Genomic DNA, 72,089 nt, shown 5'->3' with positions numbered 1-72,089 from the left:
TCCAGTTTGCCCTTCTTCACTCAGCGTAGTTGAGGTTACATGAAAAGCGGCTTCCACAGGTTTGAAAACGGCCCAAGACAATCAGACAACGAGATTAGACGGATTGGAATACAAGATCTAACATTGGGAAGTGTATTAACTGTTGGATTAGGGAAACTCATTCAATTTATGAAAGATACAGGGCTAAATAAGAGAATATAATTATTATTTATTTATCTAGTTATTTATTTATTTTGTAGTGGGAATAGATAATTCTGGTTCACACTCCAGCAGAGTAGGTGGCGGTAATGCACCTTAACGTTGGTTGCCACCCGCCATAAAATACAAAGAGGAAGAAGAAGAAGAAGACAATCAGACAATCAGCTGTAGAGTCCAAGTTTGATTTTGACATAGTTTCTGTTTCATTGTTATCACTTTGTGCCCAAGCTGAGTGTTTTCATATCAGCGTTGCATCGTGGAAGAAACGAAAGTCATCTCCAGGAAACAATCCCTCAGAAACATGTGGCCTTACAAAGTTTATGGTCATATTCACGTTACATATAAATTTCCCCCATAAGTAGCATCAAAGTCATAAAAAACAACATTTTTCCTATTGCACACCAATGTGGTATGTATTTCTTTACGTTTAGCTACAACACACCTATACTGAGTTAAATATGCAAACCCAAGATGCTGTTGTTTTGTTGCTGCACCATCATGTCAAACAGAAAATATCTACATGTCTGCTGCATCATTTTATGCACATTTTCCAGTGATTCACCCTCCAACCCATGTAGTCAGGACCGAAAATTGAAAAAGCCCCTTAGAAAAAAACATGGTAGGCATTTTTGAGGAAAAGCACTTTATCTGTTGTTTCTATATGATTTTTTTGTGCTGAATCCATTTCTGCCGTATGCCAAGCTGTAAAAGTTACCGTTTAGTCATAATTATTGATTAATTAGCATGATTATTGATTAGTCGCCCAAAGTTAGAAATGGCTATCAGTTTCCTATTTGTCAATATTCTATATATGATTGTTTGGTATCATTGTAAAGGGGACCTTCTCAGCTTTCATTTAAGCCCATGGGTGTCTCTTTCTGACAAACACAGAGGTCACATGACCTCCTTAAACCATAAATTAAACACATTTTCCCACATTTTTCGCCTAAACTATATAGTTTCTTTTATCCCTGTGGGATCAAGGGATATCAAGGACCCAAAAGACAACAACCACAATACCTAATGGACTTTGAGAATTCAGGAAATGTATGATATACCCATACTATTTCTTTGTGAGAGGTTATTGTGAGCCTTAAAATAGCAGTAACTGACTCAGGCCCATTCACCTCCATTCATTCTCCAGCATTACGTAAAAACAACCTCACCAATTGTTTACTGTAGATATAATGATATTATTACTAATACAAATGTAAAAACAATAGGCCCTTCTCCCTAAGGGAGGGCGAGGGCCTAATAATAATCAAAGGCCAGGTAGACATTTTTCATCAATTTAATGAATTAGTAAAATTAACTGAACGTGGCCACTAATTACTGTATTTCACCAATTAATCTCCCGGCCGCAAATATAGTCCAGTCATTTTATGAAAAAACCTAGGACAAATTGCAAGAGAAAAAAACTCAACTGATTTTGTATCCTCAGTTTGTCCTGAGTGAGGAGAAAAAAAGTCCAAAGAAATCCCATTGGTGGAAAGTTTTGAAAATCACCTATTTATGACCACATATTACCAAAAAACACAGTTTTTAACACACAGGGGAAAGGGGTTCCAAATTTTACTTTCAGATATCACTATAAAAATTCACAAGTTGATTACACACACAAAGACAAGAAAAAAAGTCAATTACAAGTTCTTTGAATTATTCTGTTTACACATGCATATCACACATTATCTGATTTGATATGCGCTAATAAGGAATATAAGGAATAAATGCCAGAACAGATATTTAAACAGTGAATTAAATGGTCACTATATATATAGTAACCTTTTAATTCACTGTTATATAGTAACCTTTTAATTCAAGGTTACTATATATATATTAACCATTTAATTCACTGTTTAAATGTCTCCTCTGGCATTTATTCCTTATATTCCTTATTAGCGCATATCAAATCAGATAATGTGTGATATGCATGTGTAAACAGAATAATTCAAAGAACTTGTAATTGACTTTTTTTCTTGTCTTTGTGTGTGTAATCAACTTGTGAATTTTTATAGTGATATCTGCAAGTAAAATTTGGAACCCCTTTCCCCTGTGTGTTAAAAACAGTGTTTTTTGGTAATATGTGGTCATATAGAGGTGATTTTCAAAACTTTCCACCAATGGGATTCCTTGGGACTTTTTTTCTCCTCACTCAGGACAAACTGAGGATACAAAATCAGTTGAGTTTTTTTCTCTTGCGTCCTAGGTTTTTTCATAAAATGACTGGACTACCAGGCGTTTAAAAGAACCAGGCGGCTATTTGCAGCCGGGAGATTAATTGGTGAAATACAGTAATTAGTGGCCACGTTCAGTTAATTTTACTAATTCATTAAATTGATGAAAAATGTCTACCTGGCCTTTGATTATTATTACATTTGTATTAGTAATAATATCATTATATCTACAGTAAACAATTGGTGAGGTTGTTTTTACGTAATGCTGGAGAATGAATGGAGGTGAATGGGCCTGAGTCAGTTACTGCTATTTTAAGGCTCACAATAACCTCTCACAAAGAAATAGTATGGGTATATCATACATTTCCTGAATCCTCAAAGTCCATTAGGTATTGTGGTTGTTGTCTTTTGGGTCCTTGATATCCCTTGATCCCACAGGGATAAAAGAAACTATATAGTTTAGGCAAAAAATGTGGGAAAATGTGTTTAATTTATGGTTTAAGGAGGTCATGTGACCTCTGTGTTTGTCAGAAAGAGACACCCATGGGCTTAAATGAAAGCTGAGAAGGTCCCCTTTACAATGATACCAAACAATCATATATAGAATATTGACAAATAGGAAACTGATAGCCATTTCTAACTTTGGGCGACTAATCAATAATCATGCTAATTAATCAATAATTATGACTAAACGGTAACTTTTACAGCTTGGCATACGGCAGAAATGGATTCAGCACAAAAAAATCATACAGAAACAACAGATAAAGTGCTTTTCCTCAAAAATGCCTACAGGGTTACATGATTCTGAAGTTACAGACCAGTCTAGTCAGGACCGAAAATTGAAAAAGCCCCTTAGAAAAAAACATGGTAGGCATTTTTGAGGAAAAGCACTTTATCTGTTGTTTCTATATGATTTTTTTGTGCTGAATCCATTTCTGCCGTATGCCAAGCTGTAAAAGTTACCGTTTAGTCATAATTATTGATTAATTAGCATGATTATTGATTAGTCGCCCAAAGTTAGAAATGGCTATCAGTTTCCTATTTGTCAATATTCTATATATGATTGTTTGGTATCATTGTAAAGGGGACCTTCTCAGCTTTCATTTAAGCCCATGGGTGTCTCTTTCTGACAAACACAGAGGTCACATGACCTCCTTAAACCATAAATTAAACACATTTTCCCACATTTTTCGCCTAAACTATATAGTTTCTTTTATCCCTGTGGGATCAAGGGATATCAAGGACCCAAAAGACAACAACCACAATACCTAATGGACTTTGAGAATTCAGGAAATGTATGATATACCCATACTATTTCTTTGTGAGAGGTTATTGTGAGCCTTAAAATAGCAGTAACTGACTCAGGCCCATTCACCTCCATTCATTCTCCAGCATTACGTAAAAACAACCTCACCAATTGTTTACTGTAGATATAATGATATTATTACTAATACAAATGTAAAAACAATAGGCCCTTCTCCCTAAGGGAGGGCGAGGGCCTAATAATAATCAAAGGCCAGGTAGACATTTTTCATCAATTTAATGAATTAGTAAAATTAACTGAACGTGGCCACTAATTACTGTATTTCACCAATTAATCTCCCGGCCGCAAATATAGTCCAGTCATTTTATGAAAAAACCTAGGACAAATTGCAAGAGAAAAAAACTCAACTGATTTTGTATCCTCAGTTTGTCCTGAGTGAGGAGAAAAAAAGTCCAAAGAAATCCCATTGGTGGAAAGTTTTGAAAATCACCTATTTATGACCACATATTACCAAAAACACAGTTTTTAACACACAGGGGAAAGGGGTTCCAAATTTTACTTTCAGATATCACTATAAAAATTCACAAGTTGATTACACACACAAAGACAAGAAAAAAAGTCAATTACAAGTTCTTTGAATTATTCTGTTTACACATGCATATCACACATTATCTGATTTGATATGCGCTAATAAGGAATATAAGGAATAAATGCCAGAACAGATATTTAAACAGTGAATTAAATGGTCACTATATATATAGTAACCTTTTAATTCACTGTTATATAGTAACCTTTTAATTCAAGGTTACTATATATATATTAACCATTTAATTCACTGTTTAAATGTCTCCTCTGGCATTTATTCCTTATATTCCTTATTAGCGCATATCAAATCAGATAATGTGTGATATGCATGTGTAAACAGAATAATTCAAAGAACTTGTAATTGACTTTTTTTCTTGTCTTTGTGTGTGTAATCAACTTGTGAATTTTTATAGTGATATCTGCAAGTAAAATTTGGAACCCCTTTCCCCTGTGTGTTAAAAACAGTGTTTTTTGGTAATATGTGGTCATATAGAGGTGATTTTCAAAACTTTCCACCAATGGGATTCCTTGGGACTTTTTTTCTCCTCACTCAGGACAAACTGAGGATACAAAATCAGTTGAGTTTTTTTCTCTTGCGTCCTAGGTTTTTTCATAAAATGACTGGACTACCAGGCGTTTAAAAGAACCAGGCGGCTATTTGCAGCCGGGAGATTAATTGGTGAAATACAGTAATTAGTGGCCACGTTCAGTTAATTTTACTAATTCATTAAATTGATGAAAAATGTCTACCTGGCCTTTGATTATTATTACATTTGTATTAGTAATAATATCATTATATCTACAGTAAACAATTGGTGAGGTTGTTTTTACGTAATGCTGGAGAATGAATGGAGGTGAATGGGCCTGAGTCAGTTACTGCTATTTTAAGGCTCACAATAACCTCTCACAAAGAAATAGTATGGGTATATCATACATTTCCTGAATCCTCAAAGTCCATTAGGTATTGTGGTTGTTGTCTTTTGGGTCCTTGATATCCCTTGATCCCACAGGGATAAAAGAAACTATATAGTTTAGGCAAAAAATGTGGGAAAATGTGTTTAATTTATGGTTTAAGGAGGTCATGTGACCTCTGTGTTTGTCAGAAAGAGACACCCATGGGCTTAAATGAAAGCTGAGAAGGTCCCCTTTACAATGATACCAAACAATCATATATAGAATATTGACAAATAGGAAACTGATAGCCATTTCTAACTTTGGGCGACTAATCAATAATCATGCTAATTAATCAATAATTATGACTAAACGGTAACTTTTACAGCTTGGCATACGGCAGAAATGGATTCAGCACAAAAAAATCATACAGAAACAACAGATAAAGTGCTTTTCCTCAAAAATGCCTACAGGGTTACATGATTCTGAAGTTACAGACCAGTCTAATGTGGTTGTTTGTTCCAACCCTTCACTCCGACTCTCAGGAGCGTTTCCTGAGGAAGAAACGCTGTGAGCAAATGAACTTTAGCTCGCTAACTTGTTTGTTTGCTCACTTGCCACTAAAAATATGTGGTTACGGTTAGGAGAAGGTCATGGTTAAGGTTAGGAAATGTCAGATATTGGCTTTCCGGTTCCGGTAGCATGGATTGAATGCGTTGGCAAGACCTCCGCCCCAAACAATTACGTTTTTTTTTTTGATATAAGGAGGACTCTGAACACCTCAAACAGCTGAATTTAAGAAGGACTCACTTTTTCCAGAACCTGTGCGAACTTCCTGTGCAGGAATATTGAACTCAAACCTACTTGGGATTTTTTTTTCTTCTCTCTCTTTTCTGCACCTGCCCACGCGCTTGCGGTCTACAGACGTGATTGATAGCCTATTATCGTCTGATGGGCAATCAGAAGACTTCCAGAGAATTATGAAATTTAAGAAGTAATTTAAAAATGACAACCACACTTGACTGCCAAGAAATTGTAGACATTGTCAGAGAGGTCATACGGGATGAAATGGCTCCGCATTAGACTTGAGATTGAAGCCAATTCAAGAATCCTTGGATTCACTCCGCAGTGACATGGCCTCCAACACAATAAAAGTAAATGCCCTGGAGACAGCAGCTAACGAGGCCGAGTGCCGACTTACTGAAATTGAGACCAAAATCAAGAAAATGGATCAGTTAGAGTTGGGCAATGAGTCACTGAGACAGAAAATTGAGCAGATTGAAGCACACAGCTGCAAATTTAACATCCGAGTGCTGGGGCTACCTGAAGACAGCGAGAAAGGTAACCCCACTGCCTTTATGAACTCCTTGTTACGTGAGGTGTCTGGTACGGACAAGCTCGGACCACAACCCCTTATCAACATCGCCCACCGCACGGGTCCCCGACCGGAGGGAGGCAAGTCGCGGTGTATGATTGCGAGACTCTTGACTCTTGCTGACCTTTGACACTGGAATCGAACTCACATCACCTCAGTAAAAGTTCACCCATCACGCCACCTGCCTTGTTGCTGTCTTAACGCTACACCAGTGTTGTTATTTACAGGACCACTAGAGGGCACTTCACTTTAAAACGTAAGTAAAGCTCGTAATGAGCTGCTTGTGTGAAGGACCTGTGGGGTCGTTTTCTGATGGAGGTCCGTCTCAGTTCAGCAGGACGTATTTGGTGTCTTTGGAAACCTGGAATTTTGAAAAACTAGAATTTAAAATAAAGGGGTTTGAGCAAACCTGAGCCAAACATTTGTAAAGACAAACCCACCGATGGGACCAGGAGCACTGACCTGGTTTGAACAGAATTTGGTTTTTCATGGAAAAAATAGGAATGGAGCAGGAGATTGACAGGCGGATCGGGGCGGCAGCAGCAATCGCTGTACCGGACCATCATGGTGAAGAAGGAATTGAGGCAAGAAAGCGAGGCTCACGATTTATGGGTTGATCCAACCCTCACCTGTGCTCACGAGCTCTGGGTCCTGACCGAAAGAATGAGATCACAGATACAAGCGGCAAAATGAGTTTTTTCTGCAAGACGGGCGGGTGCACCCTTAGGGATCGGGTGAGGAGCTCGGACATCCACGAGGAGCTCGGAGTAGAGCCGCTGCTCCTCCTCATTGAAAGGAACCAGCTGAGGTAGTTCGGGCCTCCTGGTGGAGGTTCCAGGCACAACCACCTGGGAAGAGGCCCCAGGGCAAACCCAGGACACACTGGGGGGATTATGTATCCCGGCTGGCCTGGGAACGCCTTGGGACCCCCAGGAGGAGCTGGTGGATGCGGCCCTGGAAAAGGTCTTGTGGGCGGACCTCCTCATCCTGGTGTCACCGCGACCCGGTCCCAGATAAACAGCCGGAATAAGAATGAATGAATGAATGAATGGAAAAAAAATATTCTATGTTTTTTTATCTTGTTTGGGACTCCTGATAATTTTTTTTCCCCACTTACACCCTCCAGCACCCCAAATTATTTTGTAGCCTTAAGGCAACGGTGTGCAATAAGGGCACCAAAACAGGAGGGAAATTATGTATTTCCATAACATTTACTGAATGAAAAAAAACTAAAAACTGAAATTGTTCGTCAACAAACTTTCCATCAATCGACATGTCTCATTTGTGCCGTCCAGCTCACTGTCCTGAGCATCTGCAGGCCTGATCCGACGCTTTTCATCTGTTGGACAGTTTTGTGCCCATTTCCTGTGAAAGACCTTTTTTTTTTCCTAAAATAAAACAAAACTAAACTAACAATAATAGACTTGTTATGCACCTCGAAGGGTTCGAGCACATGAACATATTTTAATAGTGCAGTTACTGTTGTTTGAATTAGCTAAACGCTGCAGCTCAGGCCTCCCTCTGCAGTCAGCGCGCTCACTCTGCTGCCGCTTCGCCTCCTGAAAGGAAGTCTCTTACCTTCTTGTTACATCAGATGATGTGCAGCGGCTCACCGGGGTGTTCTCAAACATGTCATTAAACATTACTGCGTGTAGAAATGAAAATAAAATATCATCTGGGGCTGTGGGGGAGAAAAAGGGGGCTTTCTGCTTCCATGAAAGACACATGGCAGTAGAGGAATAAAATGTTTAAAAAAAAAAAAAAAAAAATGTCGAAAACCTGATTATGTGCGTTGCAACATGATTGTAATTGTCAACCAAGAGCTGGAAGTGTAAATGATCTACTGTTCTGCTTGTCGCTCCCAGCTTAAGGAAGATGATTTACACTAAAAAAAAAACAAAAAAAAACAGCAGCTATCAGGCTGTGTTGCTTTCGGTGTTTCCCCTCATTTGCTCACTTGGTGTTTGTATTTGTGTGATATCATTAGGCTGCAGTTTCCCTTCGGCTGAGCGCTCGCTGGGCTAAACCTGTGAGGCCGCCAGGTAAAAAGCCCTCTGCACCGTGGCTGCTGCTAACACGTTTTCTTTTCCGGATTCAGCAGAGGGGAAAAAAAAAATGTCATAATGAGGAATGACGTCTGAAACTTGTAGTGTTTGCTTTGAAATCGGCGGTTACATAACGGAGGCACAACAGGATAAAAGGGTTATTTTTAAACGGGGGCCTGTGTGCGGAGCGAGAGCGGCAGATATCACGCCGGCCTCTGTCTGAGCCGAGGCCCGTTCGCCGCGCTGCCATTCAACGCGTTCGCCATTAATCATTAATCGCCAGCCATCATCAGAACAAACTGCAGGAACTGTTTTGCCGTTTGATTTCCATGTCCTCGATTTCTGCAGACGACACGATTTTTCCTGTTGTTTTAAAATTAATAATTCAGCACTGGTGGGGTTATGAATTTACAATGAGAATTTTGTGTTGAATTTGAGGATGCAAAGTGTAATAACACCATTACCTCGGGCCCAACTGTAGTACTGCGCCTCGCTCTGCTCCGCCACGGCTGCCTGCTTCCATCAGCAGGATCAGGAGAATCACTTTTATTTTATTTATTTTATTATTTATTTATTTTTTATTTTTTTTCAACCAAGGCAGTGAGTCATTTCACACTTTATCATTGTGCCACTGTTTTATTAAGACTAACACATCACTTTGCTGTGAATGACAAAATCAAAACAAAAATCTATGTTTATTATTATTATTATTATTATTGTTGCATTTATTGTAAAATAATACTTAATATTAATTCTCATTCATAATAATAATAATAATAATAATAATAATAATAATAATTTTATTATTTATTTGTTTGTTTATTTTAAGATATCATAAATTAAAAACAAAACAGCATAAAGTTCTAGAAATATTTTTTAAAAAATAAAGAAAAAAATCTCCACCTTAGCAAGTCATTTAGTCCTATGTGTCATGTTCAAATTTAATTTTTTCTTCTTCCTCTTCAAACAAATAAATAAATAAAAATAAATTTAAAAAATAAATAAATAAAAATAAATTTAAAAAATAAATAAATAAAAATCGGCCAGTGGGATAAAATAATCCCTCTTGCTTTCAGTGATAATAAACTTCTCTCCAGATTTTTTTCTTGAATCCAGAGTCATGTTATTGATCCTGGTGGCTGATCTGCTTTATTCTGCCTTGTTCTGACAGATTTGCTCTTGCTCCCAGAAAAAAAAAAAAATACTGAAACCAGTGAAAGTGCACTGGAAACAAGTGGGATTATCTCATCCCACTGGATTTTTTTTTTTTTTTTTTTTAAGAAAAACAAAGTAATAACACTGAAAATGAGACTAAACAGCTCCTTAAACTGGAGATTTATTTATTTATTTTTTTTTCGGTTTGAAGACCTTTGTGCCCTCTCATTAGGGTTTATGCACGGGTTTATCAGGTCGACTGTGCGAACGGGAAAGTCAAATCAGATCCCTTCGAGAGCGTCCCAGAAGGAACCGGCGATGGGTCGTGATCACGCCGCACGAGGGGAAGTCCAGGTTCCTCAAACACTGATGGAGGGCAAAACGGCCTGGAGGCACACAAGGAGAGCCTCGCCTTTAATGCAGCACACATGTCGGCTGGTGCCACACACCCACACACACCCGCATACACACACGCACCCACACCCACATCCACACACACACACTCTCTCCTGGGACATAAATATTTCACCGAGTTGTTGTTAGTTCCAGTCTGCTGGGCCGGACAAGCCCGTAGCAAAAGAGCAAACACCCAATCTGCAGCAGAGGGACTCAAGTTCATGACCCACAGACAAGAAATAAAGTCAATAAAAGCAATTTGGCATAATGATTTGATAATTTCTTGCAAGGAGGAGATTAGAATTTAGAGAATAAATAAGAGGAAAAACATTGGAAAGAAAGAACATGAGCATACGGGTTTCTTTCTGACTCGATCTCTTTCTTAAAATGTGTTATGTATCGATTTTTGGACAAACCTGATGCCCGAAAAAGGCAAAAATATCAAAGCAGAATATCAGTAAACTGCAACACTGGTCTGACATGAATGTTCATTTTTGATTATTCCCTCAGGTTGGCCTCATGTGACCTTTAATCGGCGAGCCTTAGTTCCAAATTATGCATTGTTTTGGGGATTAAATGTTCCAAATGCGTGCTATTCCAAATATCTATTTTATAAAACGTTCATTCTCTGAAGATTTCATGATTGAGCCTCTCCTGTCGGGCGTATTCTTATGAAAAGCAGGTGAGACAGCTGCACTCGTTTCTGATGCATTTTAATTTGAGCAACAAGCGCTGATTTGCAGAAACAACGCAGCATAGAGCAGCTACATGCATGATGAAAAATATAATCATTTCAGGAGTTCTGATCTGCACTGGAAACAAGTGAAACGCCCTTACATCCATGGGAATTTGTTTCACTTGTTTCGAGAAAAAAAAAAAAAAAGATTTTAAGACCCACGATTAGATTAATTGGCTCGTTAAAACGTGTTTTCGCCGTGCCGTTTGCCAGTCAGGGACTTAATATTTTCTGATGCGAAGACGCCGTGTTTATCATCACATTTCTCTGATGTGAGAGGAGCCTGTCTCTCCTCGCAAAATGCAACATAATTTTCCGCTTTCAGAACGCGGCGCAGCTCAGCGGCCTTGAAACTGCCAAGTGTGCTCCCTCATTGTCCGCGGGGTCACTCGGCTGAATCATGCCGTTTGCTTGTCAACTGGTTCTGTATGAGCCCGAGGACGCCGCGCAGGAAGAGCTTGTCCAATCTGACAAGGAGAGAGAAAATCTCTATTTACAAAGGGGCTCTGGGCTCCACAGCCGTCAACATATTTTTTTGAAAACCGACATGAACGGCTTGGAAAAAAGACATATTCTTCCCGTCGCGCTGGAAGACGGAGAAAACATTTGTGAAACTTTGCGGGCACGGCGGTTTTGTGATGGTTTTAATCGTGGCTCCATTGGAGGAAACACGTATTCTTGCACACGACAAGCAAATGACGCCTTGCATGTGCAGAAGCTGGAGGTGTTATGTCACCGCCATGTCGCATAATGCAGGCGACACGTCTGACTTCCCCTGTTTTGTCCGCCAGGTGAAGTTCAGAGCATTCAGACGGAGTGAACTCGGGGCGAGCGCCACACTAAATCACGTTAATGGATTCACAGACGCTAAAAAAATAAATGGACACGCTAATCAACGATGAACGCCGCCAATGTACACGCCAAGTTTAATATCATTTCTCACAGCTTACCATCACCCACAGCAACAGAAATTGATCATGCACCTAAATTATTTCTCTTCCCGCTGACTCATGTGCACACACACACACACACACACGCATGCACACACACTTCACTCATACATACACACACAAAGAAAACTCTTAGCGTGTCAGCGATGCTCCATCCTGTGATTGCAAATTAGCGCTCAGAGGCCTGTAGCCCCGGGTTCCATGATTGCCAATTACGTTTTACTCAGCCGCCATTCAGCCGCCGAGCGAAGTGATGCTGCATGAGTTACCGCGTTCAGCTTCCTCATTGTTCATTATCACCCCATTATCATTCTGCTGGGTAAATTATTGATTTTGCTTGTCGTGGTGCATAATAAATTCCTGTAACACGCGTGACGCCGTGCGCCTTCAGTCGGGAGCTTGTGACACTGACGCCTCGCCGTTTGAATAGATGAGCTTTCGCTAATAAGCCGTTTGGGTTATTTTGATGCAGGCTGCATAAATTTCGTTTGATGAAGGCTTTTATCCGGATTCACGGGCGGTCCCAGCGCAGCCGTGCAACTTTTAAAAAAGGAAAATCCCTTCAACAGCTTTTGGAGATGCACTTTGTTTGTCTTTGTTTTGGTTGAAGAGCTGACAAATTATTAACCTGTTGTTTTCTAGCAAGTTTTACAATCCAGTAGACGTGCAGTAAGTCATTATAATAAGTCATTTTGGCTTATTTGTCAAGGTTAGGGTTAGGATTGAAGTGGTCATGGCTAACAAAACCGAACATGATCTGAGTACATGAAAGAGGTGATGGATTTGCAGTTATTTTTACTTTATTATTATTATTATTATCTTTTTTTCTGTGTGGGTGAAGGGTATAAAAGCACAAATGTACACAAAAAAAGTGTCATTGTTTTTGTCCATTAAGAACAAAAAAGGATATATGAAATCTGCATACAATGATAAGATCTGGATGTAATGTCTGAATTTCTTGACACAATAAAGTATTAAAAAAAAAAAAAAAAAAGAAGTGGTCATGGCTAACATTAGGGAAAGGTTGCAATTAGAAATGCCGTCGCTGTACTAGGAAACCTCGATCACAGCGGAGTGATCGCACCTTGGAGCTGTTTGTCTGTCCGTATTGCCACTTTTTAAATGAACGTGAGCACGATCATGTCTCTGCTCTGAGGACTGTCAAAGGGCATTCTGGGAAATGTAGGGGTGGATGAGGCAGGGTGAGGGAAAGCTGGCACAGCACACAAGTAAACTGCAAAACCTCATCACTAAATAAACCCCAGATTGCATTAAAAAAAAAAAAAATACAAACTGATGATATATACTGTACTTCCTCAAATAAAAGCAGGTACTGAGTTAAATAAAGGCCAAATAAAGGCCGGCCCCCGGTTACAGGCCAGGGACAAAACAAGGGCGAGTCTCGTATACAGTCTTGTTGCTGACTGTTTTTTTTTTTTTTTTTTTTTTTTTTGGTCACGCAGTTTCTGCTTTTCAGGCATAAAAACCTCCAAAGAGTCCTTTTGAAAATGGAAAATTCACCACATCGTCCAATAGCTCTTAAAATGATCCACTTCGAGTTTCTTGGATATCAAACTATCAGACTTGGATATCAAACACTTTGACAGCAAACTACCCAAACAGAACGAGGCTTTGGACTAAAATATGAGCAAATACACATATAAAATAAAGGCCTCTCTCTAATAAAAGCCTCACATAAACAGTTTCTTCAGCAGCATCTCAGATCAGCTGTCAAATATCATGACTTTGCATCCATTCACACAAACTTTACTTTCAGCGCACCACCGGCTTTAAATTCCCTCGGCCGTAAAGCTGCAATATGCAAATTTTTGTCTTGAAGTGTGTCGTTAGCCCCGCCCTCCTTCTTCTCAGCTGGTCAAGACCGACCTTAACACCTGTCAATCATCTTGCTGAGCCATCCTAGGTATGATGAATGTAGTGTGCGTGCAGCCGATCAAAACTAGAAATAACACTGATGTTCACTCTGTTTATGCACATTTATTGTTGCTCTACTTGCTTTTTTTCACTGTTTTCTATTGTTTTACAACCAGGATTGTCACAAAAATCAGCATTCAGGCACCGTGTTAACCCCAAAATTTCAAAAATGGGTGGTTTTATGACATTAGTAGTAGCGACAAAGCTTGATACCTTGCTCCGGAGTCATGTGGCGTACCTGGACAAGTGACTTCCAACCTTTTCCATGTATTTTTAAATGTTTAAAAATTTGGTATTTGGTGCTCATTCATGGCGCGGTGCTGATTTGGTTGTTAAAAAAAAAAAAAAAAAAACTCATCATCAAGCATTTTCACACAAAAGGAAAGGAGAAATCTTAGCAAAGCACCTCAAACTGCCATCCTTTTTGCATTGCATTTTGTAGCTTTAAGAGCCTGGAATGTGTGTGTGTGTGTGTGTGTGTGTGCGTGTGTGTGTGATACTTTGTCATCCGTAACTGAGTTGTTACACCACAATGGAGCATCAGCCAACACTAAGAGACAAAACAGAGAAGACACGGCGCAGTCCAACTCAATTTTCAAGAGCAAACCCAAAGCTCCCGCGCCAAACCCAAATCACCAAATGTGCGTCATCATGCCGTTATTGACAAATTGAGGCTGAGAATATTTCTGATTATTCACAACAAGGGGGAATAATCATGGCAGCGCACAGTGACCCGGCCTCCTGATGCTGTGCCTCGGACCAGTTGGCATTTAGTCGGCACAAAGAGAGAAAATTGCTGCAATTATCTGAATTCGGCAGATTGGTTGAGCGTGGCTGGGAGCGGGCCTGTGCTTTGAGCGCGGTGTCAAAATGGAATAAACAGCAACATGTGGCTGTGCAGCCGTCCTGCGGGGAGCAACGGGCTGCTAACGCCGCTGCAGCTGAAGCTGGAAGGCCTGGCAGATTGCAGAGGACTTGTCGTTTCGCTGAGCGCTCTCTGAGAAGCAACAATATTCTGTGTGAGCGTGTGTGTGTGTGTGTGTGTGTGTGTGTGTGTGTGTGCGTGCAAATGTGCCTAGATTACCATGGGAGTGCATTACTGCCTTTTAGGCTTTCTTCTCATTTTGCATTACAGCATTCAGTCAAAATATATTAAATGTCAAAATATGCAAGATCTTCATTTTTTTTTAAATTTTGTCTCCATCTTCCTTACATAAGCACTCACGGTTTTGTTTTTTGTTTTGTTTTTTTTTGCACTGCACTTCCTGGAAATCACCTGCCAATCAAACAGTGTGGGCGGGACTTGGATTTTCTGTCGCTGTTTGAGCTCGACTTTCTACAGGTGGCGCTCTTTTCTTCGTCGCTTCGGCAACGGTGGCCGTCCTAGCTGTCCAGTTCTTCTTTGTCTGTTTATTCCAAACAAACCAGACGTGTAAAACGCATCACTTCCTGTGAAAGCTGCCGGATCAGCAAACGTTAAAGGCTGTCGTGAAGTGGCTGTGGCTGGAGTCACGATGCAGCGCAGCAAAACCGGCATTGATTCACATGAAAATTGATTGCATTGCTTTAAATAATCGGCTACTTGACGGGTGTAAGGAATGGAAAAACAAGAGCCGCAGCATCCTGTCTTTCCTGCACTTTTCTGGCAAGTAGCCGGCATTAGCAGATGAAGTATCATGTAAGGTCGATCAGTGTTTGTGAGTACCGCGGAGGGCAGCTCAATATATGGATTTGTTTATCTCTCCTCTGCATCCACGGGGGTGCAGCTCCAGGCTTTCTCTCCGGATGGCGAGGCACATACAACAGGTTATGGATCAGACAGAGCAGAAACAGGCAGAAACAGCAACCTCCAGATATTCTCAGGAAAGAGGCCGCACACCAAGTCCTCGGTGTAAACTCGGCTCGTCGTGGGCGCTCTGCGGGGAATCGAGCTCGATCTGTGATGGAGCTGACGGCGGACAGATGGTCGGTGTTGGGAAACTCTTTTGTTTTCTCCAATCAGCGGGCTCCCCACGGCTGTAATATTGTTATTTCCAGCACTGTCATTATCATGATGGAGAGCTTATTGTGCTCCTGGGAAATCCTAACAAAAAACACGATAATGTTCCTATAATATCCCCATTGGGCCTTATAATGTTTGTCATACTCATGGTGACCTTATCACACTATCTTTTGAAAAATCTCCAATGATATTCCTTCAGTAGGATGGGCCAATGTAGGAGGAAAAAATGGCCCTAATACGCCGTCATATTTGGCACTAATGTAGTAGCATTAGCAGAAGTAGCTGCATGACACTCGAGTATTTTGCAGAAATATTGTTACCCTCTAAAATCTGAATAGGCTATCATAGGATTACTATAGAGCCGAGTTCTTAAGTGAAATTTCATTAAAGACTGAATTAACTGTAATCAAGAAGTGCAGGAAAACCACTTGAAATTATTTTAACCATATTTATTTGCAGAGTAGCCCACCGTTTTTATAATGCAAACCACAAATTTATGCTTTTCTGGAAAATTAATTTGTGCTTCTCTCTAAAAGGCATGTTTTTCTGCTGAAATTTTGCAGCAGAAATAAAATAAGTCGCTCTCACTCTTTTAAGGCATATGAGTGAAAAAAAACAGCTACTGTTGAAAGAAAGATGAAAAGTTTGAATTTTGCAAACAGAGTAAAACACAAAGTCATGACAATAATTTATGGTGTGGTGGGATTACAGCGGCCCGGTGACCCGTCAGTGACAGATTAATGACAGATTGTCATTTTTAAAAGTCCATCCCTGCCATAACTTCATTATTCTGCTGTCTCTTTTGCGACGAGGCTAGCTCTTCAAGTCGCCGTGACAGGCATTTCCCAGGCCCTGTTTTCCCAACGTCATGTTTCCAAACCGAAAATATTCCCTCAATGTCATTTTTTAAAATTCAAAAGCAGCTCCATGTTCCCTCAATCGCATGCCTCAACATGAAAATAACAATTTAAATAATTCAGAGAAACAAACAAACAAAGGCTGATAGAGTGTGTGTATGAAACCTCCATATAATGCTCAATTAAATTATGCCCTAAAAATGCTTCGACAAGAAATAACGACCTGCTAGATGGCTGATAACCAAATTACGGTCAGCATTTGATTTTTTGAGCATTTCAGTAGGTTTCACTTGATGTTTTACCAGGTTTGATGCAAATGTAATGTAACGACCAGTTCGTAAAGCCTCAAAAACACATACAGACCCGCTGCCTTTGTGTCTCTACATGTGTTTGAGCCTAAATAAACCACAACCACCGCAACAGGTCATCCAGAAAATACAAAATAAAGTCAAATTACAGACATGGAAAAATAAGAAGCCTGACACAAAAGGATATATTATTATAAAGATAGGCTAGTTTATGCTCAGTTTCTTATTGCTGTATTTATTGTTTTAATATTTTGTCAGATTAATGCACATATTTAGACATAATACACACTTTTTTACAGTGAGGATTAATGCACAAGTATTAAAGCACATATTTATACATATTGCACATCCCTTTTTTTGGTTACAAATTTCTAAGGCACATATTTTTCTGTTCCTTTATTTATTTTTTAATTCTTCTCTTGAGAGGTTGAGCATCTGAGTTTCCCCTGGAGGATCAATAAAGCATCTCTGATTCTAATTCATGACTTCTACCCTTAATGATATTTTTAATTATTATTATTTCACACTACACTCTACACCACTGCTTGATGATTGTCTTACCAACATGAGAGGATAATATGCCACTTTTTTTTTCTTTGATGAACATGGACCAAAACACCTGCAGTAATCACAGGATCAGTAAACGCCACACACCTCATTATTAAATCCTAATGGCGGCGACAGGGGGGTAAAAAACTCCAACTCCCAGCAGGCCCTGCGCCGCTGCTTCGTGTGCTCTGCATGCAGGGGAGAGAAATGTTTGAAGGCGGAGAGTCAGTTGGCTCAGTGCTGAGCTGAGTCGGGCAGCAGGAGGAGCCGACACCGAGAGAAAAGACCGATTCAAAGAAGGAGATGGACGCTGCCTAAATGCACAGATTTCGGCTTTGAATTGTGCCAGACGCAATGGTCGGACGGTTTATTTGAAGCATGTGGTTTTATTTTCGAGGGAAAGGGTGTTGACTACGGACACGGCGGCCAAAAAAAGAGGAAAAAAACCGGGAGGACTCGGCAAGAGGTGAGCGGAAAGCCGTTCGGGGCTGCGAGAGACATTTGAAACTGTATCGAAAATAAGAGGAAACGCTCCACAATTGGCTTAATTGAAGTTTATGGGACAGTTTGCACGGACTGGGAAACGCGACAGGCCACGTTGAGCGTGTGGGTTGAATTTTTTCATATGTGCATGCCATTATGAGCCAGTCTTGAGAGGGGTTTAAAAGCCCCCAAAGGTGTAAATTGTATCCCATCTGAAATGGGTGAGGTTTTTTTTTTTTTTTTTTTTTTGGCCATACAAAAGACCCGTAGAGCCTCAGTCACTGGAGTGGATCGTGTCGTTTGCTCTGCTTTAGACTGATAGCCTGGATCGTTTGTCGCCTCCAACCTCCAAAACAAAAAAAAAAAAAAAAAAAAAAAAACTGACCCCTTTGTTTTTGTTATTTCATTTCCAATGCATTGTGTTGAAGGCTGCCAGCGCCTTGCACAAAAAAAAAAAAAAAAAAAAAAAAAAAAAAAAACAGAGAAAGGTGAAAATGAATCGCAGCCTTGTTATTTGGCAGCGTTACAAAGTAGCCCAACCAGCAAGGCGGTGGGTTTTCTTGGCTGGAGAGGCTTGGAGGGGGGAAAAAAAAAAAAAAAAATTGCATTGCATTTGCTCCAGTAGTGCTTGTTGTGGTGGAGGAACATGACTGAGCAGTGATGTTGTAGAAAATAAAAAAGCTTATAGCCGTGAGTCAGTGGTGGTGTAGAGGCAGCAGAAATCAGAGGGCAGCTCCAGAGAAGCATTTCAATCTGTGCTCCTTCCACCTGGAGGAAAAAAACTCCTGTCCTCATGTAACGCAACACCAGCTTGACCCCACTTACTGTCATGCAGAGCGGGAGTTTAGGTCCTAAACATGACTGTAAGCCCCCAAAAATGTGGGTAAACTGACTTCGAGGTGCGGTTGCCCTCCTCTGCATACCTGCAAATGAGCCTGTAAGTGGAGGAAGGGGTCCTCATTTAGACTTTTTCCCCCCCGTCAGTTCAGGACGGATGTGGACTGTTTGCAATTTAAAGCCACATAGGAAGGAAAGGGGGGATCAGTGTGGAGAGACTAGAGAAGCTGGACGGACCCCTGCCAAGAATTTAGTTGCAGGCAGGGATGTCGAAGTGGAGGCTAAACCCGCCTAAACTCAGCTGTTTATTTGCAGGATGTAGTCGACCCGTCTCTCCAGGCTGGGAAAGGAAATTCGGAGCGTGCACGGTCGTAAGAAGTGCTGAGCAGATGCAAGTTATCTGAGGATAGGGTTGTTTAAAGGCAAAGAGGATCAATCAGTGCCTTGCTGAAAATAAACAGTGACTGATTTTTTTGCTTTGCTTACTTTGATCACTACCTCCAGGTCATAATTTATCCACCGGTTTTATTTACCGCTGCATCTCTGGCTCCTGGACGTGAAGCATCACGTCTCACCAAATGCTGTCATTCAATATTTACGATGGCTAATGGTGCATTAGCATCGAGGATGATGTTGTGTATGATGATTTTTTGTCCTAATCGAGCCTTCGTTTGTTTCTCTATTTTCCAGGGAAGGAGCCAGGCTTGCAGTGTTATTGGAGAAATTGACCCTGCGCTGGCACTCTCCTCCGCGTTAATGTAATGGAAACGGGCTCGGGTCATCCCCGTTAGCGTCTGAAATGCATCAGAGGAAATATATCAGCAACTCCCACGGCTAATTGTATCAAGCAGTGGTTTAAGTTTGCCAGTGGATGCACTCAGGAGGCGGGTGCCCTGCCATGCCCAGCGCCATGCTAAAGCAACACGCTCGCAATAACAAGGAGCACTCAGTACAACCAATGAGAAGGCTGTGGAAAAAGTTGGTGGAAAATCTATGGTTTAAGCCTCAGTTTTGATTTCCTTTTTTTATTTTGACCTAGATATTCTGCAACGCACCACAGCTCGGCTGCTTCGCTTGCCATTTCTGCAGCTCTGCCTCTCTCTCCTCTTTCACACAAGGCCTAAGTTGCACTCCGGCGTCTTAACATAAATACCAAGGACAGCTAAACTGCAACCAGCTTTTCTGAAAGGCACGTTTGTAGCCAGCATAATGGATGTTCGAATTTACAGCCGGCCTTTGTTGGAGTTGAAAATGCGAGGGGTGGAATGAGGGGACCCCTATGAGGAGGGATAGCTGGAACAGCAGCACTAGATCAAAATGGCCCAAACCAGTTTGCTGCAGGGGAAGCGCTTTTACTGCAGGGAGTGGGTCTTCCACAAGATCCAGCATTGCCTCCAGGAGAAAACCAACGGCCTGAGCGGGGTGACCAGCACTCCCAGCAAACAGCCCCCGTTGGCGCCCGGCGGGGGTGCCACCAACCCCGGCGGCTCCACAGCGGGGTCCGCGAAGGCCGGGAACGCCTGGGGGGTGCTGCTGGTGGGCGGGCCGGGGAGCGGGAAGACGGCCTTGTGCACGGAGCTCCTGTGGCCCACCTCGTCCCAGGGCACCCACCGCGGGCTGCACCAGCAGAGCCTGGCCTTCCACTTCTGCCGGGCGGATGACTCGGACACGCTGTGCGTCGGCGGCTTCATCCGCGGCCTGGTGGCTCAGATCTGCCGCAGCGGGCTGGTGCCGGGGTTCGAGGAGAAGGTCCGAGACCCGGCGGTGCAGAGCACTCTGCAGCCTGGAGAGTGCGAGAGGAACCCGACAGAGGCTTTCAAGAGGTAAGAGAAGAGGGAAACACCTTTTTTCTTCTTGTTTTAATTCATTTCCCAGCACTTGCACTTTGATTATTATCACTTAAAGCTGTGAAGAACAACCGTGCGCCACGCAGAGCTGAGATTGTTCAGGTTTTCATTTCAACAAAAGGCTACACCAGGTGATTTTCTGATTAGCAGGTCTCCGAGCAGAAAAAAAAACAGGAACTTATCGGTGAAATCAGCTGATGTATTGTTTGGCTGGAATGAAAACCTGCAGATGCCCGGCCCTCCGTGACACATGCCCGAGTGTTTGTCGTCCCGGGTCTGCCACTGTTAACCCTCGCTCTCCTCTCGGTGGCTGCTTGTACCGTGGGCCATCTTGGAATTTAGGTTTGCCTAGAATGTAAAATGTAAATGCAACGCCAGCCCCTCCCCCCTCCTCTTCCCTGCCCCTCTCCACCCTCCACCCTCTGACCCTGACGCACCCCTCCCCCTTTTTACTGCTCACACACATCGCATAGCTCCGCCTCAGCAGCCTCTCTCGACTTATTTGATGTCATGGTTTTGTTGGTTTTCCCCCCCGGTGTGGGCACGCTGTGTGGGACGGTCCCTGCCGGGGCCTCTGCTTTAAGAAAGGTCAGATATTTTTAAAGCGCACCCATGCTCAGGTGGCCGCAGACTCATGAGGCAAGAGCTTTGAACTGTGACTGACTCACTGACTGACTGACTGACTGACTGACTGACTGACTTCCTCGCTGTCCTGAGAGATGAAGTGCACACGTGAAACTGAAGTACAGTACGGCTGTGGACTCCCAGCGTCCTGCCCGGGCATGTAACACGATCAAGACGGACTGTTATTGTAGGCAGAGGCTTTAAAGGGAGGTGTGTGCGCGAGCGTGCCTGCGTGCATGTGTGTGTGTGTGTGTGAGTGTGTGTGAGTGTGTGTGGGTTACTTTCACGACTTGTCTACACAGTATAGGTCAGGCAGTGTATGCAGCACTGGCTGGAATGCGGCGCTGAACACACACGCCTCTTGTCTGGCCATCTGGTGATGCTTATTGCACCATCTCAACATCACACGGAGGGGGGAAAAAGTAGGTCAAACGTTCAGCAAGGTAAATCATTTTTTAAACGGTCAATAGAGTCAACGATTCGACCCACGCTTTCCTTTCTTTTTTTTTTCCTTTACACTCTTTCCCAAGGAAGTGAATGCTCTTCATCTGCTCGTAATAACGCGGCCACTGCCAATGGCTCTGACTTCGGTTTGACCCTGCAGATAAAAGGCAGGTTATGGAGGGGACGTAAACAGAGACTGAATCCAGCAGGGATGGACTTCGCCGCTCGGCTCGGCTCTGCTTCGTGTCAGGCTCGGTGTCGAGGGCCTCTCGCAGCCGGTCACGTTTGCAAATATCCCTCCTCCACTTGAGTTCCCCCGGCCCCGATTCTGTGCACAACAAAGACGAGAGCCTTATCGTCACAGTCTTTTTTTTTTTTTGTTTGTGGGATAAATAAGCACTTCGGCGAACGCCTTATCGCCATCTCAGGTGTAAAAGCGTCCCATGCACCGTCATACACAAATAATCTCACGGCTCCCCCAGTGTTTGAGATGCTATCTGGTTTCAGGAAGCAGGAATGCAAAGGAACTGTGGCCAAGAGTGTTGGCTCTATCCGCCAGTGGCATTTAAAAAGAAAAGAATAAAAAAAAAAAAAAAAAAACACAGGGAGAAATGGATGGATGTAAAAGTTTATTATTATTCCAAAATTATGATCCCTCTAATTTACATTAGGGATAAAAAATTCACAGAGGGGCGCATAACTCATTTTGACTGAACATATTCGGGGCCGCACTTGCCTCAATAAAAAGTTATATGATGTTCACTGAGTCGAGGTTCTTGTTAAACATGAGTTTTTGGGGAGCTTTCGACCCTCCAGCTGTGATTTTAAACATTAGCCACCGAGTGCATGCCAGAGGCCCTGCCAAATTCTTCAGCCTAGTCAAAGGCAAACAAGTCTGTTTGTTGATAGTAATCACCGCTCGTGTGTGAATGCATTAAAGCTGGTTCAGACGTGGGTTTACGTCCTGTCTGCGCGCCGCCGCCATTGCTTTTCCTGCTCGTCCCCTAACAAGGGCCCGAGGACCCCCAACATGACGGCTTTTTCCTCTGTTTCACCCCCTTTCATTTTATTTTATTTTTTTGTCATTCCTGCACCTTTTTCTTCTCATTGTGTTTCTGTCACTTCACTGATTCATCCCTTCATAAATAAATATACCAAAATAGCCAGAGTAATACATGCAAGTAGTAGGGCTGAAGGGTATGGTTAAGAAATCAGATTGCAGTCTTTTGTCTGACTGATAATGCGATTGCAATATGATTCAAAAATTACAAATTTCCTTACATCTGGAGAGCTTTATTTGTCTGCCTGTGGCACCACAACACTTGATTAATACTGCTATTTTGTCACACATTTGACCTTTATCATAAAATTGCAGCTCTTGCGATTCGGGTGTTGCACTTGGCCATACTAGGGTGTCAATATTTCGATTAATTGTTCAGCCGTGTTACAAAACAACAGCAAAGATGCAGAAAACCACTTTACATCATCGTTCACGGCTGACAGCAGGCTAAGCAGCACAGATAGACGAGCTAACCGACTCACTTTTTCTCGTCATGATGTGAACGTTTGGATCGGAGTGTGTTTTCTCATGCTGTACCGTAACGTAACAGACATGAAAGGATGTTTTTGCTGGGCGGACGCTTGCCAGCAGACTGTTGGAGGCCAATTCTCTGCACACCATCCTGCCGCCCAGCTTCTTCGAACACGCGCTCCTGTCGAGTCCAGACCGTAAAGTTGATGCTTTTTAGACTTTTATCGCTGTGATTCTTCAAAACTCGTGCTATCTCATGGGTTTGGGTTTGCAGCGCTTGTTTATACTGCAGGTTTTATTTGTTTAGGTTTCATGTTCTGCAGGTTCTGTCAAGGACAAAGTTTCATTTGCATGTGAAGACGAACTACATTGCCCTTGTTTTTTTTTCCTCTTCATGTATCACTCCCTGTCTTTGCTGGATTAAAGGCCATCGCCGTGTTTTGACTGCAGGCCAGTTTGAATGAATTTGGCTTTGTTTTAACCAGCCGGGCAGCTCCCTCCCTCCAAACATGCCTCACTTTCTCCCTTCAGGACAAAAGAGCTCGCATCAAATAGGTGGAATTAACGCAGTCATGTGGCTCAAGCTAAAGGCAATGGGAGTTTTTTTTGCTGATGGGGCAAGCTGCTTTTTAGTCTAGGTGTGACCTTTCGGGGATCTGTTGAGCGCTTGTTCACCACTGAGCCCGCATTAGCTGGAATTGCATCTGGACAAGTTTCTGTTTCCCAGTAAAGGGCATAGATTTCAGAAATGATGAATTGCCACGGCTTGAATTTGTGAACAGGATTTGAAGTTTCTTGGCAGCTTTTTATTCCCTCAGCTCGTCCACCGGAGAAATTGATGTTGCAGCTCGGATATTTTCGACCGGACAGAAAAATCACAGTTGCTCCGGACGGCAGCTGTGTCAGAGATTACTTTTTGACAAAAATTGGCCTGATATTCTTCTCAAAATCAGTGCTGATAATTTAAAATGAGTAGCGACATTAATCAAAACAAAAGCAAGATTAGATCTCGTACAATGGCCTCCAGTGAGCATGAAGGTTGTTTGGCTTTTCAAAGCTCTCACCGTGTGAGGCCGGAGGAAGTAAACGGCTTATTGCTAACTTAGTTTACGAGCATGGTTTGACAGCTGAATGACAGTTATGTTTTCTGCTGGTAATCTAGGAATATGTGCGTTTCAAAGCAAGAGAGAAAAAACAAATACAAACATCATTCAGGATTGAGTGCATTTCAGTGTCTGCAGGAGCTGTTTGTCTTTTGGCTTTGACTTTTTGACTGTGGCACATTGGGCGTCCCCCTGCTTATTGGGGTTAAGGGACGTTAGGAGAAAATGAAAGCGCCCCGTGCCTTTCATGTGGTGCACGGCTGTGGAAAACTCGCTGCAGATTAGGGCCCCGTTTTTAGAAACAAAAAAAAAAAAAAAAAAGGGGGAAAAAAAGGATCCCAGTGTGACGCATCAACTCCAGTTGAGCAGATGAGGAGAAACAGCAGCACTGTTGGGGATGCAACGATGACTCAGCAGTCTGAAGCCGGCCTTTCTCTGCGCTATGGGTGGTGTGTGTGTGTGTCTGTGTATGTGTGTGTGTGCGCGCACGCAGTATGTTTGCCTACATAACTCATAGGTGCTGTTTTTACCTCATTAAAAGCAGAGCTGCTGGAGCTGGATGGAGGTTCACTGGAGTTCGGTCGGCGTCGTCCCACTGGGACTCGGCTGAGCGGGCTGCAGAGCTTCACTCCTAAATATTAAATATATATCATGCTTTGGCTGGCACGGGACGCCGGGGCATTTCTCCTATCATTGTTAAAAGTCCAGGGAAACGGTGTGTGTGTGTGCCTGTGTGTGTGTGTTCATGCATACATCTGTGTGTGAGAGCTGGATGGAGCTGAGCCGAGCGTGTCCTGCAGGCAAACTGGCAGGGGTGCAGAGCTTGCAGGGGGGAGGGGGGAGGTGAGGGAGGTGAGGAGGAGGGGGAGGAGGGGGGGGGCTTGAAAGGATGAAATTTCAGATTCCTCTGACGGGATTGGATGGCTGGCCAGGAATGCACACCTCGTCTGGGCTGGGGGAGAGCTTGGGGGGTTTGGAATAGTTTTCTGAGTTATGTGTGTTGGCCAAAAATTTCTAAGTGTGCAATGTACATGCACTTTTGTTGGGTATAAATAGGCTGGATTATAGAAGAGATTATGTTGTTTTCATAGATTCTGTTGCTCTGAAAACTCTATAAAATCCCCCTAATAACTACTATTAGTTAAATAATATATTTTAAATTTATTTTAAATTTTTAAATTTTTTAAAAATTTTTTCTTTTTTCTTTTCTGTAATTTATTTTAGTTTTTTAAAATAATTTTTATATATGTATTTTTTTTTTTTTACTTTTCTCTGGCTTTGTCTTATTTTTTTTTATTTCACAATTTTATTAACTTTTTGTAATTTGTAAAAGTATTTCTGTTATTACTATTTATACATTTTTTTCAATATTTTTTAGGTCTGCTCTTTCCAACAACAAAAAAATCATCTCCATAGCCCAAAGTAGGGATTTTTCAGTGTTTTTAACAGGAAATAAAGGGAAATTTGTGCATCAGCAGCATGTTCATGTTTCAAAGGGTTAAATTATTTGATTTTCTTCTACAGTTTAACCAGCCTCATGAGTGAACTGAGAATCCACTCTGACTTAACCAGCCGGTGGAGGGAGAACACAGTCTTTATTCACGGCTCCAGCCTGAGGGGAAAGCAGCTCGACGGTGGGGGGGGCCGTTATGTTTTAAGATGGTCGAGACCCCGCTCCCCCCTCGTCCCGTCAAAACAATGTGATCGCTGCATGAGATCAGTCACATGACAGACAATCAGACGCATCGTGACACTGATCCGGGCCGTTAGCCTCCGAGGTTTTATGTCCCGGTTGACAGTTTGAGGACGTTGGCAGGCCTCGACTGTGGACGAACGCCCAACGTCCCTTTAAAGGAAGAGTGTGTTGCATTTACCGCCACCTGCTGGTTACACGGCAGAGTGAAACGCAAATGCAATAAAGCCTTTTAGCGGTAGTTGACGCTTCCAATTGTCTACTAATGCATCGTAATAGTCATTGTTATATTTTCTGTCCTGAATAATGAGCCAGGAAAGGAAAATAATCAGTCTAGGAGAAAACATACACCTTCTCCGTTACTCCGAAAACTTTAGGTCATCGTCAGTGACTTCCATCAAATAAAAGCATCTGTTTTTTGCGTCCTGTTCGGTCCCGTCCTCTTCTTGCTACGTTGTGTTTTCGTTTCTTCGACAGTGTCTGATGCTCACCTGTTCTCGCTTCTCACAGGTATGATGTACCGTGGACAAAACTTTTCTTCTTCTTTATGCGGTAATTCCAACAATTCACAACCAACCAGCTCCTTAGCGCCACCCACTGCTGCCAGCCACTTGCAAGATAAAACGTGTTCAAGTCTACTTCGGGTTGGTTTGTCCTGTCTGAGCCACCGTAGAAACGTGCTGCAGCAGCATGGCAGCCCGTGTATGTAGATGCACAGACTTACTGCAACTTAATGAAAACACCATAAGTCTTCATTTCTTGTTTTTTATGCACAACTAAAAAGCATTTTTATGAATAATGCACCCCATTTCTGTCCTGGACTTCATTAAAATCCCACGCGCTGTCCCGTTAAGAGCAGCTGCAGTTTGACTTTGTCTCAGAGTGAGGTCCCAGGTCAAAGTCGTTGTTGTTTTGTGCCCAGATTGGCCTCTCTCTCTCTCTCTCTCTTCCTATTGACCAGGCCGACTTAAGAACATTGTTTCTCAGACAGCCGACGGCATTTGTCTTCTTGGAATCCTGCGCCGAATTGATTCGTGCAAATCCATTAAGCCGTGATCAAATTCCCCTCTTTTTCAGCGTGTTTAGGAGCTGACTTCAAACTTTGCTCGGCTCCATCATGATTGGCATTTTTTTTTCCCCCCGCCTATTCAGCGAGTTACGCACCCACTTAGATTCAACATTGACTGTTTTTACATGCATGTGCCGTGATTAATGGTGTTTTTAAAATCAGTTTCGCCATACCTCTCAGAGCCAGTCACTCCCAATCAAGGCCGAATGGCACAGAAAGCAGCTCCTGTGACTTGTAATTTGATAAAAGTAAATTCGATAAAGGTAATCCATCACTGTAAAAAAGAAACTCCGGCTTTCTCCAAGTTGCATCAGAACAGCAGTGCAGACTTTTACTTTGTGAAAGAAGTCCTGTTCACTGTAAGATGAATGTTTCATATCGGCGTGTATTCACGAGCCGCCGTCTTACCTCAATTTGCTGCTGATTTCCACTTTTTTTTCCTCCTCTCTCTAAAATAAATCTTTCAACCAGTAGCTGACTTTCTCTGCAGTCACGTTAGAGCCCGCCTCCTTGTCAATCACAGCCGAGCTCAGCCACCGTGTAAAACCAGCGCGAGAGACCTCCGCTTGTAAAATGAAACTGAAATTAAAGCTTGATTTTTACAGTTTGGCTTTAATTTGCTGCCTTTGTCTTTTACAGGGAGTGGCGTTTAATATGGAGACAGTGTTTGTTTCAAAGTATTAAAAGCAGAAGAAAACGGTGCGTATAATCTTGTAAAAACTCTGGAAAATGACCCACAGTGATGTGAAATAGGCGGGGAAGGCAGACGAGGAGCCAAAACTGCAGTCGTGCAGGATGGCTCCTTTGCAAAGCTGCACTTTTATGTTAAAAAACAAAAAACAAAAAAAACACCCATCTTTTCAGCCTCTACCACAATTTATTGAGCAGAGAGGAGCATCTCACCCAAGCTGAAACCTCGTACTTTGACCCCGTTAGAAGAAATGAAATTCTGATGTCGGCTGATGTGCACAGTCAAAACCGTCCCGTAAACAGCAGCGAGGGGTGCAGCGTCCAGAGGAAGTCGGGACACGCCGGCGTTCGATGTTTTCCCCTCTTGTTCCATTGTTCTGACAACAAAAGCAAAAAGTTCAGCCAAAAGATATGAGTCCGTTCAAAAAGCTCTGGAAGTTTTATGGGGAAGTTTGCAGATGAAACAACAACCAGTGAAGCAAACAGAAAGTCAGGGGGAGGAGAGGGGAGGATGGGGGGGTGCAGCGGGATTCAAGCAGATAATCATTAACCAATATGGGTGTGTGGTGACATCACTATTTGTTTTGGGGCAAAATAATTCAGATTCAGGAAAAGTGGGTGTGGCTTAAACCGGAATCAGTTTCTTCTTTTTTAAATCATTTGATTTTAACCACAAATAAATATAAAATGACTGAAAGTCCTGCTTAGTAGAACTATATAGGTTTTAGGAAACCCACTCTAATGACTGTGTATTGTGCAAATCCAAAGAAATATAATCACATTTTCTTTTTTTCTTTTTTTTTTTTTTTGGTCTATATCCCTTTCGCTACGCGGGTTGGTAAATAGTTTCTGATTTATTGCTACTTCAAATGTAAGAGCTGGATGTCAAAGATAGCGGAAGTAGCATTATCCTTAGCATGCGAACTTAGATTGTGAAGAAATTGCAAGGATTATTTAAAGCCGAACTGGAGGAAGAACATTCGGGAGGGTAATTTATTCAGCAGGCAGCCGTTATTCCTAACTTGCCGAATATGGATTCAGATTCTCGAGTAATCGAATGAACAGTAACTGATCATATAAGAGACATCAAGAACCGTAACTGAAGCCCGTTCAAGCCGGACGTCACTTGTACAGTCGGCTCCTGTCTGATTCTTGGTTGCACATTTCTTGCGAGGAACTTCACCGGTTTCCTGACGTTTGGCGAAGAAAAACTCTGAGATATGAAAGGTGGGCAGAATTAGAAGTCTGCACTTCATCACTAAACGCCTGAAATAGTTTTCTGCTCACAGAGATGTCGTGTAGAAGTTTTGTTTTGAGCGTTGAGTGATGTCGCTCCGACGCTAAGGCTCCCCTCCGTCCTTTTGAGCAAAATGCTTGTAATGTGTATTTTTGAAAAGTAACCAATTTTGCTGCTGAAAGCGAAGTCGATGCAAATCCGTCTGTCGAGAGCTCACATAAATACAGTTTTGCCTCTGCCTGAGTAGCCCTCCTTTATCCGCTCCTTGATTTTGCAGAGAGCGCGGCGGCAGAAACAAGCCCGTCTCAACACAAACACACTCCTCTGCACGTTCGGCGCCGCGGCCTCGGAATTGGAGTTTGTGTCCTTCCCAATCAGAGAGGACGAGAGCGAGTCGATGGCAGATTGAGGAGGAAATGAGACCATATGGCCGATGTGAGAGGGGGGAAACAGTTAAAGCACCCGAGCCGCCGCCATCCTGCCGGCTGATTGTTCGGAGCATTTGCTCTCAGCACAAGTCCCTCATATTGTCTTCATCAGCATGATTGCTTTGAACAAGATGATTGGAACAGCGTTATGCATAATGTAAGAAGTTGCGTAGCAAAGTGCGAGTAATGAATCGGCAAGATGGCTTTCTCTCTCTCTCCCTCCCTCTCTCTCTCTGGCTGGTGGAAAGGCCTCGCATGAGTCAGCTGCTGTTGGCCGCGGTGCCGCCGAGCTCCTCTGAGGGAGCAGAGACGCTGAGCAGGCTTCCTCCACATCGACTCGTCCCTAAATGAAGAGATGGAGGTGCTTGGCTCTGAACCGATGAAGACTCTCGTTTGGTTTTCCGCCCGTCACGGTGTTTTGTGTTTTGTCAGCTTCACTTTGCGTGGCGATCCGTCCTCTCGCTCCTCGTCCATTAGCGGAGCAGCCGGATGCCCGTTTCGCCTCGGCTGCCGGCGTCTTGTGCTCCTGCTGCATCACCATGAAATGAGCTCGGCTGCGAGTCACCCCCCTTTTTTTTAAAAATGTAGTCATGTCGCTGTTTTGATTACCACGCCGAGGTAATGGAACTCATTACGTTTGATTACTGTTCTAACAAATGTTACCACATTCAAGCTCAGGTTTATTTAGAGCCCAGCATCACAGTTTACAGCCTCTTGGGGCTTTACATGCCCGCGTTTACACCAGACAAACAACCAGCTAATAAAGCTGAGACGTCTTAAATATTTAAGTCCAGCCGTGCAAACCTCTTAACAGAACTCAGCGCCGATTATCGATTATCTTTTTTGTCCTTTTTTTTCAAGTGAATACGACTAGTAATTTTTATATTTCTCACAGCACTTAAACACAACATCTTGTTGTCTGGGGCTGCTTGTAGGCAGGGGTCAGCTCGCAAACGCTGCATTTAAAGTGGAACAAACTACTCGGTTCCAGTTTGATAACACCTTCACACCGTTTTGCAAAGACGAGAAGTCTGACTTTAACCTGTCTGATGCATTTCTTCAAACGTACGAACTTACAGGCCGAAAGTAAATGCTAACAGGAGTCGGTCGTGTGAATGAACTGAATAAATGTGTACAAAAGTCCATGGGCCATCCAGGGACCTAGAACAAGTGTCGCTTATCAGCATCTTCTCTGTTGATGCGGCAAATCCTGAGTTTCTAAGTCATAAATACGATTTGGTGTTACTTCTGAGTGGAACATTCATGGTTATAATAATATGATGTGAACACTATTGGAGCCAAAGTGCGTTAAGAGTGAGAAGAGTTACCTTCTCTGATAATGGGACATGTAAAAATAGCAAAGTGTGTACCTGGTTTGCAGTGAATTAAAAACAGTGTTGAAAGCTGCTGTTCGCCAGGTTAGCCTCGGCATCGTGTTTAAATGTCTTTACTGACCGTTTGCGTTGTATAGAAATATTTCTGCATGACGTCATGTGGTATTTACTGTGAGCACCTTCTCCCAGTGAGTCGACACCCACCTGGACCAGAGAAACAGAGAAACATCTTTCTGAAAGGAGCGATATATCTGACTAAACAATGTGCATGCATAGAGAAATCATGGGTTCACGCATGCTTTTTTTAAAACCACAAATCAAGTCTGCTGGTCATAAAACTGAGCGCATTTTTGTTAAATGAATGTCTTGATATAGATGTGACGAACGGTGACGTGAACTTACTTTCCCGTTCACTCTTCAGCTTTCCAGTTAATGTGAACAAAGTGAGAGAGATGGGAATGTTTCCCACTTCGACCTCCATATTCATGAAGGCAGCATATGCAAAAAAAAAAAAAAAAAAAAAAAGGTACGCCTGCACATCTTAAATATGACAGGCAGCCGAATGAATGTTGTTCATTTAAAGAAAAGGTTCTTTGAGGTAATCCCTTTGCAAGCAAATGGTCAGTGTGTGTGTGTGTGTGTGTGTGTGTGTGTGTGTGTGGTGGGGGATGAATAGCATGGAGGGGTAGGTGGGTTGCACTTTGGGATCTGCGCCCGTGCCATAAAAAAGAGCTGTGTGATTTTTTTTTTTTTTTTTTTTTTTTTGTAAGGCGCTGGCACGGTGCCCGCCGCTGGCCTGTCAGCCCAGACATCTTCACTGAACGTCACAGTGAAAAAGCTTCACTTTGCACGTCGCGGCGCTCGCAGGCAGCGAACGCACCGCGACAGATGGCGAGTGCATTAGATGCGTTTCACGTTCCCCTCCTTTTTTTTTTCTCGTCTTAAATGGCGATTGGCGTCAACTCTGGCATATGTCGAGGACTTGAGCGAGAACCAAAATAGTTGGTAGCGAGGTCCAAGACCACAGTGTGAGGCTAAATTACTTTTAATTTGTTGGCTCAGGTACGCCCAAAGTTACTCTGGCAAGCCAAACAAGTTTTTTTTTTTTGTTTTTTTCTGCTCTCCTTTTCTCTCATCCCATCGTTTTTCTTCCTGCAGTCTTCGCCTTTTGACTCTCGACAGTCCAAAAGCAGCTGAGTTGTAAGACGAGTGCTCTTTGTTTGGTGCACTTGCTGTCACTGTGGATGTGATTGTCTCAGCAGGCAGCACGGCCTCAGACACAGCCATATACACACTCTCTCACACACACACACACACACAGATTCTTTCTCTTTCACACACACACATGCACACACGCTCACCCCTGTGGATGGACATTCCTCTTGGCTGCTCTCCCAGACGGCGCTGCAGATTCTGTGTGGGCTGCGGCCGTCGCACACAGCGATTGGCTGCGCTTCTGAAAGGCCGAGTGACATAATGACGGAGCGTGCAGCCCGACGGCTCTTCACGTTACCTTTCATTACCTTTCCCCGGGGACGCGATGAGCTGGCCATGAGTTTCCCTTTGCAGAGACGTTTCAGACGCTTTTGAATCGGAGCTAGGGATCGACAGAAATGGACTTTTCAGGGCCGATGCAGCTACTGAGTCAAATGGTTTTTATTTTAGGACCGAAAATGGAAAAAAATCAGTTTTAAAAAATACATTCTAATGAAGATATGTTTGACAAAATGACTTCTTAAACATACGGCATTATATTTGAATTAATATACTGCACATCACATTTCAACATGAATGATTTTCCCTGCAGGCTTTAAACTAGACACAGCAAGCAACAGATCTCATAAGAGTTTTTTTTTTTTTTTTTTTTCCATTAGCCTCCAGCATGACAGTACAAACAAACGATACAGTTAATATGGAAAACATTAATATTAGAACTGATGGCCTGTCTGTTCCTAAGTTGAACAGAAAAGGTCCCAGTGTTGCTCATAACTTCACCGTTTACACTTTGTTGATGTGTGTTATGTTAATTTTGGCAGGTGTTTGTGGCCTTTATGTGAAATAGCTGAATAAAACTTGACATATTTTCATGCAAGCTATGTCAGTGGTGGTGCAGTTTGATTATAATATAATTTTAAGACTTGAAAGGAAAGTTGGACACTCAGAGTTCACACGTACAGCTTTACTAATCCAACGCGCTTTTCCCCCCGTTAAAAAATATTCATTTTCCACCGTCCTGCTGCACATTTTATGAGAGAAGGCCACATTGGTAGACGTGATTTCAGAGTGTGTTGCACTTTGTACACACCAGCGCGCGGTGTGTGTGTGGCCTTGGTACTCTGGACGTCCAAATAAAACACGCAGACCTTCGGTGTGACCGCGTTCATGTCGCCGTGCTTCAGGTCAATGAACTCTGACTGAAATGTAAGCGCGATAATGACAGACGCTGGAGACGGAGCAGCCTCAGAGCCACAGGGTCAGTGACAGGCTGCCGAGCATCCAGAGGCCGTCTCATCTCTGAAATACACTACTCACAAAAAGTTAGGGATATTTGGCTTTTGGGTGAAATTTATGGAAAATGTAAAATGTTCACGCTACAGTGATATTATATCATGAAAGTAGGGCATTTAAGTAGAAGCATGCACTGATCATCTCAAACAATTTCTTGAAACAAAAGCCAACAACAGTGGTGGATATACCACAACAAAAAATGTCAGTGTCAATAACTTGTCATGTGCCCTTGAGCATCAATTACAGCTTGACAACGACGTCTCATGCTGTTCACAAGTCGACTTATTGTCTGCTGAGGCATGGCATCCCACTCTTCTTGAAGGGCGGCCCTCAGGACATTGAGGTTCTGGGGTACAGAGCTCCGAGCCTCTACACGGCGACTCAGCTGATCCCAAAGGTTTTCTATGGGATTCAGGTCTGGAGAAAGTGCAGGCCACTCCATTTGAGGTACCCCAGTCTCCAGCAGCCGTTCCCTAATGATACGACCTCCATGAGCTGGAGCATCAAACACCTGATGTGAATTTTGCCGTTAAACTCCTCGTTAGAGAACAGCAACTTGTGCAAAAAGTACTGAAACACTGAACAGTTGGACATGTGCATTCAAAAGTTTACAGAAGGTCACATTAAGTTCACCTGTAAAGGTTATAATGCATTTTAGGTTCATCCTGAAATTTCACCCGAAAGCTGAATATCCCTAACTTTTTGTGAGTAGTGTATGTCAGTGTTTTATGATGAAAACTACAGGAAGTATCAGTTTCATCCAGGATGAATGACGCTTCAAGAAACAACATCCAGTGGATCCACACCGGACTCTGTGGCCCTGCCTTCTTTACTGTGGGATCAGATTGTCAGATTGATTTATGCAAACCCTTATTACCCGTTTAATATTTAATTAACCCTCGTCCCGGTTTAAAAATGTCACTGTTGAAAGGGACATTTTTGAGCCAAAGTAATTTTCTGTGTTCTGGGAAATGACATTTGTCGAGCGGGGCGTCTCACGGCTGCTTTCAAACTGTTGGTGGCCCTCGCCGCGAGACTGAAGTCTGGCCAGCACAAACACAGACCCACAAAGCAAAAAAAAAAAAAAAAAAAAAGTGCAGTTGCCGGCGATCTCGCTCCGCTGTGCGTTTATGCATGAAGTTGCACATTAGCATCGGAGCAAATAGATTCTTCGCCGTTTCCTTCGGCTTGCAGTTCTGTGTTGTTTAAAGGTTAATGTGGCATTTAAACCCTTGGATTTCTGCACTCAGCTCAGTATTGATGTGATGCCTGATACTGCATGCTGTACATCATGTTTGCCTTATCGCTGACGGCCACCAGACTTTGTAAAGCGATATTATTGATGCAGGGCAGAGGCACGGAGATTTCTTTAGATTTGCCTTGGGGGGGAAAACATGTTTGGTTCTCATGATTCCTGCATTGTTTTTGTGCTTTTTGTAATTGGCCTGTTGAGTTGTATTTGAGTTCATTACAATTGATATGTTTTTTACTGTTGTCTTTTTTGTAATCTGTGTTGATTATGGTGAAGCCAAAGATGATTTTCCACATTGTGCACGAGTTCTAACCAAACCTTTCCATCATGTCCTCAATATAATCTCAAAGCTAAACATTTAGCTCGTGGACACTGTTTTTTTTTTTTTTTTTTTTTTTTTTTTTGGTGAAACAAAAAGCCTGCTGAATTATAGATGACAATATCTGCACTGGATGTTTCTGTGTGCTCAAATCAGCTGCAGAGGGCTTGTTAATGGGTGTAATTTGGTTTGGATGGAGACAGTTAAACACCTCCGCTTTCTGCCATCTGAGACTGAGCTGAGATTGGTACCCTTCAAGAAAATTGTCCTCCTCTTCGCCTAGTGGCACTGCCGTGTCATTTGGAACGAGCTGATGGAGAGCAGATTCATCCCGGAGTAAAGCCTGTGCCTCGCCAAGACGAGCTCTAGACATTACCATTTTATTGTGAAATGACTGGAGTTTTAGTTGTACATACACTTGGTGAAGTCAAAGCTGCCGTGGAAGCAGAGATAATGTTATTTTCTGAGTTAAACCTCAGTGAGTGAAGCCAAAGAAGTACAGTTTTTTTCTGATTTAAATAATGTTGGACGCAAACCGAGTGAAAGCAGCGAGAGAAGAGAGAGGAGGCAGCTGATATCACACACACGCCCAGCAGACCTTCCCCATTCAAAACACATTAACCTGCATCTGTCTACGTTAGCCAGTTAGCCTGCCTGCTGGCCTTCCAAAATCACGATGCATTAAAGGTTATGTTCTTTATTATATTCAAGTCATGTTTGTTCATATTTGTTCATATTTCTATTTATTGTTCATATTTCTATTTTGTTTTTCTATATTCCTTTTTTTATAATGTTTATGTTGCTTTTTGCTATTTATTATCTGTTTATACTGTTTATGATGTAAATTATGCTTCATATCTTGCTATCCACTTTGCTGCTGTAAAAGCGTGAAATTTCCCCACCGTGGGACTAATAAAGGAATATCTTATCTTATCTTATCTTATTTAGATGCTAAACCAATATGTGAATTTGTTGCATCTGCCACGCATGAAATCCCTTTCAAACAACAAATAAAATCAGTCCTAGCCTTAGGAATGAATATTAAAAGTAATTTTGTCGATCACCTGTGTATGCAAAGGTCAGTGTCACTTTGGACCTTTTCTTGACCTGCAGATTCACACATAGCCAATAAAAGCGCATCTCTTTGGACTATTTGCATGCTGACATTGTCCCACAACCCAGAGCACTAACAGCCAGCAGCACTGGGTTTGTTTGGAGTCGCTTCTGTCGAACATGCAGCCACACGATGCGTTTTTAGCTCAGCCTACGAGCGCGGTCAGCCTGCCCGCTCGGCCCCTCTGAGTGCCCAGCGCTCATCGAATGTTCCCACCCACTCTCAACACGCGTTGGCTCGTCCTGATTTGGCGTGACGTGCAAATGAAAAGCGTGGATCGACTTCAGATCCGACTGCGCCATCAAGCTCACCTGCACTTTGTGAAAACCGCTTGTTTGGTTGAGTTTTGTTGAGTGTCATCTCCCTCTCTCCTCCCTCCTCAGGTGCGTCCTCCTGCCTCTCCTCAGTGTGAAGCCTCCTCAGCAGGCTCTCTTCCTGCTGGTCGACTCCATCGACGAGGGCTGTCAGCTGGGCGAGGGGGAGCAGCGCTCGTCGCCCAGCTCCCACCGGACCATCGCCGAGCTCCTGGCCAGCCACCACGAGTTCCTGCCGCCCTGGCTGCTGCTCATCTGCTCGGCACGCCGGCAGAACAAGGCCATCACCAAACTGTTCACAGGTGAGGGCGCTCAGCCTTTTTGTCCGTGTCATTAAGGCCTTGTTCAGTCTACCAGGCCAAATCCGTTTTATTGTCGTATCCAGATTGATTATATAAAGTCTGGACAGCAAAAATCAGATGCAAATCAGATCCAAAACACACTTGGAGGTGGTTTGAAATGCGATTCCTACACTGCAAAAACTCAAAATCTTACCAAGATTATTTGTCTTATTTCAAGTCAAAATGTCTTATTACTAGTCAAAATATCTCATTACACGTAAAATAAGACATGATCACCTCAGAAGTAACAGAAATTGTCTCTCGTTTCAAGTGAAAATTTGCTTGAAACAAGTGAAAATTTGCTTGTTTCATTGGAAAAATGTGTTTCTTGTTTCAAGCTAATTTTCACTTGTTTCAAGTGAATTTTCACTTTTTCCACTGGCAAATTTTGCCAATGAAACAAGCAAATTTTCACTTGTTTCAAGTGAATTTTCACTTGAAACAAGTGAAAATTGTCTAAAAACAATTTACTTCTGAGGTGATCATGTCTTATTTTAAGTGTAATGAGATATTTTGACTAGAAATGAGACATTTTTGACTTGAAATAAGACAAATAATCTTGGTAAGATTTTGCGTTTTTGCAGTGTACCCGAGTTGTACAGATGCATCTCACTTTCGACGCTCCAGACGCTCAAATTGGATTTCAAGCTGAGCTGAATCCACACTGCTGCTAGCAGAGCGACATGGAGGACAACACAGAAAACATGGAAAAGTCCGGGACAGACTCTGAAATAAACTGTCTGCCGGCAGCTTCCGGACGTTTCTCCTGCGTCCGTGTTGGAAAGCCTCGTCGCCAGCGCACGTAGCTACTGATGCTCATGTGCTGGACAGACGAGTCTGATCTGATCAGGTGCAAATAAGAGCACAGACGGTCTGTCTTCAAGATCTGATTTGAGAAACAAGTCTAATTAGATGAAGAAGTTTCCACCGTGCTGCAGTGTGCTGCGTCTAGCATTTCTACACATCCATATGTTATTGACGGATTCATCGTAAAATGTAGATGTAATTACCATAAATGACAAGTGCATTCCTGCATTTGTCAGTGATGCTCTTCGCTTATTCCCTCGCAATTCGATCCATTTTTGTGTCTTCATGTGATACATTTCACCCGGAATGTGCTGTTACAAACAAAGCCTGCGGCGTGGCTCCCTCTCTGTCACGGCTCTTCCAAAACTGTGAAGGCGAAAAGGCATTTTAACATCAAGACATGCCCAGAGAGATTAGGGTCACCACCGCCGAGCTCACAGAGTATCGCCATGCCTCGTCGATGTGCTGTGACACGCCGCTCTCGCTGCTATTATCTCCTCGTCAGGCCACCAGCCTACTCTCTGGTGATGAGCTGGCATAATATTAATCGAGAACCTGACTGTGTGGGATGAAGGCTCCTCCACAGGCTCGCTGTGTTGTGTTTAGCCCCCCCCCCCCCCCCCCCTCCTCCCCTTACCTTTCCAAAACCGCTAGATGTGGGGGCTTCTTGTGCCCTCCTCTAACCTCCCTCACTGTTATGTAATATTCCAGTGTAAGCAGTCGTTTCTGTGCGGCTCCTCGCTCAGGAAAGGCACAAACTCAGGCTCTTTGCTGCACTCGCTGCCTTTTCCCGCTGCAGAAATGAACAGTGCAGCGTCTGAAACGGATTTCTTTGGCTCACCTGTGAGTGGCTGGTAAGCTTAACAAAAAATAAATAAAGAGAAGAACTGAAAAGAATCCACTTTCTCTTATTTTTTTTTTCTGTTTTATGAATATAAGCAGAAAGCAATGAACAAAGAGAGACAAATATTTAGACTTTTGCATTTGAAGCATGCTCACTTTTAGATATTTTTTTTTGTCATGGTGGTCATATTTCATGTACAAGTTTCTAGCTCACAACTCATTGATAAAGCAGATTTCTAACGCCATGCATGTTTGATGCTCTCAGGTTGCCATGGTTACCTGATATTGCCCGACCAAAGCGCTCGAGCACAACTCAAGTCTGACGCTCCGTCTTCATACATCGGATGTTTGCACTTGAAGGCACTAAAAGATGCTCCTGCTTTATGTAGAGCAGCGTGACAGGCAGCCAGTCAGGAGCCTCTGTGATACAGAGTCATCGCCTTCCTTCGATGTGATTGGCTCTCGGTCAGAGAGGCGGTGTTGTTCTTAGCAGGGACTAATTTTTTTGGACCGTATATAACCGAAGCTTTAACAACAGCTGCAGGTTTCAGACAGGTTTTACCAGCGTTGTGCTGTTTTGGTGGCGCCGTACGCTCGGCCGGCCGTCGTTACGGTTTGTGCACGGCGCAGTTCGGTATGGAAGAAATGTGACGGCAGGACACCTCGGCACAGTCGGCGCCAACGTGCCTCTAAACGTGTGCCAGCCAGACCTGCTCAGCCTGGTTCCAGACCCGTGAATCAAGGCCCAAACGCCCATATACATTGCGAGGTACAAGTCCCCCCCAATGTTCAGGCACTCCAAAAATGCCCCCCCCCCCAAAATATTGCTGGAATATATTAGCAGTTCAATGTTCAGGCATTCCCAAAATGTCTGTCCCCCCCAATGCTGAAATGGTGGTTTTGGCCCTGCCGTGAATCACAGGTTTTGAGCGATTCTGCAGGTCTGGCGTCGACTTCTCGCTTGAAAAACCAGCTGAGCCAATCAGCACCGTTGTCGGGCGGGACAAATGTTGTGGTTGATATCAAGCTGTGCCTGAGACCGAGAGCCAGAGATAAGCCAACTCAGGAAAATGGATGATTAAAAAAAAAAAAAAAACGCGTTGATTAACAGATTTTAGAAAGACGTCGTCCTGACATCACAGTTTTTACTTCACTCCGCTCTTTAAACCCTGACAAAACCAGGATGTTGGCATGGCAACGCATCAGCAGCGGCGTGAAATGACAATAAATCCAGGCGGATACGTCGGTCTCTAGTGATTGGTTGGTCAAAATCGAATCCCGCTCCTTCATGGGTTCGATTGGAGGCAAAGTCAGACTGAAGATGGAAACGGAGAGTAACGAGCTGACGGTTCAGTCTTTATCGGGCAAAGAGCTGCTCTGCATTTCACAGGAAAACACCCTGATACACGACTGTAATGTAATACTAATACTCCACTGTACTCAGCGGGCCCAGTATGAGTGCAGCACAGTACTGGTGGAAAAACTGTAGAGTTTGCGTGGCCGAGTGTCTGAAGCCTGTCTGCTGTGGTCAGGACTTTCCCATAAGGGTGTCGGAGGCTTCCAGCAAATTTACTGTACGTTCACTTCTTCTTTTTTAGCCGTTAAATACTTTCACAGCTGATCGTGTCATTATGGTGTATAATGTGGCGCGATGTCATGTTTTTGTTTTAAATCCTGTCGGCGCTCCAAAAATTTCCTCACAGGAAAATAAAGATTTCAGCCGAACGGTCTCAAGTGAAGCCCGAACACAGAATGTGGAGCTTCGGTTCAGCATCAGGGAATAACTAATAGAATGATTTTTAGAGGAAGAGTTTGGTCTGATTTTAATCTAATTTTGTGGATTTTGTACTCGTGTTCCAGTAAGTCTGAGTGTGACTGGGCGATACTGGCAAAATTAAACACGCGGCAATAAATATCCATTTTAAGAAGATATTTATTCTCAAATCGAGTCTTAAAATGTTTTGTTTCAGAGAAGATGAAAAATCTGCCCGTGGGATGAGATAATCTCTCTTGTTCCCAGTGCAGTTTCACTTGTATCACGATTTTTTTCTGGAAACTAGAAAGTGACATTTGATTCAAGCAATTTCTGGAAACCAGTTGGTTAGCGTTGGAGACAAGTGGGATTATCTCATCCCACTGGCCGATTCTTTTTTTTTTTTTTTTTTTTTTTTTGGAATATGAAACCAAATGATTTGTGAAGTTGATTTTTTTTTTTTTTTTTTTTTGAAGTGTATCACAATATTTTAGAGCAAATTTTTCTGTTTTCTAAGGTTAATTATATTCCGACGATGAGTATTTGTGCTTTCATAAGATTGTCACACAAGAAATTTATGAAAATTTGCCAATAATCATTAGTGATCAGTAATGAGTAGTTAGTAACATGGACATGATGAGCACGGAAAGATAAATATGGTTCATTTTAATGAGCCAGAACAGGGAAATAAGTTAGGAGAGCTGTGTCCGTTTACTGTAACACAGTCTTTAAGGCCAGGAAAAGGCAAAATTTTAATTATTTCACTATTTTATAACAAGGAAAAAATCCCACTCTGTCTAGTCTCACATCAAGATCACCCAACCCCAGAGAGGAGGCTTTGAATTTTATTTTCCAGTGGGTGTCATTTGAGTATTAAACGGGTGAAACTCCAGTAACACAGTTTGAAATAAGGCTGTAAATTGTCGAGAGCAGTGCTGTGGAGTAAAATGCAACGCGAGGTGTAGGAGTGGGTGCAGCCAAACAACAGCGAGTGGAGTGTGATTGATAAGGCCCGTGGCGTACCTGCCCTTTCCTCCCAACACCAAAGCCGGTTTTCTGCATAGGCGCTCGCCGGTAAACAGCACAAGGCAGAGTCACAGCACTCCAGGTCCCGTCTGATGGTACGAGAGCGCTCGATGAATCATCTTAACAGGCGTTTTCCAAGAAGGCTCAAGGTCTTGAAAAATGCCTGTTAAGACGATGCACACGGACGCGGCCGTTTGCATGGAGCTGTGTTTCTGGATTCGTTCCAGTTTGTGTGCGGTTGCGCAGAAAGCCGACCTTGTGCGACACACAGCCGTATATATGCTGCACATAAATCTAAACGGGTAATCGTTATCAGCAAGTTACTTCCGGGTATCTTAGGATTTTCTGTGATTGCCTGTTTTCCCTTTCTCCCCGTCTCCTCTTTTTGTTTTTGATCATGTTTGGAGGAGCGTTTCATTTGGCAGCAATCTGATAAACAGCACTTATCTCCTGTTTTTTTTTTTTGTTTTTTTTTATTGACTCATCTTCTTCTGCTTTTGCTGCCTCTTTGATACTGGCCAAGCATTTCTCAAGGTCTTATTCTAGTTGCCTTGCAATTGATTTTTTAAAATGAGTATCCCTTTTAGCAGACAAGAGCCGAACCTAAACAATAAGTTTAATGTGTTTAGCTGCAGGGAGGAAATGCAGCATTTAGGACATGTTACTGTTTTGTTTTATATTTACAGTATATCAGCATTTATTTGAACATTGACTTTAATTTCCCTGGTTTAGTGTAGCCATTTTTAGGTCTAATGCAGTGCGGGGTAACATGAGGTTAAATCCCACTGAGTTTATGCATTGAGACGCTTCCAGACGGCGAATAAGGTTTGGCATTTCTCTTTTGCTGATGCTTTCAGCATCATCTTTATTTTGTCTAGATTCAGCCTCCCGCTTTTAGTTCAACATTGGAAATTCTTCTGCAAGACTGGCTTCTTTCTCTCACACTCACTCAGCCACACACACACACACACACTCACACAGACGCACACAAAGACACATAAACACTCACTCACTTACCGCGTCCCCCATTAGCTACAGGGACGTATTATGACAGCAGTGTGAATGCTCCTTATTCATGCAGCACTGCACCTAAAATAGACCAAAGGCCTTCGGAGTATCAAATTGAGGCCAAGTGTCCACTAAAAATACCCTCCATATTGTTTACAAGTCAGGGATGGCAGTGACCCACCAAAAGAGTCCACTTTCACGCTCTGTGCAAAGCCAACTCTTTATTTTATAGCAGCGGCCTACTTTGTCTGGGTGGAGGTTGTGTGGGTTTCCCAGTATACTCGGCTCTGTGGAGATGGGAACTCTGTGGTGGCGTGAATATAGTGCCGATAAAGTTTGAGGAATGACTTTTCACCAAAGGTCGTTTTGCAGGAAAGCGCTTGGAGCAGCAGACTCTCCGACAGAAGTTGGACACTCTGGCCGGCCGAGGAATTTCTATTGTCTCTTTGACGCGCGGCTGATTCACCTCGGGGGGGTGACACACGGCGAACACCCTCGTCGTCGAGTTCATTTCTTAAGGATGGATTTCTTTCCGCGGGAGCAGGGCTGTGAATTCCTCCTTCCTCGCTCCACTGTTATTCCTTGTGTCTGTCTCGGAGTGGAATGTGCTCTGGGAAACTTTTAGACACCTCTGAGACCGGGCAGGAAGAAGGAGGCATTCTGACGTTTCCAGCAGAATGCCTCGCTCGCATCCGCCCGGCTAATGCCACACAAACAAAGACGCTTCTGTTTTTTTTTTTTTTTTTTTGCGAGGAGGAGCGCAAGAATTTTTTTTTTTTTGCAGTGTCCCTCAGGCCGGGGCTCGCATTATACGATCGCTCTATTTTTTATTAAACCTCAGCCTGCCTCCGCCGTGTCGCACACCAGATTCCAGTGTGGAGATGCGGCGCGAACGTCTCGACGGTTCTCCGCTCGTGAGCCGGTTAAATGGGACAGAAGAGTGACGGGGAGGATTCGTGGCAGTGCATGCAGCTTTTTTTTTTTCTTTTCTTTTTTTTTTTTGAGTCCCGAGTGACAGGAGACCTATGGTGAAAAGGTTGCTGTTTTTCTGCCAGTACCCCCTCCGTGCGCTTTGCTACTGTAAGGCCATCATCGGGGAAGCGGAGTGGAAACACTTAGGCAGCGATTTTGGTCGGGAGCCGGGCAGAATCTGTGCCAATTTAACAAGGCCCCCGGCAGAAGGGAGAGCAAGGGAAAGGGGAGAGAGAGAAAGAGAGAGAGAGAGAGGGAGGGCGGGCTGGAGGTGGAGGTGGTGGTGGTGGGGGGGTTTAAATAGAAACAGCCACTCAGACATGTTTCTTTACTTTTTCTCTTTCCTTTTTGTGTCCAACAGCTCATACCTTAATGTCTCATATCTCATATGGTTTATTTAATGTGTTTTCAAATGTTTTTCTTTTTATTGTGAAGCACTTTGAGCTGCAATTCTTGTATGAAAGGTGCTATACAAATAAAGTTTTATCATTATTATTATTATTATTATATCATTTTCTGGATTTCACTGGATTGCTCGTCCGCGCACGGCTGATACAGGTGATCGTTTCTCAGAGCGGCCGGTTAACCGTTCAGCGCCGCGGCATTGAAATCTTCCCTTTTGAAAGATTTTTTTTCAAAAGTAGAGACTGAAGTAACCGCGGAAATTAAACGTATTTATTTATCTCCACGTCGAGCGCGCGAGTGTCCTCCGCTCTTTGTGCTGTTTTGCAGTCGCCGACTCGTCGAGGCTCTTATTAAAAATGACGGACTGATCTTATTCATAAGCCCCTCGTGAGCATTTGATCCAGCCTTGTGTGTGATCTTTTTATCGCCGTGGAAGCATCAGTGAACTGTAATGGCTACCATCTGCCCAATATTCTTTGCGGTCCAGGCTTGTCGAAGTCGCTGCTGCTCAACTCAACTCAAATGTGCGGCCGTGGGAGTGCTGGAGAGTATTTCTACACGCGTGGGAGTTTTTGATCAACATATACAACACTTATAAATAATTCCTCGGTGAATTCATTAGTGTAATACATTTACATTTCGGGCCGATGCTGTCATATCCAGAGTGATTTCCCAGTGACTAAGCAGAGGTCTTGTTGAGTCTTGTTCAGGGACAGGAAACACGGGGGTTCCCACGGGTCATGGAAATTGTTGAAAAGTCTATTCCAGGCAGGGAACACCAGGGAATTGATTAAATCCTTGGGAAAAGTTGTGGAATATCATGGAATTTTGTCAGCCTCCAATTTAAGAAAAAAATAAATAAATAAATAAAAAATCCTTGACTAGTTATTATTTTCCATTGTGTTCACACATGACATTCACTTCCTCCGCCAGAATAATCAACTTGAATAAGATTTCTGACTCTTGAGTGGATTTTAAAAGGAAAACAACTCATGTTATGTTTAAGTAGGTCATGCTAATTCAACATTTTACTCATGAGGAAGTCAGTAGGAAACATTTTTCTGTACAGGGACTGAACATGAGCAGACTTTTGACTAATATGATATCCAGCTGATAATAAGCACGTGTCAGAGTCATGCCGTAATAAAATATAAACAAGTCAAAGAGGTAGAAAGTGTTTTTTTTTTTTTTTTTTTTTTGACACTGGAATAAGTGTAGTGCATCAGAACGAGCAGACAAACAGAGTATCGGTGCTCAGATCTCTCCTCCCTTGTTGAAGCATCGCCCGGCTAATCCAGGAATACAGGAGGAGGTAGATAACACTGATGCAGGCTAGATTAAACAAAACGCCAAGTAAAGTCTCATGCGAGCTGCGCTTAACCCTCTGAACCCCAAGCAGTTTTTGGGTGTTTTCTGCTCCCCTCACATTTTGGCTCACTGTGGGCTTGTTTTTCACTGCAATTACAAATGCTGCACCTCTATGGAAACGGCACAGCTGTGGATATCACCTGAAGCCATTCAAAAATGTCTTTCACACAGTATGAAAGAGTTATAGTGCCATAAATAATAAAAAATTAAAAAAGGCAAACTGATTTTTTTTTTGATAATTTATTTTACAAAAATCGAGAAACATTCGAATACATGTACAGAACATTTTTTCAGGTGCCCACAAGTGTCACTGATCCACTGCCGTGCCCCCTTCCATGTTACTACTGTTGCCTACACACTGAAATTCAGTGAATTTTTGTCACGCGACTGTTGGGCTCACCTGAATCAATCAAGATGTCTCAGATCCGCTGAAGACCGCAGAATTTTCTGTTTTTTGAATGATCTGGATTGAGTAAACGACTATTTTTTGGCGAATTGTTGAATGAAGCATGTATAATAAAATGATTCGAATGAAAAATCACTTTTTTAGGCTTAGTTTCGTCCTTTTTTTCTACCACTAAACGGAAGTCGGACATGTTGCATTCAGGGACCGTCGGAAAATTCAAATTCCGACGAAAAAATAGGTTTTTAAAGCTTCCAGCTATGATAAAGGATTGAATTTTGGCGATTTTTAAAAAAAATACATGTCTTTCTATCCTGCCGGTGGGTTTGGGGTTCAGGGGGTTAAAGGTTTCAGGAGAAAAAACGGCGCTTTAAGCCGAGGAGGCGCGGATTTGTCGGCTGCAAACGCCAACAGTTACAACAACACGTCGGGCCGCGGCCGGAGCCAGGAAAGATAACAGGTTCCTTCAACGGCACATTCCTGCGCTACGGGAAGCTCAGACGCATCGCAGATTCCCACACTGATAAAATGCATTATTCTTATTATTTACATTCTATTCCCAAATTGGAAACTGGTCGGTCGCAGTGGGTGAAGACAACTGGTCTAAGACACACACACACAAACACAAACACAAACACAAAAGCTCCTCTTGGTTATGAATCACAGCTGTAATTTAGTTATGTTCCCTGGTCCTGTCTCAGGAATGCCTCTGAAGAGCGTGGCCACTTGAAGAAGACATTCATGCTGTGAGGCATTTTGATGAGGGTTTGCTCATTTCCTTCCTTAAATGACACATTTACTGACTCATTTTTCTTTTTCTTTCTGTCTTTCTTTCTTTTTTTTTCTTTTTTTTTAAGCACCGAGAAGTAATCACTGCTTTTGCTTGTCCACCCCTCGGTTGCTCGATAAGCCATTACGAATTCTGCGCCCGTTTTGTAATAAAAGCTACACTTTCAGGAAATTACCTAGCCACCCACAATGTCTCGGGTGGGACTGTGTTTTTGTTTCCTGCCGTCGCGTCTCTTCAGAGAGAAGGTAGCCCTCCCCTTGAAAAGGACTTGAACCAAGCCATGAGCTTTCTTTACCCGGCCGCTAAAGACACTGAACTGGTTTACCCTCGCTGATCACAAATGAAAATAGCAGCCCTGTTTGAAGTGGGCACCCTCCTCTCCCCCCGGTCCCTGCCCCGTCTCAGCCGCCGGCCCTTTTTGTCCGGAGGCCTGCGGGTGCAACCGTGGGGCCGCAGAGCTCAGCCGTCACTCCACAAAAAGGTCAACGAATCTCCTAAAATCTTCCCTTGATTTTTTTTTTTTTTAAACACGCTTCTCTTTTTGGCCTCACTGGAGGGACCACGAGATATCCTGGCCGCCTGACAACACAAACACAGTCGTAAAGCTGCGAGGACGGTTTATTTCTTCTGGGCCAGCCGTGGAATGCTCCCCCCGAAGGAAGACGAAGATGACTCGACTCCCCAGTAAATGACATTTTGCGGCGTCATTGATGGAGGGGTTTGATGCACTGTGGGTGTGAATGCTGCAGATGCATCAGAAGCTAACTAGGGAATGAAGCTGTCATTTTTATGAGGGGTTAGATGCCAAAAAAACAATTTTCGGTATTGAAAAACAAAGGCACGCTCTTGAAGCCTTTATTTCATAGCTCAAAAGGAACATATTAAAACAGCTCCAACGCGTTTTGACCACGCATTTTGACACAAGCCAAAGAGCAGCTCTAACAAAAGCCTCTACATATGAAAACCCGACAGAAGCACGCGATCCTGTCTTTGAATTTTCAGTAGAAACCGTCTCAGCGTCTCCTTGCCCGGCTAACGAGAGCTAGGACAGCATATTTCATTAGCTAACCCCCCCCCCCTTCTTGAAATTGGCTTATGCAGACAAGAAGATTTGTGTCCATATTCATGTATGCGATGTCGTCGGTGAGGCTGCATGTTGAGCCTCACTTTGGATGAGCTGAAGACCATAATCCTTGCTGAATACTGTAATTTACCACCATGCAGTCTGACAGCCAGGCAAATTACAGGTCTACCGTGTCTGTATCTATAATACCTCGGGTTGCTGCACTGCAGTAACATGACTCTAAACATGGCGGAGGAACCGGCTGGAACCCTTTCCCTCTGAGGTGATGCCCTTTGGTATGTGGCGTGCCCCTGCCAAAGTTTTATAGACCTGAGAATGGTATTTTTTTAGGCCGTGGTGCAGAGCAAGACTTGTCAGCTTTGGCTTTAATTGAAGGGTGTTTTAATTAGGTCTTAATTTGACTGTAGATGAAATAAATGCAGTGGAATTCTTGGCACTCATCGGCAGGTTCTGCTGAGAGGGTAAAGGGCACTTAAGTAAAGAGGTTTTTTTTTTTTTTAATCCCACACTGCCTCTTGACTCGCATGCCAAGGATAACTTTACAAGTACCTGATTCCGCAGCGGGCCCTGCGAGTTTTCCATGTGCTGAACTTGTTTAAAAAAAAAAAAATCTGTTGTCTGGACGTTTCCCGGTGAACCTAAAATGGGTTCCAGGCCTTGGTGGTGCTGCATGTTGATAGCAGATAATGGCTTGTTTGACTTGATGGCTAATAAAACGTGACCGGCTCGCTAGACGGAGTAGTTTTTGCTGCGCAGGTGAATGGAAGCATGTGGCGATACGGCTAAATGAGGTCGCGGGGAGGTCAGCCAGTGTAATGACGAACAAAAACACGGAGAGGAATTGTGGGAAATGTGATACTCTCCGGGGCAAGAAACTCCCAGGACTGCTAGAGGTCTTATCGCAGCCATCAAGACTATAACTTTCTATGTCCATAAAGTAAAAAGGAATGTAAAACACAGCCTCTTTTTTTTTTTTTTTTTTTTTTTTTTTAGGTTGACCATGCATTTTTGACATGACACAGTCCAGTCGTGACGGGTTTTATGCTCCGTAGGATCCTGAAGCTTATTTAGCACACAAAAAGACCATGTGACTCCTTAAATTGAAGTGCAGCAAATTGAAAAATCATGCCATGTTACATCAACCAGAAGAAAGCAGTGACTGTTGGCTTTAAAAAAAAAAAAAAAAAAATCCCTAACATTATTGCTACTTTGGCTTTATTTTGCAGAAAAAGGCAATTGGTAAATGAACACTTTGAATAAAGCGCGTGCTATTTATAGACCGCTGGTTATGTTTGATCTGTGTATTCTCAGCACGAGTGGAAAAATGCTAGCACTCTGTTATTTCAGCAGCAGTTTTTTATTTGATTTTTCTTTTTTTTTCCACTTAGATGAAGCTTCCAGTGCTCAAAAAGCTGCATGATGTATAGTAACCGCTCACTCAGAGCAGATCTATCCATGATGTGGAGGCATATAGAAATGACCAGGTGCGCCGCCTTATGAGCTAATCTCACGTCGCCGTCCTCATGAGCTCCCTTCATTCAAAACCACATCTCAAGCACAGCACCTCATTTCATCGGCTGGTAGAAAAAAACGAGCTGTTATGGAGGGGGGAAGGAAAAAAAAAAGCTTCGTCATTTAGCTGTGGGCTCTGCAATGTTCCGGTTAAATCATCTTTTGATGGATGTATTCCCCGGCGTCATACCTTTCCATGCAGGTGGTTTGATAGGACTATTAGACTGCACACTGCTGTACTGTCAGTGTATTCCTCTCATTGTAATCTTTGTTTGCCCTCCTCCCTCCCTCTTTCCCCGCTCAGTCACACCACAACAGGTTTGACTGGAAAACCTCTGCATCCCGTTTGAAACTCAGCGTGAGGCATGTTTGGGCAAGGGTGTTTTCATGTGCTTTGCCTCCAGCGCAACACAAATTAATTGTCGAGGCGTAATTGTTTCACACTGCCTCGCCTCTGTGTGCGAGGAAACTCACAGAAATAGACTTGAAATGTCGCTGCTAAGCTGAAATGACTGAAAGAGAGAGTCCTCATTAGAGTCGAGGCTTCGCTTCGGCTTTGTCCTTCTCACTTGTGGATGAGCGGCATCCATTCAAGAGGAAATAGTATGTGCTACATCCGCTCTTCCGTTGAATAACATAAATTAGGTTGTATGTAACCAAACAAGGAGCGTGCAGTAATTTCCAAATATGAAATGTGCAGTGCACTTTTCAAAGGGCTGTTGTTTGCAGACCGTTGGAGCCGACTCTCATCCACATACTTGTGTTCAGGAGGTTGGCGCTCTTATGTTTTGGAGCCGGGAACCGTGCAGCTGTCGAACAGACGTTTGTCGAGCGTGGGTTTACTGGAGAGCTCGAGGAGAGGGCAGCGAGGCTTGGGTTTCTGTTTTCTTTTTGGATCCTGTGACTTAAGATGGTGTCTCGCAAAGAACGCGCTGAATCTTGAGACGCCGCCGCCGCTCTGAAATCCGGCTTGATGAGCTGGAACCTTTTTTTTTTTTTTACGTTTCCCAGCGCACATGCACGCGTGCGCACACACACACGCCGCCTCGTTTGTCATCTGAAAAATTAATCTAGAAGGCAAACAGTCCCTCTTTTGTATGTGGGGCTCTGTCTCTTGTGGCCGGTATCCAGTTCCGTAACGAGCAGCAGCTGGCTCCGAGGCCTGTACTCGGGAGCTGCATCCTTCGCCCTGATGAATGTGTCATTTGTTGCTTGTTTAGCAGTCGCTTTGTTCAGACTCTCAACCATCCACACACACACACAATATTCAGCTTTCGTCTGTGTAGCCCGCTTGTAATGGCAAAACCGAGGTCCTCGCTCGCTGTTGGGGTTTGGCAAGAAAGAAAATGGTTCTTGGAAGGCATTTGAACATTGTTAGCCAATAAGAGCTCTACCATACTATTAATGCTAATTCCTGTAACATGACAACACATGGCACAAATACCAGTGGGATGCCTTTGCCCTGTGGCTGCTTTAGTGCTTTATCTGCAGTAGTAGGGCAATGATAATGCCATGACTTCCAGGCCTTATGAAGTGATGTCTGCGATGACTCAAGTGGAAATTGTAGGTCATCTTCTACCATTTACAGTAATTGAAAGAAAAGGTCTTTCTTGGCATGTTCAGACTGGAGGCCTTTGGCTTGTTCGTTTTTTTACCCCCCCTTTCTCTTAGCCCCTGGAAATTGATTTTAAACAGCGTTTTTATTCAGGCAAATGCTTTATTTCATGGTAGCTGCAGTCAAATTTCTGTCTGCCTCTCCCTCCTCCAGCTTTCCGAGTCTGTGTATCTTCATAATTGGTGTGTCAGCGACCGTGGAATGTAGGAGAAACTGTTTTTCATAAAACTACAGCACAGAAGCATTTTTCTTTTGTTCCCCTGTGAAAATATTCATGAGAGTATCATCTCCAGAATGGGGCTGTAATGCACACGGTCTGTTTTTTGGGCCCTCGTTGGATGGAACAAATCAAAATCAACATCAAGACAAGTTTTTTTTTAAAATGTCACACTTTGCTGAAGTCCTTTGCAGGGTGAAAAAGTGCTCCTGAAGTCTTTTTGTCCTTCTTTTGCCCCTCTTAATGGCCTCTTCCCCCCTCTCAGCTAGTGGGTTTCCTGTCCCAGCTGCAGCTATCCCAGAATGCCCAAAGAAGGATTGAGTCCAGAAGGAGGAAAACCAGGAAGGGTCAGTGACGTCAGAGCGTCATAAAGTCAGACGTGGGGGGTTCAAACATATCATACACTGACAGTTTTCAACCAAAAAATGGGGAATCAAAATCGTTTGATACTGCATCTGTGTTAACCAAGGCACTTGTGCTTGTGGGTTCGCTGAAAAGCAGAGTTCAGAATCACATCATGAGGAACAGAACCCTGTAAACAAACCACTTAACCAGTGAAGCCTCAAAAAAGGACTTAAAGATTTTTTTTTTTTTTTCTTTAATGGGGAGAGGTGAAAATTGCATGAATGCACGAGTTTGCTTCATTTAAAGATTTTTTTTTGTTGTTGTTGTATTTACTTTGACTTTGATTCCAACAAAGCAGTAGTGCTTTCATCAAGATTGGGATTGCACATTAAGGTCGTTTGGGACTTTATCGCTCTTAAACTATGTTAATATCAAAAGCTGCAGCTTTTGATATAAACCCAAAAGGGAACCATCACCAAACCCAGAATGAGCCATTAAAATTTGTCCAAGGATCATTCCAAACTGTTTCATCTGTCAGATTAAAATCTTAATTGATTTTTTAGTCCTAAAAATGAAGTGTTTGAGTGTTTTTACTTTGCTGATTATGTTCTCAGTACTTCTGCTGTGCATATGTCTTAGCCTGCCTGCAGCTCCATTGATTTTTTTTTTTTTTTTTTTTTTTTTTTTTGGTGGCTCCTCCCTTTTTTTTCTGCTGCCACAACCAGGCAGGGAGCCAGAGCAGGAGGTCATAGAGCCTGAGAGAGGGAGGAGGGACACTGGAAAATCCACAGTCACTGAAAACAATAGCAGAATCAAAGTGGGTTAGGGTCACTGAGTTCGTGTCATGATCAAGTGATCTTACTGTACGCTGTACATCCAGGGATCTTTCTGTACATTACTGGAGAATGATACCACCATGAAGAATAAACTGTTTTGTTAGACTGGATACTTTATACAGCAAACCTCCCCCCACCCCCCCACCCCTCACATCTATGGCCATGAATATACAGAATAGATTTAATATGGAGTGAGGGTTAATGAATGGTGCTTTTTCCCTGTAACAGTGCCTGGTGGTTCCATATTTGTCCCAGTTGTGGTTCTAGTTTTTGCTGCAGCACTAAACTTGACCCTATTCACAGCCCTCATTTTGATAAAAGTGCTAATCCCAAAAACTGACCCCATACTTTGTTATTGGTCCATTGTTGCCAACTCGAATATAAAGGAGCAGCAGTCATCTTTCATTAAAAATAACGTTGTATGAGGTTTGCACCAGCGATTTCATTGATACTCCCATTTTCTGTCACACATGGAAGATAAAACTAAATGCTGCCATCATCCAAAGTGTGAATGCTACAATTTCCACTTGTTTTAGACTTGCATGATTTGATATTATATTGGGATGTAATCAAAGATGAAGTCAAAAAAACACTGGATTGAGTTGTGCTTATCTTCACAAACACTCTAAGCCTTAAAAGTGGGTGATGAAGATAAGTCACTGTTCCTCCTGTTTTACCTGCATCTGTTATCCAAGCTGTCAGTACCTGCTTGGGAACTTGCAGGCTGTATTTGTTTTTCTGTAAAACCTTACACAATAGCCATGATTGGGGGAGGTTTGTCATTTCTCTCCAGGTGTGGTTACCAATGGCCCTATGTGGAATAAGATTTCACAGCCTTTTCTACCCACACAATGCTAGTCAGATGAAGAGAGCTGTGCCTCGGGCTTGGTGACAGTGTGATTCATATTCTGCACAGGGAAAAGGTGCATTATGTAATCGGAGCAATTTAAGTTACTCTTAAAGATGCAAGTTTTCTTCTTTAACCATGAGCATTCTTTTCCAGAAAGACTCCCAAGTAATTTCCCATTTAAAAACTCGACTTTAATACATTCAGTTCCGAATGAATAGTTTTAAAATCAACAAAATGGCCTCATTCATTTCAAAGGTAAATGTTAATGAGCTTGTCAGCTTTCAGTCTGATAAACTTGCACCTTTTTTTCTTTCTTTTTTTTTTTTTTCAGGAAAGACAGCCATGTGAAGGCAGTCGGCTTTTACACAGTTAAGCAGTTAGATATGAAAGGACTATAACAACCTACTTTCCCAGAGTAGGACGCCTGGTAGTCATTGAGAAATATGTCAGTAACACTGAGGGAGCCTCTGTTGACTTTTTTTCCTTGCCCTAGTAAGCCTGAGAACCCTGGGAACTGTAAATAAAAATATGCATTCCCTGCCCTTGGGTTGCAGGCTACGCAGACCATGAACAGATTGTTTTAACATGGAGAAAAGTTATGCCCATTAGCAGAGGCCATTATAGAGCTTTTTTTCCACTGTCTGGGGGAGGAATTCCCATTAACGATCATTAATTAAGACCCATGGTGGTGTTTCTCTGCCTCTCTCTTTTTTTCTTTTTTTTCCCCCTCATCAGACGAATTTCTAAAGGTCTGCGCTGGGAGCATGTAGCATGATAACGAGTGAGACACTGGAGAGATGTTTTACAGGCCATTGATGTGCTGCAGGCATGGAAATTATGTCTCCCTTGTTGTCCTCCATTTCGATTCTTGTACATCCTCAGCCACCGCTGCAGCTTTGCCCCTGCTGATTAAACATTAATAGCTTATACAGTCAATGGGTGGGTTGAGTGGCAAATCAACCTTACATAAAAGAAATTGTTTTTCTTTTTTTTCTTTTTTTTTGTAGGATTCCAGACTTTGTAGGCACATGGGCCTGTTTTTTTAAAGGGAGAGCACTATTTTACTGCCTGTTGGTGTTTCCCATGTTCTTGCATGTTTGCACTTTTGCATGTCCATTTTGTATTTATAACAGAATTTTTGGAAGAAAGGATAAGGCATAATACTGCATTAATTGTACAGTTTTATGAATTGCATTCACCATTTCATTGGAATACTTCCGTTTATTACTGCCTTTCTTTTATCCTATAAAATTATTAGAATTGAGAGTGTTTCTGCATCAGAGACCATGTCATGCACCAGTTGCCATAGCTTTGTTTTCTATAGTCCTTCATAGGCTGGGCTGATAGTGAACTCATTCTGAAGCTGACTGCTGCCAGCGACCAGAGGGGTCATGCTCTCAATTCCTCTGAAAGGTTTTACTTTAACAACAAAGCTTTACTGCTAATTATCCTGTGCCTTAGGAAATTAAAGGTTGGCTTAAGCGAATTATCCAAAGGTAAAAGATCAGCGGATAAATATTGGGTATGATGTCAAGGTCAGACTTCAGATTGTGACTCGAGGGGCTCTGTGGGGAAAACAACACTGCTCACTGTCTACACCTGTTACTACTCCCACTCTTATTCATCATTTGTTGTGTTATAAGTGTAATGCTCATGTCTTTTCATATAGCTCATGTATGGGCAAAGTTACTTTGAACGTGTCTTGAAAAGGTTTTATATTGATTGTAATTAAATGTTATCATGGATTCATAATCATCTAATGTATATTTCTTTTTCTTCTCCCACAGGATTCCGCAAAATCAGCCTTGATGATCTTCGCAAGGCTTACATTGTCAAGGACGTCCAGCAGTACATCCTCCACAGGCTGGACCAGGAGGAGGCCCTGAGGCAGCATCTGACCAAGGAGACCGCTGAGATGCTCAACCAGCTCCACATCAAAAGCAGCGGCTGCTTCCTCTACCTGGAGCGTGTGCTGGACGGCGTGGTGGAGAGCTTCATCATGCTTCGCGAGATCCGTGACATCCCCGGCACACTCAATGGCCTCTACCTGTGGCTCTGCCAGAGACTGTTTGTCAGGAAACAGTTTGCCAAAGTCCAGCCAATCCTCAATGTGATCCTGGCAACTTGCAGGCCACTCACAGTCAAGGAACTGTACCATGCAGTCTGGACCAAAAACATGACGCTGACCATGGAGGAGTTTCAGAAAAAGATGGACATTCTCTCAAAGTTGTTGGTTGATGGCCTTGGAACTACTAAAATCCTTTTTCACTACAGTTTTGCAGAGTGGCTACTGGATGTTAAGCATTGCACCCAGAAATATTTATGCAATGCAGCAGAGGGCCATAGGATGCTGGCAATGAGTTACACATGCCGGGCCAAGCAGCTCAAACCACTTGAAGTGCAGGAATTTGCCTTGCACCTTGTCAATTCCAATCTGCAGATCGAGCCATTTAATCTGGCTCTTTGGATGGTTTGGAATGGTACTCCCGCTAAAGACTCTCTAACCACTTCCATACCAAAAGAACAGGAGGTGCTACAACTTCTGGTCAAAGCTGGAGCTCACGTAAATAATGAGGATGATCATGCTTCATGTATTGTACAACAGGCTCTAGAAAGAGAGGACTCAATACGAACATTACTCGACAATGGGGCCTCCGTGAACCAGTGTGACTCCAGTGGGAGAACTTTGCTTGCCAACGCTGCATACAGTGGAAACCTTGATGTGGTGAACCTGCTCATATCTAGAAGGGCAAACATGGAACTAGAAGACAACCATGGACAAACAGCACTTACTCTGGCAGCACGGCAGGGCCACACCAAAGTGGTCAACTGCCTTATCGGCTGTGAGGCCAACATAAACCACACAGATCATGATGGATGGACCGCCCTTCGTTCAGCAGCCTGGGGTGGACATTCAGAGGTGGTGTCTGCACTGCTCTACGCTGGTGCCAAAGTCGACTGTGCTGACGCTGACAGTAGAACTGCTTTGAGAGCTGCCGCTTGGGGAGGTCATGAAGACATTGTGTTGAACCTCCTTCAGCATGGGGCTGAGGTAAACAAGGCAGACAATGAAGGACGAACAGCTCTCATTGCTGCAGCGTACATGGGACACAGAGAGATTGTCGAGCACCTCTTAGACCACGGGGCCGAGGTTAATCATGAAGACGTGGATGGGAGGACTGCCCTTTCGGTTGCTGCTCTCTGTGTTCCTGCGAGCAAAGGCCATGCCTCTGTTGTAAGCCTTTTGATCGACAGGGGAGCAGAGGTTGACCACTGTGACAAAGACTGCATGACCCCTCTCCTTGTGGCTGGCTATGAAGGACATGTAGATGTAGTTGATCTACTTTTAGAAGGTGGAGCAGATGTGGATCACACAGACAACAATGGCCGCACCCCTCTTCTTGCTGCTGCATCAATGGGCCACGCCTCTGTTGTCAACACACTGCTTTTCTGGGGGGCTGCTGTCGATAGTATCGATAGTGAGGGAAGGACTGTCCTGAGCATTGCGTCTGCTCAGGGGAATGTAGAGGTGGTCCGAACTCTGCTGGACAGAGGTCTGGATGAGAATCACAGGGACGATGCTGGCTGGACGCCGCTACACATGGCTTCATTTGAGGGCCATCGCCAAGTGTGTGATGCCCTTATTGAACAAGGCGCTCGTTGTACAGAGGTGGACAATGATGGTAGAATACCCCTGATATTAGCTGCACAAGAGGGACATTATGACTGCGTACAAATTCTTCTGGAAAACAAATCATGCATTGACCAGAGGGGATATGATGGGAGGAATGCTCTCAGGGTGGCTGCACTGGAAGGCCACAGGGACATTGTTGAACTGCTTCTGAGCCATGGTGCTGACATAGATTACAAAGACGCTGATGGACGCCCAACACTCTACATATTGGCACTTGAGAATCAGCTGGCTATGGCAGAGTATTTTCTTGAGAATGGTGCAAATGTGGAAGCTAGTGACACAGAGGGTAGAACAGCCCTCCACGTGTCTTGCTGGCAAGGGCATGTAGAAATGGTAAGACTGCTGATAAACTATCATGCTGATGTGAACTCCTGTGACAACGAGAAGCGCTCTGCCCTCCAGTCTGCTGCTTGGCAAGGCCACACAAAAGTTGTGCAGTTTTTGATAGACAATGGCACACATGTGGATCATACATGTAACCAGGGAGCAACAGCACTGGGCATAGCCGCTCAGGAGGGCCACATTGATGTCGTGCAGATACTTCTTGAGCATTGCGCTGACCCCAACCATGCTGACCAGTTTGGGCGCACTGCAATGAGAGTGGCAGCAAAAGGTGGCCATTCAATGATCATAAAACTCCTGGAGAAGTATGGGGCCACAACTTTAAATGGCTGTAACCCCTCCCCAGTACACACTATGGAGGAGAAAACACCATTGTCTGTAACTGGGAAAATGCAGTCCCTCACTATCAAATCAAGTAGCTCTGGAAGTACTGGAGCTGGGGATATGCAGTCTTCTGGACGAGGTCTACCCAACGGACCTGTCCATGCTTTCAGTTCTCCTTCAGAATCTCCTGATTCCACTGTAGATAGACAGAAATCCTCTTTATCAAATAACTCCCTCAAGAGCTCAAAGAACTCCTCTTTGAGAACCACCTCATCCACAGCCACGGCACAGACGGTGCCGATAGACAGTTTCCATGGACTGACATTCACAGAACAAATCCAGCAGCACTCTCTGCCTCGCAGTCGGAGTCGACAGTCTATCGTGTCCCCTTCCTCTACCACTAAGTCCACTGGTCAGCAGCCGTCATCTCCATCCAATGATTTTGACTGGACTCAGTTAAAACCTGGTCTCAAATCAACAAAGGGAAGTAAGACTGGAAGTGGGACATCAAATGGTAAAGGGGCACTAGGAGACAAGAAAAAACTCAAGAACAGCGGGTCAACCCAAGGTCAGGTTCTGGAGTATGAGATGACCCAGTTTGACAAGAGGATTGCCTTCAACAAAGCAGTACCCAACATTGCAGTGAAGGATCCCCACTGTAAGATCATGATCGGTGGTTCGATCCAGCAGGACGGGGGTCAGGGCCAAGACCAGTTCTTTATCCAACAGCAGGGCTGTTCTGAGAAGAAAAGAAATGGAATCATGACCAACCCCAACTACCACCTACAGGGCAATCAGGTTTTCCTGGGGAGGGTATCAGTTCCTCGGACTGTGCAGAACAGAGGCCACCAGGATGTTCTAGAGAACTATCCCATAGGGGAAACCGAACTAAGCCTTAAACAAGCGCTGAAACTGCAGATTGAAGGATCAGACCCCGGGTTTAACTACAAAAAGGAGACTCCATTATAGCTGGTAAGACTTACTTTTCAAACTAATGCTAGAGTATGTACTGTCTTTGAAAAACATTACCTCTTAACTTCAAATTTGTGACAAATGTTAAGGCCAGCATCGCCGCACATAGACATTATTTAATCTTATCTCTTCATTTACAGTGACAAATATTTTAAATAATAAGGGACTTTTAAGCTGTTACTGAATTACACTGAATAAAGCCATCATTAGTTAATTCATCCATCGTGCATGATGGATTCAGAAGAATGCCTCAATCTGGCCAAGCAGACTTTTTCCCCAACAAAGCATTAACCTAAATCATTCCTATCCCATTTCAGATGTGCTGAATGCCATTCGTCATGCAGACATTGGAGGGAATGTGCCAAAGCAACTATTTTCATCTGCATTAAAAAATGATTTTATGTTGTTTTTTTTTTTTCCTTTTTTTTTTGCCACTCATCAGTGGGAAACCTCAAAAGATACCTAGGGAAGATTGTTGAATGCTGCCTAAGGCTTATGTGAACTGATACTTCGATGTGCCTACATCTGTTACAGCCTTCTTCATGTATTCATGCACACTATCATTTTAATTTAATGTATTGCTATTTAATAAACAGTGTATGCACTTTCAGAAAAGTAAAATTGACAGACATGCATTTGTTCCATTTGCCTCTACCCCCATCCGTGTTTTATCCAACTAATTGTTAAAAAGAAACGTACCAATGCTTTTTTATTATTTTTTATTACATATGTTGTTTGTTTTGTCTGCAGTTTTTATTTTCCTCACACTGACAGCAATGTACCGCTGAGTACATTGTCGCATCAAACCAGAGGACATAAAAGTAATTGATGCCATGGTATGAATTTAAGAGCATTGATACCCTGCCTTTCTAGAGACCCCAAATAATCTGTGTTAACCTTGATCAGTGTGCTAAACCTATGTTGTGTGTAATATGTTAATAGCTATGGCAATTTACTTCAAGTATATACAAGCATATTTATTTTTGGAAAAAAGCCACTTTTGCTACATTTTGTGTTGTACGCTCTACCATGGTGCTGTGTTCAGAAGTTGCCTGCAGTTATTTTGAACTCCCAATTTTGTTGGCTTTGTGCGTTATGTATTATTACAGATATACAAGGGAGGGGACACGTTCACTGAAAATGTAAAAAAAAAAAAAAAAGACCTGCGATTTCATTTTGTCCCTATGGGATTTTTTCAGTTGTTTGTGTGTTATATTTTTGTGCGTGCATTTAAGATATTTAAATAACCCATTGTGTACCGTCAGCAAGAGTTTGGTGCTAAATGCAATGATTTCAAGTGAAAGCAATGATTTTAAAAAAAGCATTTGTCCGCAAAGTTACATGTATAACCTACTCCTACTGCAATGCAAGAAACAAAATTCAAGCTTTGTTTCCCTTATTATTGTCGTGGTTAATATGTTTCAGTAATTCCTGCTGGTGTTTCAGGGGCATGATAGAAAACAGCTCAAAGGAGTGCAGCCATTAGGACAACTTGTAGGTTTCAATTTAAAAAAAAAAAAAAAAAATACGGTGTGAAAGCATTGTTTGAAATGCGTAGTTGTGAAGCCAAAGTTGAAACAACATGCTTTTTCTCACCTCCTCCCTATGAGCAGCTGCATATCAGTTCAACAGGACCGATCCTCACTGGAGACGGAGGGGGGGGAGGCGCTTGACTGTGATGCTGGGGGAACTGAAACATCTGTTTCTCATGAACTATGTGGAGTTGCGTTAGCGTTTACAGGCTGTGTCATATTTTTGCAGGCTTTTCATAATGTTAACAGTGAGCTATTTTTTGCCAAGAGCCGGGGTTGGGGGGGTGGAAACCTATCGCATGCACAAACACTTATAAGCCCTAGTCAAAGCTCTCAGCTCTTCAGTACAACAGTAGCTCAAACGTTTGCCATGAAGGGTCAACAGAAGGATTTGAGGCAGGATCGGGTCAAGAAGCAGTGTTGGAAAACAGTCTTGTTAAGCAGTTATCTTGTTTGTCTTGCCTGTGTTTTGTCTGTCATCTTTGATTTGACTGTCAGTGATTGGATTGTAAATAGCTTACCATGTACATTCAACTTTCATTTAAAAAGAATTCCTGTATTATATGAAGTGGAATTTTCTGATGTATATTAAAGTGCTTAATAAACATATTTGCTTTACTGCTGGAAAAAAAGTCTATACTTTTTTTCGTACTTGTTAAATACAGCTGATAGGGACGCAGTGATTTAATTTGATGGGGGGGTCTTGTTTATTCATCACAGCACAAGTCAAATGCAGGTATGCAGTCAGGGGGGTTACATTAATAAAATGTGGAGTGTTTCTAGTGATGTAATTTGGGTCTATACTTTCATCTCGTTGAAGTTATAACTGTGCCCGCACGTCTAAACATTGATTGACTGATTGATTTGCCTGGTGCAGAATAGCTTGTGTTGGCACTGATGCACCATTAACTCTCATAGAGGCTGCATTTTTTAAAATGGATGAGAAGATGGCAAGTAATAGGGAAGATAGGAGATTGAGAGGGAGGATGACTTACCACTAGACAGCTACCAGAAATTGACAAATCTGCGTTGACAGCAGTCATTTATAGGCCATTTATCCTAGCGGATATCCATTCACATCGGCTCCTGACTCGGCTACGTTTGCAGATGGATGTTTGCTTTGAGTCCAGAGGCCTTTTTTTTTTCTTTTCTTTTTTCTTTTTTTTTTTTTTTGATTCAAGGAAGTGCTTTTTTTCCTGTACCGGGTCTGCAAAACCACAGGCTGGGCTGTCAGTCCTCCCCCCACTGTTGGTCATTTGATGGTGGAGGGCCAAACCAGGACACTGCAGGCATCAGAGCAGTTGGATCATGTTGAAGTGGAACAGAGAAACGTGCCAAGTGCTATCACTGCCCCCCCTCCCCTCCCTCCCAACCCCCCCAACTCAAGTTCACCAAGTTCATGTCGGCCAAAAGCATGCTGCTAAAGAGATCGAAATACAGAGGTGGTGTTCTGCTCTGCACTGCGCCGATGTCAAACTGATGAAGGATTTTCAGTTTGAACACACACACACACACACACTGCCGTTACGCTGCAAAAACACCCGGTTTAACAAGTCATTTGGTCTCATATGCAGTCCTGAAATCTTGTTTTTCTTCAAACAAGTGGGAAGAAAATCTGCCAATTAGATGAGATAATTCCACTGGTTTCCAAAGAATTCTTTTTTTTTTTTCTTGGAGGTACAAATATGTCAAAACCAGGCAGATCCGCCCACTGGCATCAAGGCAGTGACACTTGACTTCCAAGAAAATTCTGGAAGAAAGTTGACTGGCACTGAAAACGAGTGGGATTATCTCATCCCACTTGCACATATTTTTTTGACACTGAATATTTGACTTTTTAGGATGTAGATTTTTGCGGTGTGAAGAGCTGCATGTTCAAATGCCATAATAGGTATCGAGATTTCACGGCAGTCAACATGAACACACTGTAAGTGTATCGGCAAGGATCTGTATTTTACATACACTGAAGGATGAACTGAGAAACATTGCTTATAATGGACAGAGTGTTTTGGGAAATCAATGCTTCAGCCCTGACTGGGTGTAACTGAAGGAGCCGCTTTTTTGGCACACAAATTTCAGGATGGGAGGAAGTTGTTGTATTGACCGTACAGATTAGGCCTAATTGCCGTCAAGCATTTTCACCTAACCTTACTTGGTGAAAAATGTGCAGCTGAGAGGGTTGGAGGGGTGGGGGGGGTTAGGGTGTTAATGGCCAAACCGTCTGGTAATGATGTCATGGAGCGTGGAGTGTCCAGGCTTGGAGGATCTCTGGCCCTTGGAGCGTCTGCCAGTGGCCACATCTGCTTCTTCTCCACCCATATCCTTGTTTTGGATACAGCACTAACAAGCTCCCACGCAACATACACAAAATGGAGGCGGTGGTGGCCCGCCGCTTCCAGAGGCAGGCTTTTAACCCAGTGGCCTGCAGCCATGTGCTGTCGAGACACGAGCGCATGCAGGTTTTCCTTCTGTCAAACAAAAAAAAAAGATAATAACCAAAAACCTTCAGCAGATGAATTCTCTGATTAGCAGGAGGAGCTAAAGAGGAGAATCAGCAGCACTCAGTGGCATGTGAGGTGATTAGCAAATTAGAGAATGACTAATCAATACTTGAATGGTACGTGCATTCATAGACATTAGGTTAAACACATCATGGATTACATGAGAAGTCAGACCGAGGCTCATGGTTGCAGAAAACAGTTTTTTCATAATTTTTTTTTTTTTTTTGGCATTTCCGCTTTATTTGATCGTCACAGTTGGCTTGGATTTGCTGGTTTGAATCCCAGCTGCTACCATGAAAACATCTCAGATTCGTCTTTTACTGTCCTTCTCTTCGCTGATTTGAATTGAACTTGTTCCTGTTTTCTTTTCTTAAAAATCTGGTCCCTTAAAAATCCATGCCCCTAACAACTAGAGCTGATGTGCCCTTGAGCAAGGTAACCCTAAACCACCATAGTGCAGCTGCTCAACAGTCAACAGTAGAAGACTGTCATAGCATTTGTGGTAATTTACTGGTTTACCAATACATTGGCCTGATATATTTGAGCGAATCTCCAGCTCCTTAAAAAAAAAAAAAAAAAAAAAAAAAAGTAATATTTTGTATTCATATTATTTCTTTAAAATGAGATTTACTCTTGTAATAATAATGTTCTTGGTTAGTATTTCCCAACTTAATTTTCAAATTTAAAGCACCAAATTTCAGCAGCCTCAGTTGTAAAAAAATATCAGAATCAGTATTGCTCTTATGAAAAAAAAAATAATAATAGTGCCAGTCAAACCCTGATACTCTGCTATGCTTTTTCCCTGGGTAAATGAATTCTGAAAAATATGAAAAGTTCTCAGGCTCGCAGGGTTTTTGGAGCAGTTTGCGTTTGTTTTGAGTGGGCGATTACAGTTTTTGGGCTGAGTTGTGCTGTTTTGTTACTGATCACATCACTGATCTTAATTGAGGAGAGGAAGTGCCAGCTCAGAATGTATCTCCTGTAATGCTGCAGGCGAGTCGCTCAGATGGACATCTGGCACATTTCAGACACATCTGTTCACATGACAGACTTTTTTCAGCGGTGAGTGATGGCGAGATATTACAACATGTGAGTGTTTTGCTGTTCTGCACCGCCAGCCCACCACCGGCCCCTCATGATTAGACAGTTTGTCTTGTCAGAGCATCTTCTTTTTCTTTTTCTCCAAATGTTAATTGCAGTTCTGGGAAACTGATGTGTGTACAAGCGTAGTCAACTTAAATGAATCGGTGCCAGCAGTGGTTTGGTAAGGAAGCAGCCAAGTGGCAGACTCGTGGAGAAATGCTACAAAGGGGTATTTAAATCCACTCATCCATTTTTATAATGACACAAGTGCAGTGATGCAGAGCACTTTATTGTACCGGGTTTCAAATGAGATTGGCTGGAGTCGCCGCTCCAGGAGGGTTTTTTGTAATGATCATAAATTGTGTGCTGAGAAAGGTGAATATTTTCCAAACTCTGAGCAATTAGATAATAATCTGGAGGAGGAAGAGGCTTTGATTTAGCCACGCTGGATGTCAATTTATGTTGTTGTGGTTGGAGGTGGCAGTGACCTTGGGAGAGGTATAAAACACAGGCCGCGCCGCCTGTCCCATTATCTGTGGCTGTTCTCACCTGAATTACAACACAGTCAATTACAATTTTGTCTTTAAGTTTCCCCCCGATTATTAACGAGATGTTTCTCTTACATTTATCTATCCAGGCATGGTTTTTGCTGAGCACACTTTTTCTGGGCAAAGCGCTGCCTCATTCATATCGTCTTGCACATTAGCACCCAGGAGCTGCTCAGTATAAACTAAAAGGTGCAGGGACTGAGGGTCTTGCTCAAGGGAAATCTCGAAACCTTATCGGCTTTCATCTGAGGACGGTTTTGCCTGCGGGGACGATGGCCAGTTTTCGGGGTTTTCCTGCAGAGCTGCAAAAAAAGCTGGAAACCGCTTCCATTGTCGCCTCTTTTATTGTATGATTTGAATGTTTCTCCACACAATACACAAATGCACATGCTTTCTGTAGGTGATTTAGGTCCAGATGTGATTTTCTGCCGATGCATTCTGCCTCTTTCCCTCCCCACACGGACTGTTTACCCTCATAAAACCACTGACACGACAACGGAAATGGAAACCAGAACACTTCCGATTCTGACTCAAGGGCACATTGGCGCCTGTTTTTTTATTAATGCATATTGAACATGGAGATTTTCCGAAGCAGCTTGCAGGCTCCAAGCCAACATTTTCAAGGGTCATTAAGTAATCTATGACTTTTATCAACTTCTATTGACGACCAACAGCAGCAGATCTCTGGCACAGGTTACTACAGCCTGTTGCAGGGTCACATTTTCACAATGCGGATGGACAAATCAGATGTCTTGTTGTCTTGCATCACTCTTTATGTTTTTGGAGAGGAGCATGTAAGAGCAGAAATGGACCGTTTTGACGTGGGAGTGCAAATTGTCCATCATTTATGATTGCTCTGGTGGCAGTCAACATCCAAAATGCTACTTCTGAAAGCACTTCAGCTTCATCGTCTGTCCAGATAAAGACGTCTGTCTCATTTCTTGATATTCATGCTGCTGGCACTTCATGCATTCAGCAAACTAACTATGGGCTAATGCGGCTACACTTTCATAAACAGGGGTACACCTAGAGTCCATTTCTGTCCCCGAGGGTAACCCCTAGGGCTAATTATTGGACCTCAAGATAATTATGTGAACTTTTTCCAGCGCCAAAAACATACATATGTTCCCAAGTAGCACCTATATGTACCGTTTCCTCTAAATGTTAAGATACAATATCAAGGGACAGCATTTGTTAGGCCAAACAATGAATTAATGGAGAACTTTTTTTTTTAAAAAAATGACTTGCTGGGGACACAGATGCACCATTTTGCACGTTTAGCCAGCTTGGAATGTGCGTCGCCTGATGCTTCATGGCTGAGCTGCGTTGTCTCTTGCTCGTGCCACCATCATCCATCGTGGAAAACGGAATAGCTGGGATTGAAATTCCAGTAGGTACATTTTTTTTTTTGTTTTGTTTTCTCCAAAGCAGAGTCTGGGCCGGACGGTGAGTTTTGCGAGCCAGAAATCTCAGCACCTGGCTGTATAATCGTTGAGTCACTGGTATTGATCAACAACCCCATCAACCCCCTGCAGATATATTATGGTCATTTTGTGCTATGGAGCAGTAAAAATCTTACTTATTGCACCTATAAACTTTTGGACTCTCACAACCCCAACAAGCAGTAATCAGGAAGTTGGTCTCAGACGCTGTCCCAGTCTGCCGGGTTGTATATGTGCCACTGGCAGCGGTTCAGACACAGTGTTTTTCAGTCGAGCAAGGCCACTGTAGATTTATGTCAGTGTAGCCTAGCAGGCGGGGACGGGGAGATACACGAGTCCTTCAGGAGCTGAGCATTGAAAACATGGCTAAATAGACCTGTTTGTGCACGTCTGTTTTCATAAAAGGGAAAGAAATACATTTATGCTCTTAGATCTATCAAAAGGAATGACTAGGCCCTTATGAATGACATTTTTACAAAAGGAAGAATTTCAAAGACTTTCTTCCCCCCCCTTTGCTCCGTCCCAACTTCTTTCTGGTGCAATGCAGTGTCAACCTGAAAGCCCAAGCCAAAATTTGAAAACAAGCTTTACGTTAAAGGCAGATAGCTTTGAAGGCAGTTTTTGCTCCACAACAATGCAGCTCCTCACAGCCGACAAAGCTGGGGAAACAGAGATTAGACGTATGCTGTATTCCTTTTTTGTTGCCTGTTTACATAATCCCTACAGCCTCTCATCAAGCGGCAGGGATGAAAACCTTTCACCGACTATCTATGGAAAACCTTTTCTTCTCTTTGAAGCCGAGCGCCGGGGCCCAGCGTGCACACAGGTGTTGTACTTTTGCTGCGCTGTGAATGGGACGAGCTACCCACCTGAAAGTAAAATCAAAAGTCGAAATGCGTCTCGCCTAGAGAGACAAAACATTTCTGAAATCCTTGTCTTTGGAGCGTGGGCGAGCCGGCTGTGGAGTAGTGTCATGCTACGCATCATTAATCATTACAGCTGACGCCACGGACAATAAACAGACTACAGCTCGACACAATAAAACGTCTACAGAGCAGGAAAGTGGGTACGTCACCGCTGGTTAGCTGGCGGTTATGGAAGTAAGGTCCCATAAGAAAATCTGCTGAGCTGCACTGAGTTTCAGACAAAATCTACAATAACTAATGATCAGTTATGTCCCGGATTATCTGATGTGAGGATAATGTGGACTGGTTTACTGCTTAACTGGTTTCAGAATGCAGTGTTTTAAGATCTGCAGTCCTGTTTGTGCTCCAGCATCCCCAAAACCCCATGCAGGTGTAGCCTCCACTTCCTCCATGCACCTCCTAAAATCCTGATCAAAATCTTAAGACCAGTTGAGAAATTGCAAGAATTTACATTTTGCACTGTTGGATCTTAAGAAGGTTCTAAGTAGAGCTTCAAAATGCCATCCAACCCCAAAATGGCAAGGGAAGTTTACAGAAATGGACACCAGTTCCAGACAGTGGATGCCCTCCGTGAAGCCATCTTCACCACTTGGAGCAACATTCCCACTAGCCTCCTGGAAACACTAACATCAAGCATGCCGAAACGAATTTTTGAGGTGATTACCAAGAAAGCTTTTTTGCCTTTGCCATCAGGAGGTCATGACAGTGTGGATACCTGACAGAAAATGACACTGAATCCACATTTTTGCGAAGATTTGGCCTTTTAAAGGCAGTGGTCTTAAACTTTTGATCAGCTGATGAACAGCCTATTTCAGTTTAATGGTTGTTTGCAATAAATTGCTTACTCAAATTTTTTTTTTTGTCTCACTCCCATTTCTTCTTTTTGCATTTTGAAGCTCTACTTAGAACCTTCTGAAGATCCAACAGTGCAAAATGTAAATTCTTGCAGTTTCTCAACTGGTCTTAAGATTTTCATCAGGAGTGTATAGATATTAGTGAAAGGTGTCAGTTATGTAATGTTGCTGGTATGCTGTCAGTATGACTATAAGCAGATCATCTCATGCAAGGAAAATAGGATCCATGCCAAAACTCTTGTATGATAATATCCACTCAGTGTCCACCTGTACAATCTAATGCAGTTCAATGCAACATGAATTCTACCTTTTGAGAAAGTTTACAATGTTCACATTGTGCTGACATTGACAATGTGTAAATTTAATTCCATGTTTATGATTGAGGTTGTAGTTTGCAGAGGTCATGTACTGGACTACATTACACTGAGAGGTGTTTCTAATTTTTTGTCCTTCCTATTTATATAAAACGAGGGGGACAGAATAGTGGAAACAGCTGTCAGTAAAATGCAGTCCAGTCCAACAGCAGCACTATGAGCTCAATGCCAAACATAGAAGTGAATATTAATGTGACAATTAAAAAATCTGAGCATTATAGGCAACAGGAAAGGAAACTTTATGGCACAACAGTTGGATTGGATTGGATTAGATTGCACAGGTGGAGCTAATAAAGTGGCCACTGAGTGTATAATCCAGGAGTTGCCAGATCTCTAGAATCTCTAGAGGTAGTTTAAAAGTGAATTTTACTTTCAAATGGCGACATGACCGGGGATACTTGTTTCCAAAAACCAGTGTGGTTTATGCTCTTCACTGTTCTGGACCGGGATTAAAATGAGAAAGTCAGTAACTGCCTCTGACGTCACACTGTGAAAAAAAAAAAAAAAAAATACCTGACAGCGTGTTTATGGACAAGCATTCAAACTCACTTGTGTCATACACTCCCAGCAAAAGCTATTTCACATTATTTACTGAACCTGTATTATCAGATTATGAGATTTAGATGAAAAAAAAAAAAAAAAACATGTGAGTGAGGGAGCGTGGGGGCCTTGGGAGCGCAGGGCGGACTCCTCTGTAAACCAGTTCGGCGTTCCTGTCGCACAAACCTCGTACCTCCACCCTGTCAGCCTTTTCAGGAGCGAAGAGGAGAAAGAAAAACAGCCTCCAATGCAGGTTTCACTTTATTTGCTCGGTCTTTGTGCGGGTTTCATCGGCCCGGGAGCTCGTGGGGGATTTTCTTAACCCGCAGATCAGAAATGTAATCCCCCCGGCGGGGGCGAGGGGCACGGTAAGCGGCGAGACGCGGAGTTACGGGGTTTCCAGCCGACAGCGACAATATTTGAGACGCTGGAATCTGTGAGAAGCAGCTGGGAATGATCACTGACACCCACCCCTCCCTCCCACTCCTTCCCTCTGCTTCCTTATTTTTTTTTTTTTTATTTATTTATTTTTTTTTGGTACTGTAGCCGGGCATTATGGGTACAGCACAAACAGCACAATGAGAAGCTAATTCATCTGAAACATGCTTTGCCAGTCAAGCTGAGAAAAGTGAGCACCACCTGGGTGTTTTATAGGTACTGAGCAGCTAAATCGGCTTATTATGCAGAGCTATTATCGCCGGGAGTTGAGGAAATTTCACAGCGCTGGCAAAGGTTCACTCTCTCTCTCTCTCTCTCTCTCTCTCTCTCTCTCACTCTGCCATTCTCTCTCTTTCCATCGACATCATTTTGAAATTTTTTTTTTTTTTTACATTTTTGTCCTGCCTTTCTCCTCTGCCGTTTTTTTATTCTCTTTTTGCCGTTTCTTCTTCCTCTTCTTCTCTCTCTCTCTCTCTCCATGGCTTTATTATTCTCTTTCTTTTCATCAGTTTTTTTCACTTCTTTATCTTTCTTTCCTGTCTTTCTGTCTCTCGTCCTCGTCTCTCAGTCTCTTTCTTCTCCCTCTCCCTCTTTTTTTTTCTCTTTCTCTCTTTCACATACTGTACCTCTCTTTCATCAGTTTTTCTCTCGTTCCCTGCCTGCTTCTCTTTTCTTGGCTTTTGCATTCCCTCTGTTTTCCTTTTCTTTCCAGTTTTTTTTTTTCATTCCCCTCTCTCTCTCTCTCTTTCCTGTTGCGCTGCCCGCTCTTCCTGGCTCTGTTTTTCTCCTCTTTCCTTCACTTCTTTCATGTCTTTTTTTTTTCATGCCGTTGTCATTCTTTCTGTTCACATCGGATTTTTCTCCTCCTCCTTTTTCCTCCCTCGCTCTCGTCTCTCCCTGGCTCTTTCAGTCTTTCTCGCCCCTTCCATGTTTGTCATGCTCCTCTCCTCTCTCCTCTCCTCTTGTCATTCTTTCTTTTTTCCTCAGTTTTTTCTCTCTCTCCCCCTCCCTCCATTTCTTTCCTCTGTCACCAGCGAGCAGCCCGCCGCAGAGTTCACCTCAGGACAGAAACCCCGTTGCCGTTGTTGCGCGCGCACACACACACACACACACACACACACACACCGTTTGAATCAAAGTCTTGGGTGGAACGGGGCCCAGGGACAGACGGAGAGCGCTGTAGACGAAACAAAGAGCTGCTCCACGTTCCTGTGATGCACGCAGGGCGCGGGGGGGGGGGGGGGGGGGGGGGGGGGGAACATCGAGATGGCACGGCGGGCCAAGACGAGGACATGCACATGATATCCCAAACGCCCCCCCCCCCCCGTCCAGCGGCAGCGGCCTGCACACGGCCACATGGAAACACGAGGAAACACAAGCTCGGTCCTCCGGGGCGCACGATTTGCAACGCTGCCTCAGCTCGCCAGCGCTGAACCCCGTCCCGCCAGAAAGGGGCTTTGCAAACAAATGTGACCCGGCTTGACTCTCGGGGGCAGATGTGAACGGACACACTTGAGGATTTATTGCAGTGTTGACGCTCAGAGGTTCAGATATCAGATCCTGTTTTGGCACAAGAGTGGAGATCCCGTACAACAAGAGCCGATAAGACGAAAAGACAAATCTATATAAATCCCCGTGGGGCGTAAAAAAAAAAGAGAGAATAAAATGTTAAATCAGTGATAAAAAGCAATCAAAACAAGATAAAGCGCTGTGGATTCATGCAAACATAATGGTTTCCATCTGATGTTACAGGGTAATACTGGGCTGTTTTGTAATATTTTGCACCCTCAGTCCAGCTCTTCCCTCTCGTCATGTCGTCGCTGGTTTGTCTGCAGCACAGTTGCAGATATCAGGATTGGTTTTCCTCCTGCAGAGGAAGCCACATGTTGCCGTTCTTTTTTTTTTTTTTTTTTTTTTTTTTTCCCCGTGCAGTATGAAAAACAACTTCCACCGAGCGACATAATCCATCACAGCGAACACGGAGCCTGAGTTTGGTGGGTCAGACTCGGTGTTGTTTCATTGTGCTGAGTGGAGTGTTTCGGTACCGGCGCTGCGTTACATTACACTCGGCTTCCTGTCAGTCACCAGAGCAGCACAGGATGAAATGGAAGTTTCCTGCAGGAAATGAAATAATCCCTCCAGAACACCTTCACTGCCACATCCGAGTCTTTTTTATTTGAGGTTTTGTGTTCAGCTGCTACAGCACTTACTGTCAGCTGGGTTTGACAAAGATGTCTTCAAGACGGAATAATAATCAACAGTCGGCTATGCACTGCTGCATCCTCTTTCACTGTCTTCCTATTATTGATTGATTATTGTTAAAAGCAGTATCAGCAGCACCATTAATACTACTGTTATTTTCCTATTCCAATTCACAGCCAAATACTTTGGAAGTCCCAACAGAAGACAGCCTCAGAGTTGCTGAAAGGTTCATTTTTGATGGAGCTAGGCTAACGACTCCCATAGACTTCAAGTCTTTATGCTAAGCTAACAGGAAATGCTATCCATAGGAACTGGACCACAGGACATCCAGAGGTGGAAATGGTGTCCAACATCTGGGGGATTTTGCCCAAAACGTTGTACTGTTCCATTAAACAAGGATATTAATTCTATTTCTATACAAATTAGGGATGGGACAAAATGCTTATCTCATGATTTGATACTTCATATGGGCTTTGCGATTCAATACAACCATGATAAATAAAACTTCAGTGACAACAAAGTATGACACTACTGACTTGCTACTGACTTGCTTCAATACAAACAATTTGACTGATTGATTGATTTAATTTGACAAATTTAAAATATGCTATATGAAAGTGCATACAGTACAATGAAATTAATTGGGATATCGCAATAAAGTCTTAAACTTATTTCCATTGCGGTCCTTGACATTCATGGCTAATTCTCAAATCTATTCTCATGGTTTATTCTCAAATCTGATAACTTGCATTTTACCCTAATACACACAGATAAATAAATACATGAAGAAAAAAGAAAAAAAGCTCAAAATGAAGAAAATTGAGTAAAACCCACCAGTTCAGAAACCCGACCTAAATACCTGAAGCTGGATGTTTCATCATGATAACTTGTTCAGCTGTTTTTTTTTTTTTTTTCTTTTTTTTTTTAACTCTTCAGAGTATGAGCAGATGTCATTTCATTTGGGATTTGGTTCCACTCCTCTGCACCTGTATAGGGGAATTTACTTTAATTCTCCTTGCTTTACAAATTTTATTAAAAAGTGCAAAACATCTTCAATGGACAGGTAGTGCGGTTTTGCGCAAACACCTCGTTTGTGATGACAACGGAAGGAAAAACGATAATTTTGCCGCCCCATTCGTCGAACCCGACTCACAGTTCTGTTACACCGAAGTATCCGAGTTGTCGACACTGGAGACTGTTTGGCAAGGGGCCTTCACCTTCAGAAAACACTTGGCAGGCGATTGGATGAACCATCTGTCCGTCACGGACGAACCTCGACGAATCAGATCAACAAAATAATCTGACGTGGTGTGAGAGTAACGTGTAGCTACCTACAAATTCAAGGACTGATGGAGGAAATTCTGACTTAAGTGATGCTTTGGGAGCCGCCGTTGTTTTCTCTTCACAGTGTCGTCACAGACACGCCAGCAGGGCTCTGATTGGCTGCGGTCCGGCCACAAGCACATCACTTGAAGCAAGCTTGGTGAGATTGATTCCCTCGTGACTCTAATCTCATGCATCCAGCTGCAAAGGTAGCCACCGGTCATATATTTTTTCATTGCAATATATTGAATTTCGATATATCAGTGCATCCCTTCTGCGCTGATAGATGGTTGGTAATCGTTCCTGGGCAGAGGCTTCCGACCTGGCTGCAGACTTTCACTCGCCGCCGTCCAAATCCCCGAGCGAGGCGTTGTGTGTGACACAGAGCCTGAAAATGGCCGCTATTCAGCACAAGCAGTGCATGACCTTCCAACTGGGCTCTCCCCTACATGTGAATTAGGTCTGACCTGGCAACCCCAGACTTCCCCTCACATCTCTCTTCATTAGCAGCAGCCCTATTCCAGGTCAGTACCACTGGCTCGAGCCCCCTACACACACACACACACACACAC

General features: G+C 43.1%; 1 protein-coding gene across 1 annotated transcript; it reads left to right on the top strand.

Moving 5' to 3' along the window:
* The first annotated feature begins 17,655 nt into the window (after positions 1 to 17,655).
* ankrd50 (ankyrin repeat domain 50) lies at positions 17,656 to 59,345 on the top strand. Its single transcript, XM_030061919.1, has 5 exons — positions 17,656 to 17,886; positions 19,431 to 20,563; positions 36,317 to 36,549; positions 54,210 to 57,754; positions 58,072 to 59,345. The coding sequence occupies exons 2-4, from the start codon at positions 20,058 to 20,060 to the stop codon at positions 57,749 to 57,751; spliced, it is 4,281 nt and encodes a 1,426-aa protein (XP_029917779.1). The 5' UTR covers positions 17,656 to 17,886; positions 19,431 to 20,057; the 3' UTR covers positions 57,752 to 57,754; positions 58,072 to 59,345.
* The last annotated feature ends 12,744 nt before the right edge of the window (positions 59,346 to 72,089 follow it).

This window comes from Myripristis murdjan, chromosome 10 (genome assembly GCF_902150065.1).
Source record: "Myripristis murdjan chromosome 10, fMyrMur1.1, whole genome shotgun sequence".
In the NCBI taxonomy this organism is placed as follows: domain Eukaryota; kingdom Metazoa; phylum Chordata; class Actinopteri; order Holocentriformes; family Holocentridae; genus Myripristis; species Myripristis murdjan.
This window is presented reverse-complemented; position numbering and strand designations above follow the sequence as displayed.

What these genes read in the sequence shown, in the direction of transcription:
- ankrd50 (XM_030061919.1), top strand. Translation starts at nt 20,058, where the DNA reads ATGGCCCAAACCAGTTTGCTGCAGGGGAAGCGCTTTTACTGCAGGGAG. An exon ending in CCGACAGAGGCTTTCAAGAG is followed by an intron (nt 20,564 to 36,316) that starts GTAAGAGAAGAG and finishes CTCCCTCCTCAG; the next exon opens with GTGCGTCCTCCTGCCTCTCC. An exon ending in CATCACCAAACTGTTCACAG is followed by an intron (nt 36,550 to 54,209) that starts GTGAGGGCGCTC and finishes CTTCTCCCACAG; the next exon opens with GATTCCGCAAAATCAGCCTT.